The following is a 60,948-nucleotide window of genomic DNA, read 5'->3' as shown; positions in this document are numbered from 1 at the left end:
TTGTGTACATCCGATAGAAAAAAAATGTATGAATGACGAACTGGACTCCAACGAGCCCATAGAGTTTCTCACTATATGGTGAGAAACTCTATGGACAGGCCTCTGCTTCCTTCTATGATAGCGTGCTGTTGGTTTCGATTTCAGTTTTGCTATCTGCGAAGCATCAACGTAAGAAGGGTTGTGCTCTCATACATGCTTTGGCGCAGGATAGCGCAAGGGTCTGCTCTTTTCGCAGTTAGGCACAATTGGCGCAGTTGTTCCACCACTGCAGACAGTGAGGCCCGACCATACGAAACTAATGAATCTCGTCGCCAAGATGGCAGCACATAATGCTAACACAGAGCCAGTACCTTCAAGGCCCCGTTGCCCCAAAATAAAGAATGCACTGCCGTTAAACATGCATGCCTGAACCATTTCTTGCCCTCATCTGCTTGTGAGGTCCAGAACTGAGCATTGAACTGATACGGTTTGAAAAATCCCCAGAGGTGTGTTGGCTGCAGTACTGCAGTGTTTCTGCAGAGCAAGGCTTTGCAGCAAGCAGATTAAGAAAACAGTAACACAACTGTAGACTGTTTGTTTATTTGGTTGACTCAATGAAAGACAGTATAATAAATGCGCAATTATATGTTTAATTGCACGAAAACAGCAGCAGGGGCATAGAAATGTACACAGCTGATTCCATTTAAGCAAATCGCGACAGCAGTACTCGCCAGCAGTTACAAGTAAAGTGGGAAGGGTAACAATGCATGACAAGAACTATTTGCTTAAAAATTGTCCCAAATTTTAATTTTTTAGGTATGCACAGACAATGCTTCTGCTTAAAATATGCCCGAGTCATGTGTAGATTTAGACGGGCATACAATTAGTGGTTGGAGATTTAACGTAAACTTTACCGGAGGGCAGTGTCGAGTTCCAACAATTTAACTACTAATGGAATGATCAACTTTAATCTCATGAGCCGATTTGGTTACGCTTCTTTTATTACTGATAGTGACTTAGTTCACAACCCAGCAATACCTTACAGCAACAACAAAAGTTGGAACTAATTCGGTGTGCTGCAGAATTCTGGGTGCATGAATGAAAGCGGTCGTTTGTACACATGCTCCTCGGGTTTGACAGACAGTTTGTGACTAAAGTGTTTGGGTTACATTCGAAGCACGAGAAACGGCTAGGTGTAGGTTGAACTAAAGCAATATAATTTGCACAAGTCAGCAAAGACAAATTGTTTTAAAATAATTGCAAGAAGGCCACATGGATGCAAGACAGTTCTAACATCCTGTAGTTTCCATCATGGTCAAACAGCCATATTTGTTTGTCAACACTAGCAAGGGGCTTCCCTCCAGTAGTTCTAGCATGAAGCTCTACGATAGCAAGTAACAAGCAGTTCTAGTAATGCCTGTACATGTACTGTTCTCTTGTAATTGGTATGGTACAAACCAGTTTAAGAAAATTGGGAAGAATACAGCTACTGCAGTTTTGAAGGTGCTGAAAACGTTCTTAAAACCGGTTCACTTGCTTGAAGCGCAAACGTTTTTTGTGGGCAAAGCACCGCCAGCACAAGACGTAGCACAATAGTGCTCTTAATCCGAGATGTTCAAGCTAGTGGAGCAGCAGGCTCGGAGCGCAACGTTTGGCTTCTTCAGTCGCATTACATGTGGCACAAATTTTGGAGATTTTGACTTCCACGAGTTCTGCATGACTGTAAAAAAACTGCAGCTTGAAGCCGAGAGAAGCACACACCAACAGTGCAACCCAAAGTGTTGCCATTACTGAACATATTTTTCTGAACTACACAAGAGCACTACTATTGTCTGGATGCATCTGATGAGAAACTTGCATAAAAATTCTAGTATCGAAGAGGTAAGACTTCTTCAGCGTACTGTACAAAATACTAATGTCCAGGGCTGCATCAAAGAAATGCAGGCAGTTCTCGTCGTACTCAACCCGAACGTGCATGCCGCCCCTTCAGCTTGGCATACAGAGTGAGTGTGCATTATAGAGTAAAACTTGGAATTTTTCGCATGTGAGGAAGATTGGCTCCAAATTACGCGGCACTTCCACATGGTAACTGCAGTTCAAAACGATGGGAGTAGAAAAGCAATGAAGGCATGTTGTTCTCAATCGACACAATGCGTCCTGTACTTGTGCACCGTTTCTGTGGCCGACTGGATGCACAGCTTCATTTGGACTCTGGCTACATCTGTACAAGTTACTCTTGCATCCTCAAATGTCCATTGTGGGAGCATCCATCTCTCTATCATTTCCTTCACAGTTTTCTCAATTGATATTTTAATGTGCATCCCTTACATTTTCTAGGGGCATTCTTTCAGCATAAAACTTTTATGCAAGCGAACCAACAGTTACTTGGCTTTCGGCCCTTGACAACACATTTGCAGAAGCATTTCCCCTACAACCAAAACTTGTGGAGCCAGCAACATTTGGGAGTAGAAACTCCAGCTTAGCCAGGTAGCATCACAAAGGCTGCCGGTGACACAGCCATTCACCTGTGCTGGCATAGTACATTAGCAGGCGAACGCAACAGACCTGCTGCCATTCTGCAACCACAGTCGCCATGGAAACTAGTCAAGCTTGCACTATATGCCACTAGATGGCACCTTTACCAATTTTCTTCCCTCATATGCATACCCTGAAGTGACCTTCTTTAGTCACATGATAAACAGGCAAGCAATGAAGGAGTTTCTCCTTCAAAGTGTTTTTCGCACCACAACTTGCACTTGCCAAATCACAAAGGAAGGCATGCGAAACACTGCAACGCTGTCTGGTTTTGCCAGCTAGAGTACAGAGGTCAGGCACTATCGCAAAAATTTCCGTTAGCAACAGAACAACTCAAACAGCCTGGTGCGGTCTCTGGTACCCCTGCGCTGCTTGCTGCTTTCCACACTCGACATGGCAGGTAATGTACACGTCTAGACCACTGGCCCCCTTCTTTTTTTTTTTTTTCTTCTTTCACCCCTGCCCAGAGTATAAAATGCGAAGTATAGCTATAATGACATCTAGATGATAGTAGTCAAACTATGCTAGGATGATAGATTATCCATCTGGCTGTGGCACTTCTATGCGTGTGAAAGTGCTCCCACAAAAGCCAAGGAAAAGGAGACATCCAGAGTAAAAGTGGGACATGGGCGAGGCGGGTGCCGTTGCTGAGGTATTGAGTGCAGAAACTTTAGAAGCAAGATGCCTTGAGAAAAGCACACACTGGGCACAACTAGAGGGTAGAAAGTGCCCCTTTTTGGGATTTTCTTTGAAATATTGACTAAAGTGACAAGCCAGCAAAGTAAAATTGGACGCAACCAAAGGCAGGTTATGACAATTATTCCAATTTGATGAATCTCCGTCAGATACAAGCTGTTGAAGTACTACTTTTAACATTTTAGACAGAGATGCAGGAAAACAGTACAAAAGACAAAAAGACAGAAAATTTGGCAGACATAAACACTAGCAGTCTCAATTTCAGCCTCTAAGCTCTGCTGTAGAACGGACTGTATTTTTTTTTCTACTTAATTCAAAAGCTTAACACAAACAGCACAAACTAGAAGTGCATGCAAGCCAATGTCCTTCGAGCCTTTTGGGGGTTTAGTGTATGGGACAAATGCCACAATGGTCAGCCCGACAAATGCTAATTTCCATAGATGCCTTTTTTCTTTGCATACACGCTTTCAGAACAGCACATCGTCCATTGCGTTGTGCCCGCTCTCTCAAAAACAATAACAAGAAAACACAAGCAGCAAGTTTCACAACATTTAGAAGCGACACACTCAACCCTGCCTGAGGCTTTCCTTGTATACGCCACACACTGGACAGCACACAGTGTACAGAAATGATAGTGAGATCCTCTGATAAGTGCACACATTTACACATATAGCTTAATGGCACTCGTAAGCATTCATTATCTCCAGTTTCCCTTTTTGTTAATTTTTTTGTTTTTTTTTTTACATTCCCTGGCATCCCCGTTTCACCAAGAGCTATTTTAAACTTTCCAAAGAACCAACAGGAGCACACAGACAACAGCTACGCTCGTTAACAATGTGCCATATCTAACAAACAACAATCTAGAGACAAGCCTTCTCTTCGGAACGTCTAAAAGCATAGTTTTTACAGCTGGCATGGTATGATAACATGCAATGATATAGCACAGGTTAAACTAATCTGGCCACTCTTCTTCCACTTCGGCACACAACTACCCAAGTCAGCAGCCAGCCATTCAGCCAGGCATTCACCAAGCCAGCCAACCCTGTTTTAGTACATACTCAAACACTGGCTGAAAGTTTCGAACAAGTTATGATGAGCCATACTATGACTTTCCAAGGTGACTGCAGTAAGCCACAACTTGCACTAGATGCAGCAGTTTTGGAGCCCAGGGTCTGCATCCTGTGTTGTCGGAGACACTAGAATGCAGAAAATCTTTTGGGCAACAAGGCTCGCATATATCAAAAACAATCTTTGCGAATTTGATGTTTTTTTCATAATTTCCTTTTACTCTTACGAGTCATAATATCGATTCGATATAAATTTCAGTTTTCCACAAGAATACAGATGTGTGGATTCAGTGTTATCGGTCACTGCGAACTGCATGCGAGACATCTTGACCTTATTCTTTTTTCAAAATGTGCGAAAGATAAAATCTGCTGACGAAAGCATAACTGCAGCCGATAGCAGTAATGTAGGCTCCCAAAACTTATTCCATTCTTTCGAGCCAGATTGTAATGTGAACCACTTGGATGCCAACCCCTTGATGCTCTCTGGTACAATACTTTCACAACATTCGTTTTCTCCAAGAGCCAAGCACGGCGTAGGCGCATTTACTCCACTGCATGTTCCATGGGAAACTCATCACAGCAGTAATATGTGAAGGCATTTATAGATAAACACGTGACTGAATCACACCACATGTGATCTCGTATTGCCAAGCATACCCACACAGCACAGAGCTACAGCATAGTGCTACCGCTTCAGCTTACGTATACAAACAAGCAATGCCATCCCTCTTCGGTCCCACAACATGCAAACTGCTTGCACAAGAAGGCTCCTCTTTACACAACTCGAACACCGCTACTTGAATGGCAGCACCTCCACTCAAAGTGTGCATGAAGCAAGGAGCACATATGCAGAGACTCATTTGCTTTCCCAAGTGCAGCACACTCCTCAGTGGTCATGTTCAGACCACGTGAGGAAACTAGCTCGTGGATATTGCCTATAGCGGATTTACTTTTTCTTTCACTTACTCCGCATGTTTCTTTTCAACACTGAACCTAGAATCATTACTTTAAACAAATCCCCCCCCCCAATTTTTCTCTTCGGGACTTTCATCTTATCTCGTCATTTGAATTAGAGATTGCACTTTTATCAACAGTCTACAACATGTCGAAATATCTTTCCTTTGCTTTTCTGTAAATAAGACATAAAACGAAATCCTCACAGAAGTATACAGTTACTCATTACCACACAAATTCTCTGGCAAGGGCACCCACTGTAAGATGCAATTCTTACAAACTGATTTTGGGGACAGCAAATATGATCAATATGCATGTCCGCATGATGAGAAATAATGATATGTGATTCAAGCATTGAAATAATAACTAACATAATAAAAACTTTCTGCTAGTCTTTTCACAGTATACATTAAAAACCATAAAACATTCACACTTTCTTTTTTGCACATACTAATATATTTTTGCAGCAGGTACAGCAGGTCAGGTTTTCCAGGTTCACTGGGAAAAGTCTGTCTGCATTAGCGTTCAGTTTTTGGCACGTAAGTTACTCAGCGTTATAAATTTTCCATGTATATATTTCCGTATCACGAATGCACTCGCAAGCATAACTACACACTTTGCAGCACCTTTTACATACTCTTAGCAAATTGCTAGCCATTACAGTTGTCTTCTTGACAACTTGCAGAAATTGCACTTCACCAAAATAAAGAAAGAAAAAATAAGTAATAGCAAGTGTTTGTGTTGACAAAGTCGTAACAGGCAACGGGCTCCCAACAGTATACCAAAGAAGAAACAAAACTCATGTTACTGACGAAAGCCCCCCTTTCTGCTGGGACAACACTTCTGCTAATCCAGGTAGCTGTGAATGTAAACAGCCACCGGCAAACTAAAGTTGAATGAGTCAACTCAAATACATTTTTAAAGAAATAAAGGGTGGAACAAGAATGCTTTGTTCATCAGTGGCCAATATATTAGATGCTGTTGGCCTTCTCCTATGAAGTTCCAAGCCAGCCACACAAACAGATCACTATAGTATCTTCAGACATTTCCACTTTTATTAGAATTTCCCCTGCTTTTCTTGTACGTCCGTGGCATTATGCTTATTTGGGCAAAGTTTGAAAGTACTACTTGTTAGCACTTTAATCCCACATTGAGTAAACTGTACTAAAGTGCAAATTGAAAACACACAGCATCCATGTTCACCATGTGTACACCCTTGCAATTTTTAATACTACCGCGCGAGGGCTGACTGCACAGCATGTCAGCAGCCTTGTAGCGGCAAGGGAAACTACTGGAGCGAACAGCACAGCAGAATACATTTAAATATGGAAATCGCATTGTGTGCCTACGTATAAATTTACTGATCCTGCCACCCCTCCCCACTACAAGGCCGCTCACACGCCGTGAAGTTCATAGCCATGCAATATTAAAAATTGCAAGGGTGTACAGTCTATTTGCAGCGCTGTGTCTTTACATGTCCTAGATCTATATGGTTCATCCTCGCCAACCGCACAAGTTTCAACTGGTTCTTATACATAGCTTTTGCTGCGAGTGAGGATTCCCTTTCTAACAAATCTTTGGCACTGGCACTTGCCTAGCTCATTTGGCAAAAAGTGGAAAGCCATCCTCCTCTGTGAATTTGGACTTTAAGAGTCAGAGTTGCCCGTCAAGCCACTGACCTTTGTTGTTTTCCATGCTAATAGCTTTGTTTACCCCCACCTCGTGGCAGCATCAGTGCAAATGGCCGGCCAGTCTTGTAGGCTATAGCAGTTTTCCACCACTACCAAACAAACCAAGCACACACCGATGCCAGATCTATTGATGCAAGGCTAAAGAATGCAGATTGTGTGTGAGCGTTGGGTGTTATGAATTCAGAAGTAAACGTGAGACATTTTCATGCTGATGGCTCACGTACGTGGGTTATTGTACAAACAGAAGGTCAGCGGTGTAAAAAAGTTTTCTTTCCTTCCTCCCATGTGTTTTTTCTTCTGGCGATTCTGGCTTGAACTTACACAACAACTATAGTAGTTGTTTTTTTTCTCTCTCTGTTGCGTGGCTCAGTACCACTGAGCTGCTTGTGAAATCAAATGCAAGAAAGAGTAGACATGTGACGTGAAGCCTGTCACAAGCAATCTGCCCAAATGAACAATAAAACCGGGCTCATGGTTTATACATTCTGAAAACAGTCTAAAATCTTTGCCGTCTCAGATGAAGCATTGCATTGCACACAAACAAACAAAAACAATACAACAAATTATTTTCCAACACCATAAGCTATTAACACAGCATTTTGCCCTGCCCTAATCTCCCAGGGCAGTGACACATGCCACACCAGTCATAAAACAAAATGCAATTAAAATTCGATATATCCTAAAACTCTTACATACATAAGTTTGCACTGTAGTTAGGTTAGGCAGCTGTTAAAATTTCTGTATCACATCAGTTAAAAAAAAAAATAGAGAGAGAAATCTTAATTTCATATAGAATTCTTCTCCATCCCTTTCTACTGCACATTTCTTTCATCACATGTCATTTCTTAAGCAAAAGCTATTGCACAGAAACCAACAAAAATACTTGCAGCTAAAAACAACAGTATAGTGCAGATAAAAAGCCTCACCTTGTGAGATATAACACAATAATGTAAAATATTACTTGCAACTCTCAGAGGAAAGTTCTGGCACATAAAGACCTAATAGCAGAGACGTATAACGAAGTACTGGATGACATAGGTGTGTGCAGCAACGCTGTTGGCAACATCAAGTGAGACTGTGTTCAGTCAAAGTGCGCAGCACTCTCTTCTTGAACTTGGCTACGTCCTGCCGAGTATGCTGAAGCATAATTTGATGCGGGAAAACGTAAAAGACAAGGAACAGACTGGACAGAGCACTAGCTTTAACTAAAGTGGTGTCTACCCTTTGAGGGTCAACGTCGTACATATAGGCGGCGGTGACAACTCCCAAGCGGTTATGGCCCTATATCTAGTGCAGCAACCGTAGATTAACATGCTTTTTAAAAACAAAGCACCGCCTAACGTCGCCTTGGAGGTGCTGAAACCTTCCGTGACTTTTAGAAAAAAATTCGTATTTTGCTGCAGCCCCTTTGCTTCCGTCAAAACTGATTCTGCCAGAACCACTGCAGTAGTTTGGAAGTACGCCTAGCTTACCTCCGCATGCACATGCCCATGCTTGCGCAATTCTTAATTGGCGTGCCTGTGTGCGTTGTTCTGAGTTACAGGCATTGGGAACACCAATTTCTATCGCGTTTCTTACTACTCAAAGCTTTAGCACGAGATGCTCGTCCACATGGCTCCCCCGTAGGCGTGCGATTATTTAGTTTATAGGAGGGCATTCACAAACTTGCGATAATGTCGAATGTGAATCTCTCCTTTGCAAGACGCACAAGAAATGACGAAATCTCATCTAGCGATCTAAAAATTGATTACTGCAAGTTTCTCACTCGCTTTATTTTTCTGACGGGTGTGCACCACCGAGTTTCTTTGCAGGCGCTGGCACGGTATGCCTTGCTTTCACTATGGCCGCGTGTCTCTCAGGTGGTATTCTTTATTGATCCACTTCATTTTCATTCTTCCGACTCCTTGCTATTAGTTCAGGTGTGGCTCATAGGCTGCTGCATCACAACCTCAGCACGACGGATGAAAATTGAATATGAAGTGGAACATATCAGAATAGGGGCCCTAGTTGTGTCAAGCCTATTTAGAACACAAAAATAAGTTGTGTGAATTTTATTACATTTGCAAAAATTAATTGTGCTAGTTTGTCCATGTATTTAACGACAACCCATGTAAAAACTGCGCACATACAAAAATTCTTTGTCGTGTTACTGGAGAACTTTAGAAATGGCACATCCAAGTGCCTGCGTACCCAAAGTCCCATGCTCTGCTTGCATTGTTTTGTACACTGTTTTGCATTCTTTTGTGCTCCATGATTTGCATACCCTTACTTTGGGCGCGCAAAATCTAGAACTCCCTACTGCCATCTAAAAAATTAACAGTTTGTTATTTCTCGAAATAAGTATACAAATTTTCAATCTGCAATAAATAACAAAAAATTAACCCTGGGTGGGTTAAAGTTAGTGCACTGTCCTGCCTATTTGTTCTTGCCCTTGGCCTTTTCCTTTGCCTAATTATGTCTCAGCAATGAAAAACGCACCAACTAGCCCAACCGAGCTATTTTACATTTATCTGCTGGCATAAAGGTGTTGAAAGCATCACGAAGATACTTTCATTCCTCTCCTTCACTACTGAAGTATTAAATTGTGAAGGAAGTCTTTCTTGAGGTGGGGGGCCAAGCAAAGCAAGAATGCTTCTAGCACAATAAAGTTCATCACAGTCTCGCAAGGTGTCACCACAAGTGCAGCAACTGTTCTCAGATATGCCTTTCAGTACTGTGGCATGTCTCTACACTGTTACGTCTCTGCTATGCCAAAGACCATCTACACCTCCTTTGAGAGGTAGAACAACACAGCTTGGAGAAAGCACAGCCATGTTTCCCATCATGCAAACAGTCTAGGCCTATTCTTGCAGGCACACATCACAAGCACTCCGCTCTTTCTCAGGACAGGGCTACGAACAAACATCCAATGGCAAAACTTTTCATAGAAGCGGTATGTATACTGAGATGCAGTGATGTAATAAACTGTTGTCGTGCCGAAAGAAAGAAAAAGAAAAACAGCGGCACAGACTACTTATGTACAGAGAACTGCTTCCTAAATGATGCTTTCCTGTCCGGTTGTCCTCCAAGTGGTGTGGGCTGTTGTGGTGTCGATGTCTCGTGGCTTTACATTCTTTAGTCTGGGGGAAGGAAGCTTGCCAGATGGTACTTGTTGCAGATGTGGGGCCGCACGTCATCCCTCTGCGAGAAGAAGGCGTGTTTGGAAACTTGCAGTGTTAACATGTTGGCGTATCATTGTCATCGTAAGCTGTCAGGCAAAGGCCTCTCCCAGAGTTGTAATTATACTACTGTTTTGTGTCAATGCTACGGCTACAAATTTACTAATACCATCACTAAGTCTGATTTCTCGTTGCCCTCAACACTATTTTGCTTCCTCGGCACAATGTTCTGTTTCTCTAATAGATGACAAGTTCACTGTTCTGAGCATTACATGACCTTCCCTACTCTTAACCCTTAATATCAAGTACGATATAATGTACCAGCATTTGAACTATAATCAAAACCACTGTTATTCTAACTCTTAACGTTACATCTATCATTCTCTATCCCATTAGTTCCTCCATGTTTCTTATCTTCCTTTCAAGATTCTTTGTTGTCCTCTAATATTAGTCAGTGCTGGTGTATGTTGCATGTAAAATACAGTTAAACCTCTGTTTAGTGAATTTGATGAAACCCATGAATTATTTTAGGAGATCAAAAACTTCATTAAATTGAAAACACTTAAAACAACTCTTATGAATAACATTGTATTTATTCAAAAATCAGAAGCTATAATATTTATTCAATAGTATGTTCAATATTTTAATACAGTACTTATTCTAGCACCCATGTAACAAAAAATTCGCAGTTCCTCCCGAAAGGCGAAGCACCAGTTGAGATAGCAAATTATTAGATAACTGTACAAAGTAAGGATAGTAGACTTATCGGCCGTAAAAACTTGTAAACATTCGCTTATTAACTAAATTAACAATGATAGAATGTGTAAGCATGACTCAACAGGGACGTAGAATGAAACAGACACAGAGACAGCGCTTTCTACGTCCTTGTTCAGTTATGCTTACACATTTGATCATGGTTTCAAACCAACTAGCCCGTCAATGTGTTTTAACTAAATTAACCAGCACCGTGTCACGCACGTACAGGTAAACAAAAACACATCTCGCTCGATGAGCGCGGGAACATGCTGTGAAAATTCTGGAGTGAGGAATTATGGCAGCATCACGCGAGTTGACCTTCATGCATGTCTCGCTTCAGCACGAACCAAACGTTGAAAGTACAGCGCATAAGAAGCTACCGGCACTACGCGCACTCTGCAAACATCGCAGATCGCTTTGAAGATGAGGCCCGCGCAGGTGCGCACTTTAGCCACATCGGAGACCGCTTTCAAGACACACGAGCACCGGCAACGCGTCCCTACGGCGTCTGCCAAAGCATCTACTACAGCGTCCGCGATTCACGTGGCCAACACTGTAGTAGACGCCGCGGTTGTCTCCACTCTGTATGGAGTGGCGGGCGAGGAGGATAACGAGGCACTGTAGCAGCCACCAGAGAAAACGCCCCTCATGCCTTGCCTCACCCCGCTGCCTCGCGCACCACAGGAGAGGGCACGCATCCGGACCGTATTCTTCGTTCGCGCATGCAAGATTGAACCGCGTTTGCCAGCTCACCCTCACACGCTTTCACTCATATTGAACCTCATGGCGACAGCAGAAATGTGCCTGGAGTGTCCACGTAATTGCTATCACAATAACAATAATAATAGTAATAATAATAACAAAATCACATGTTGCTGGACAAAGTGTCACAAGATGTCGCTACTGGCTTTGTTACTGGCATTCGCATATGCTGTAACCTGGCACTTCCGTAAAGAGTAATATGTGCATGGACAAGCTAAAGCTTTCTAATATTGGCCAAAACGACTATTTCACGAAATGGTATATGGAATGGTAATACCATACCGTATACTGCACTTACCGTACAGTAACACGGCGCTGCTACAAGTCTCTATTGAAGGGTTTTCAAGGAGCTGTATGAACCCTGAATGTATTTGAATAGGGAAACCAAAGTTGGCCCTGGGCTACAGCTAAGCTATCTAGGGCGTACTTCCAGGAAGCAACCATTAGCAACAGTTGCGCAACGTACCAGGCTAAATAGGCCGAGACATATAAGCCAAAATCATGCAGTGCGATTCACTTGTAAGGACATTCACAAAGTTGGAAAAAAGGGAGAATGCTAGCTTTATAGAAACCAATTATCACAGTATCTGTACAAACTGTATGGGTACCTCATCACTGCACTTAAATGATATCATGTGGCATAGCAACATTCAGAGTTCTGCTTACCATTGACACCAAACTCTCAAGAAATGGCAGAAGCTTCAGGAGCTCCCTGTCATTCCTGTCCATGAACCATGACTCAATCGGAATGCCATTCTCCAGCTGCAACACATAGCAAATACAGCGTGGTGTGTTTCAAGCGGTCATTCACCAACAATTTCTGCCTGCCTCTGAAGTATGTTCTACTGCTGTCAACAGAATATGAAACTGATTTATAACACACCACTGCATGAAGTCTGTGAATAATGCCTTCTCCCACAGCTCAAGTAGCTATGAAGACTACACACTAGAGGGGGGGAAAAAATAAACAAGAAAAAAGAAAGACATTTCTGGAAAAAAAAAAGACATGTTTGTTACTGCATAAAGCTCACTAAGGGATCTCGGCATTATTTTTAGAGGGCAAATTGAATCGCACTGCTTTTCACTTTTTAGGTGATTCCGTAAGCATATGAACAGACAGTTCAGTGCCTAAATGTAGTCACTTCATTCGCAAGTATGTATTTGCAGTTTGGAGCTTGCCATTTGTACTAATTATAGTTGTGCTAATTACCAATAGTAGTTTGCAATACACAGGAAGAAAGTAGGAACGTGTACAAGGGAGTTTCAGGGCATGTGAAAATGCCATATCATGTGCCCAGAAAATCAGCTGAAGGCAGGTGGTGTGTCACAACTTAAATAAACTAAAATCACATGAGTATGGAAAACAGAGAGAAGAGCAGGAGTAAAAGGAGTATGCAATGAGCATCTGCAAAGCTTGCAAATATAGACTAAGAAAAAGAGGTATGCTTGTAAATTTTGCAAGTACTACAGAAGAGTGAACTGCTGGGCTAGTTGGTTATCTGACATAACCCCCCACAGGGGTTATCCACCCGTGTTGTCTCCTTTCTTGTGTGTGTGGTCTTGGCGCAAAAGTTGTTTATTATGTTTGCTAGTACTATTTCACCATGACCAGACTTTGACTAGAAAATACTACACCTTTAATCCAGCACATGCAAGCTTGTACATCCCAGCTCGCCATATTCATATGATATGCTGAAATACACATCCCAACAGAATCAAATAATTAACAGCCAAGCCACAGGCCTGGAGCTCCTGAACGAGATATATGTATTTTTCTGTTCTTATAAACCTGTGACAAAAATTTCGTAATAGACATCTCACTCATTGTTTTATTTTTCCGGATGTGGTGCTCCAAGCTGTTTATCATGCATCCCGAATTACCTGGTAGCCAAATGCCTGCGGTGAGTTGTCGATGATGATAGTCTTGGCAAGGTCACGGCCCAGAATGGTCAGGTCCTTGATGTAATTCCCACTGACACACACACAATGTTCCCTGAACAGCCGGAACCTGAACAAAAGGGCAATAGTGCATTAACAGAAATGTGCCACCACAGACGCTAACTGCTCCTAAGGTGGTAGGCCACACACAAAATTTTTTTTCTTTAAATCGGAAGCCAGGATTCGAACAACCTTTTTTCCTAGATAAGCATGTCTTATTTAGCTTATTCAACTATATAAAGTGCAGAAAATGGTTCATTTTATTTTTTGGCAGGCAATTTTTGTCATAAAATGTGGTAAAAGTGCTGGTCGCAAACCTGCCGTGGTTGCTTAGTTAAGGCTATGGTGTTAGGCTGCAAAGCACAAGGTCGCGGGATCGAATCCCGGCCACGGCGGCCACATTTCGATGAGGGCGAAATGCGAAAACACCTGTGTACTTAGATTTAGGTGCACATTAAAGTACACCAGGTGGTCAAAATTTTCGAAGTACCCCACGACGGCATGCCTCATAATCAGATTGTGGTTTAGGCACGTAAAATCCAATAATTTAAAAGTGCTAGTTGAGCCAGTAGTGATAAGTAACTAATGAATTACTGAAGTGAGTAAAGCTTTGACATTTATGTACCTAAATGAGGGTCCTGTGTAATGGACTAAGATAAATGCAATGTGATAAATATTAAGAAAGGAATGTTCAAAAAAACTAAGCAAAACGAAAAAAATTGCCAATTCGGACCAAATTTATTAGCAAAATCAGCTTTAAATGCAAAAATATAGCATCAATTTCCTTTGCTCTAATCGCACATATCTCTTAGTGAGGAATGAGTGTGGAAAATTTCACATCAAAATGCTCACTCAAAACTGAGTTATCAAAGTTTGCATAACATGAAGTGGAGCAAAATCGTGTTTAGAGAAAAACATAAGCAAAACTTCAAACTATGTGAAAGATGTCAAAACTACAAAGAGGCCTAAAATGCACAAGCTTCATAGCTGGAGCCCCCACGAGATGCACTAGTCTCCTTTTGTTCGTGTGACTGCTCGGCAACAACATAAAATTAAACGGTATTTTGAATAATATTTATATAAAAGAAATAGTACTGATTTTCAATTTCACAATAAGGGTTGGAAAACTCAATGCAACTCCCAAACTAATAATGATAGGAAGATAATTTTTTCTCAGCATGTTGCTGAATGTTTGGGCATACGTAAAATATAAAAAACAAAAAGACAAACCTTGTGCAAAAAAATTGACTTTGAATGTGGTCTACCACTTTTTAAGGGGACCTCCACCACTTCTTTTGGGTCATCATATTTGCTCCAGGCCTATTCTCAGCATGTCATAGAACACCTTGCAAAAAGAACTATGAAAACTGACCCACACAAGTCCAAGTTATCGGCCAGAAAAAAATTCAAATTACAAGCAATATAAGAGAGGGCCTATACTCGATTTATCACTGCTTTAGATGCCACATTTCATTCTCCCATAACGTGATACGAGGACACCAATAGCAGCAGGGCATTGGCATAAATCGGCGTGCCATGTTTGCCAAGTCTGCTCGGCCTGTTGATGGCATTCCCATGGCCTCTGCAATCGGTCGAAGGCCATGGCGCCACTTTTACAGTTACTAGGGGTGTGCAAATATTAGAAATTTTTAAATATTACTCGAATATTAAATTTTTAGTATTTGTATTCGCTTCGAATATTTAGATATCATCAAATATTTGGAGGGATTCAATTATGCGACAGGACAGCGAACGAACTCGGCGACTGCGCTTGAGTGTGCGCACAGCACAGGCTTTCGTTGCTGTATGGTCGCCACTATGGTGTATGCGAGGCCTGCTAAGGCTCATCGACATTGACTATAGCAGCATGGCGGTGTCGTATGGCTTCTTTGTGTGTTGCGCCAAACGGACACGATCGTTTGACTTTTCTTGTGGCTAACCTACGATACGAGGACCCGATTTTTGCACTTTTGCCGATGCATACCATGGCAGAAAAAGGGGAATATGGCGAGTCGTCCGCGAAACGGAAGAACAATCTGGAGACCATGCCGAAATATAGTATTCTATGGACAAGAGGTAATGAAAAGTTAAATGCGTCACTACATCGAGAATTTCATTATATTGAAGTTCTTTATATCAAGGTTTAACTGTAAAACTTTATTAGTGAACGAAGCTTCCGTCGGTGGATTATTCGATATTTGATTTGATATATGAAGCTAGATATTTGTATCCGATTCGTATTCGAAAAATTTGATATTCGCACACCCCCAATGGTTACAACCGCTTCCCTGAGGTGGCTGGCGGTGTGCCAAAATGCTCGGCATGTTGGTGAGTCGTTTCCATGGCTGCAACACCTCACCTGTGGCTGTGCAATATTTGAAATGGTTGTAAAATGTAATGCCGGGTAAATTTCAGTACATCGGGGGGGAGGGGTAGGGGGCAGCAGCATGAAATGAGATTGATGTTCGCTTGCTAATCGCTTCCACGTTGCCATTCCATGTCCCAAGAAATTGTTTGTGGAAGCGATCTTTGAAGAGCAGAAGCAGAAACGTGCAGAGGCTGCCAGACATCACTATGCATGCACTCAAAAAAGTTGGAAGGCAATTGGTCCTCTAGTTGATGTCGACTAAACAAACGTCGCTCCAGAGTTATTCTAATTCTGCGGTTTTGGGGTTTTACGTGCTAAAACCACGATTTGATTATGAGGCACGCCATAGTTGGGGACTCTGGATTAATTTTGACCACCAGAGGATCTTTAATGTGCCACCAATGCACAGGAGACAGGCATTTTTGCATTTCGCCCCTACCGAAATGCGGCTGCCGGGGCCAAGATTTGATCCCCTACCGAAATGCAGCTGCCGCGGCCAAGATTTGATCCCGCAACCTTGTGGTTAGCAGCACAACAAGCCACCGCGATGGGTGCTCCAGAGTGACTCTCATGATAAATGTTATGGTCCATAAATCGAGGCCATATATGGGTAGGATATGTAGTACATAATGGAGATGATTGGTAGTAGGCGGTGTGATGAAATGAGAAAATTGTCAGGCACAAGATGGTGTCAGCTGGGATAAGACAGGGGTAATTGGCGATTTACAGGAAGAGGCCTTCATTCTGCAGCAAACATAAATAGGTAAATGATGATGACTAATCCAGAAGGCATTTTCACCCAACCTCTACATTTATATTGGTCAAAGGAATGTTTCCAACACAAACTGAGGAAAAGAAGTCAAGAGTATGAGCCTTAATAACGCTCTTGCATTCAAAAGGTGGGGCACCCCTGCCAGCCAGGATCAACATGTCTAAAGACAAACTTGCCTGATAAGCTTCCGTTGAGGATCCAGGAGATTCAGAAGCTTGTCCGCATAGACCTTCTTGGAGGCCGTGAAGAGAATGACTTCAAATATTTTGGACACCCGCTCCAAGAACTCGCGGAAGAAAGGGCGCGTTCGAACATACACCTGTTGGGAAAATAAAGCATCAATGTTTACTAGAAACACATCTTTGAAATAATGCACAGCATCAAAGAAGAGATAAAGATCAGAAGAAAGAATTAGCGCTTACCTTGTATTCTACATCTTGGAAGGTGACTGGAAAGGTAAACGTTGCATCTTCCAATTCTACCAAACTGCAGTGCACTAAGGTTTCATCCTGTAGAAAGCAAGAATGGGGAAAATGAAAGAATGATTATTGGTACTATCCCCAACACAGTTGTCTCCACAAGCATTGCAGTTTTCTTTGCATTCTTAAACTTGGCCAATTCTTGCAATGCATTTATTCTCCTTGCTACGCAGGCATTGAGAGGGACTGTGATAACTTAGCATATGCATGTCTTCATCCTTGCAGCTCTTTTTTAATCATGCATGCATTTTCTTCATTATGTGAAGCTTCCTTCTTTGGCTTCTAGACTTTGAGACAACCTTTGGCAGTGTTCTACCAGTTATGTTAGGCTTAATGTGCTTCCTCTTACTTTCAACAGCTCTCACTTTATATGCCAATATAATTCTCCGTTCTTTCTGAAAGTTGACCAAGTGACCACCAAATCTCACCAAGTCCAGCACAAGCGAGAACTCTGGGCTACTTCGTGTCCTCAGTGGCAACGCAGGACAGCGGGCACGCATTTCAGGTGTCAATGGCGGCAGATGCTTAATGAAGTAATAGCTGGAAAAAAGAAAATTTGTTTATCGGCAACAATAAAACACAGAAACAATGGCACTGTGACAGTTTTACACAATTGCAGGCACCTAAATTACCCTGTGGCCAGAGTGGAAATCAATGTATTATGGGAGTCACACAGGCGTTGTAAAGAAAGCCACAGTTACACCTGCCACCTGTGATCTTTAAAGTTCGTAAAAGATGGCACGCATCTGTAAAAACTTTGTCCTTAGCACAAACTTCTGTGGCAGACATGCATGTTTTATTAAGGATGATCTAACTTTAGATGCAGCACAGAGGCAACGGCAAACTTGGAACCAGCAGGGACTGCAGTTATCAGCGGAGACTGCAGTTATCAGAAGAGACTGATAAGTGATGCATTGTTTTTAGACCACATTCACTTTTTCAGCAACATTTTTGCTGCCACTTTCACCTGCTTCAGAAACAAATACAGGATAAACTTGCTCAAAGGAAGCAAGTTGGCATATAGTGTATTGTGCTGCCCCAATTTACGCCTTTACAATTTTTTCACAAAACTCATTTCGTTGATACCACACAATTTGTGAAATCATAAAAAGCACAAATTCATAAGCATTTTGAAAAATTCGGGACGGCTGACAGGTACGAACAATACCTAGACTTTGGTGAGTTGGTTCATCTTGCTGACAATGCTCTAACAGCGCCAAGGCCGAGGACAAAAAGGACAGAACCCATATGTCGCGTGTTCCTTTTTGGCCTCATCCTTCACACTGTTAGGACGCTGTCCGAAAGGAAAGGAGAGAATGCAGTTTTGGCTAGAGAGAGTGTTCAATGCTGTTTTTGTATATTCATGATAAGTTTTTCAGTTCTATTTCATTCAAATTTACACAATGGTCCGTGTTCGTCGACTGTGTTTCCAATTTGACGGCATTTTGAATATGCCTAATCCAACAAAGTTTTCAGTTACTCAAACTTCCTTGGCTTCCCAGTGTGGAGAGCGATGCAGTCAGAAACGGCTGATGAGCATCAATAAACTTATTAAACTGTCATAATGTGTCCACTTGTTCTTCAATAATTTTTAAGGGCTGGCTCAAGAAGGTCATACCCTCTTACTGTACTGCTCAACTATGTTTTGTTGTTAGCTATTAACAAGTGTATAACAGTTCATTCATATTATGATGTAAAGTATTTTCCCATGTCCTGCAACAGCCTCCGTGTGCAAGCTAGCAGTATGTATGAAGTAAATAAATAAATAAATTTGTTGAACATTCACACTACCGCTGCCAAGGTCAAGTTATAGAATAAAATGAAAAGAAAAATAAGAAGGACGTACGGGTCAAAGGTATCCCAGTCTTCAGCAACCTTGGCCTCTTCGGCCGTTGCACACTCGGAACTGTAGACTGCAGATGCCTGCTCCACATACGGGCACTCGGCACTTACATCAGACTTGAGGTCAACCAGCTGATCTAAGTCACATGACTGCAGCTCTGGAAAATCAATCAGTCAATCCATTTTCATTTGAAATAGAGAGCACAGCAATAAATGTGCAACCATATAAAACATACTTTTGGTGCATCGTGGGCTTGCTGTCGATCAGACAAGTGGGCCAAGGACTTACCATCCACAGGCAGTGGCTCTTCTTCATCAGAATTTGGGCAAGGATCAACTGCAAGACTTTGGAATCCCAGCTTCGCGTCTGTGGCTGCCTCTGGAAAACCAAAAGTAGCGATGTATAGGAACAGCAGAAAACAGTCTGGCAGCTCGCATCTGGTTATGCTCTACATTGGGCTTACCTCACCAAACTGACTAAATTTTACCTGTTGTTTCAGTTACTATTACAGTCAGTGCTTCTATCAAAATATTCACCATTAATCTTACTGTGCCACGAAAGCATCAAGCAAAATACAACAGAAACTTAGAATCACATTTGGCATGCACTGCATGGTGAAGAAATTTGTGTTACCAGAATAAGCACTGTATAAGGACAACTAAACGAGCTGTTGAAGTCCCTTCTAAAGCTACACAACATAATATAAGTCAGTTCTGCTTTGCAAGTTTGCCATTTTGTAATTTCATTGAATTCTGTGTTGCTATACTGAAATAATCTGCGGGCACTAAGTTTTATAAAGAAGAAGAAAAAAAAATGGCCACATAGGTTAGTGGGGTGTGAGCAGAACCGTTGGTCTTGCTAACCTTTTCCACTACAAGTCTTCCTTGCTTCCAGGCCATTCAACAAACTCATAGAAGTTGTACCATTACAAGACTAAGTTGCTTGTGGCACATATTCACAATTTCGTGCACAGCAATGGTAACAAGGAATTCAGCCTGAATAATTTGGAGTGCTGATCATACTTTTTAAGGACATACACTACCATAGAGATCAAAATAAAAAATATCCAGTAGTGTTACCATATAGGGACATCAACACTGTACTAATATCATACCATTGAAAAGTTGGTAGACAGGTGAAAAGAGTGCATCCTCAGGACCCGACGGCTCTGTCACTTCACTGGGGGTGTCATCTGGTGAGATGTAAATGACAATGTAGGAATCTTTTCACACAACTAAATCAAGTGCATGCTGTACCGCCAACATGCATGCATAAATCATCAGTCACCTAGGATAAAAAAGCACACAAATAAATTTAAGTTGTCGTAAACTAATATTGCTGGTTTTCAAATCCTATAAGGATAATCTATGAGGCCTCACTAACAGTAGTGTTATAGAGACGCCATGGAGGAAGTTAAGCTAGATCAGTAAGCAGCTTCCAGAATACTAAATAAGCCTCTCTTACTAGAAGAGGTTGGATAAGCCAGGAAGGGCGAAATAAAGAACCTTGGCAACATCACTTTGTCGCCACTATGCTTGACAACATCGACAAAGTGATTGATCTCAACTCTACCTTTTAGAACTAACGACCAACACTTATGAACTAAAACCGTGAGCTGAAGGATACCTATAACAGAGCCATCTCATTTGAGGATTTAAACTGTCGGTTGCTTTAGTAGACATTCTTAACACACTGGTCAGTACGGTGGTCTTTTGTTCTCATAATCCCAATTAATTACCACAACAAAATGAACATGTGAAGAAAAGAAAGATGAAAAGTCACACAGATGCACCTGTGACAAAGATGCGAGCCTTCTTGCAACACTGGCGCCCTGGCTTCTGCCGAGCCTGCTGTATGCACCGGCCGCTGGTGATGAGGCTGGTGTCATTGTCGCAACCACCAAAGCTGCCAGAGTCCCTCGGCCGTTTTAACAGTCTTTTTTCTTCATTCGTCTGCAAACAACAAAGTGGCAAAGGTCAGCGCACAGGCAAGTTCTTCTGGCATAACCAAGCACATGACACCTTTTCATGTACAGCCACCCAATTCTTTAATAATACCAGCACCTTGTGATGGGGTAGACGTGGTGGCGTCATTAAAGCGCACATGTTACAGTGTAGTCTGCTAGGATGTTCCATTCACTGTGACTGTGTATGTCCCATTGCAAAGCGCCGACATTATTAAAGAATCGGGCAACTGTACAGAGACACAGAGAAACCTGTAAATTACGTGCAATGCACTTTCACCATAGAACAAACCTGCGCAGCTTGCCGCATGTTGAAGTATGTTGGACTGCATACTGCATCAACACCCCAATAATGACACCGCTGCTTGCTGAGCACCAATCAAAATGCTGGCTGCCATTAACACGAATAGCGCATTTCCAGAAGGACACATGAGTGCATGTCCTTGAAGTTCAACAAAAGCATCCAAATGTCTCAGGGCAAGTTGAAGTGCCAGTTGTATGTGCTTTCTCTTTCCATTACACTCGCAGACAACTTCTTGTGGTAAAGGAGCCAAAGTTACCAGGAGAAAAAAAAAAAAAAATCATTCAAGAAAAAACACTGCTGGACAGACTCAAATTGATTCTTGTTTTTCGGGTAACTAAGTATTCAGTTTTGCTTTCGTGAGGAATGCATACTACTATTTATGTATGTGCTTGGACGTGCCTCAGTGGTGTTCTAGCTAAAGGTCACGGGTTGGATTCTTGGTCACATGTCAATGGATATATGAATTCAAAAGTGCTTGCATACTATCTAAGGTTGCCAACAGACCCAAATTTATCAGGACAGTCCCGACTTTTCAGTACGGCTCCCTACTTGACCCGGTCAGGATGGCCAAATATATTTGCCCAGCCTGTTACCATTTTTTTTTTACGCAATAACAATTATCAAACAACCAGATTTTCTTCTTGTATGCCTTACAGCTTGGTTGCATATTTGTCTTTTGTTTACTGTTGCATTTTCATAAACATAAAGGCGTCTTTGTTTCTGTCGTGGTTATATTTCTGTTGTAGACCAAACCATTCACAGTACCTCTATCTGTAATAGTAGCAATATTATGTCCCTGTCACAAGAGATTTTGTTGCACATACAGACACAAGACTGGTGGCACTGGCAAGGTCAATCATGTGCACTACACACACACACACACACTATGAACATAGTGTGTGTGTGTGTGCAATACCAATGGTGCCAGGGAAGATGGTAGCATTTGTTCCAATTGCTTCAATGCTCAGAGCAGCTTAACGATGCAAGTCTTTTCCTTACCGCTTACTTACACAGTCTGAGCTGTAAAACAACTAGTTTTTGAGACTGCATTAAAGGGGCCCTGAAACACTTCTTGAACACAGCAAGAAAATGTTGCCGATTTGTTAATGAGGCTCCTGTGAACATGTGAGCCAAATATTACACTGCATACAGCAGGGAATTCACAATGTCCTGTCAAAAGCAGCGAACAGGTGCTTGCCCTTGCATTCGCAATGTCGACATCGAAAGCTGATCGAAAGCTGTTGACTGACCAACACTACTGGCTGATTTCGTGATTGCGAGAACATTCTCAATAACACATAATTGCTAATTTTGAGTTAAATAAATTACACTGCGCATAGCTGCATCAGTGTTGCAAGATGGCAACGTAGCGTAGTCTACTGTGGCTATCACGTGGTGCTGTAATGAGCCCTTTTGCCACCGCGACATTAAACTTTTGGCCGGGGCTTTGCCCTTTTGGTTTCTCTGCTGTGTAGCTTCCAGCATGCTAGCAGAGATTAAAAGACACAGAAAGCCAGGTGTTGGTGCAATAATTTGTTATAGTTGAAGGATTCAAAAAATGTTTGCGCCATGAGATTCGTGGGACAACATACTTTAATAGTGAGTCTATTCTATGATTAGTTATAAGTGCTTTAGGGCCCCTTTAAAGGGACAATGAGCCAAACACTAAATCTTTCACGGCACATTGTTGTTTCAAGGCATTTTTATTTGCATTCCCTTAAATGAAAAATGTTCATTGTTAGCAGGGAAAGAAAGGCTGAACTGTCGTTTTGTGACCTTGCACCAAAACCATTCTATCAGTGATGTCTGACAAGTATCATGGATTTTTACACTCTTTTCATGCACACAGCACAATTTATGTGCATTAAAGTCCACAAATGTGAGAAGGCCGAGCGCTCACTTTGAAATGCTTTATAATTATTTTATGAATTACACAGATGCTCGCACAGAGCGTCCGCACCATCAGTATTGGCGTTGCTGCCACTGTGCCGTCGGATCTCCAAAAGATGTGCGAGTGCGTTTTCAGGCAAAAGCGACAAAGCAAAGTGAACACACCATCATGGTACGCCTAAATTGGCTCTGTTGGAGCCAGGGCAACATTCTGTATTTTGCTACTGGCATGAGCATTGTATACCACACCATGGTGCATATACTGGTCTGGGCTAAACGGACAGTAAACGTCAAGCTAAACCTATCTAATAGTTTTTTTTTGTGCGCTGAAAAATGTTGACAGTTTTCCTTCATTCTCATCCATGCGTACCTGCCAAGCTGAAGATATTGTAGCAAAAAGGTGTGCGGCAGCACTTTTTTTTTTTTAACGGGATTTACCTTTCGGGACAAGCTTACTCAGGTTTTCACAACCGCAAGTGAAATCTGAGTCTTGCAGAGTAAAGAGCGAAAACTCCAGTGGGGCACAATTTATTCTTGCAATGATTTTGCTGTTGTCGACTTTGCCTGCTTCAGATTTAATTTAATTAATTTGAGTTTAATGGCATAAAAGCGACTAAGTCAATGCTGCGCCAGTCACAGGACAGTACAAGATCCAATGTTAAGGCAGCAATAGCTGCGTTACAGAAACTTCTCCGGGCCAACCATGCAGGCCTTCAGGTAGCACAAAGACATTACTGAACTAATTGAATTTCTCAAAGTAAAGTGTGTCAGAAAAATCGTGTAAAGTATGACTTACACACAACCTACAGACATATTGTAAGATTGTAATTTGAATATATGAGAAAACATAATTCTGCTACATGGAAATTAAAACACAAACCCCTTTTCCAGTATTCCTACTATTCATAGAGTGGCCCACCCGGTTCCTGGCACCACCATCCAGACGGCGCTCACCTCCGCGCCTCCGCAGCCCACGCAGGAGGCCGCATTTCTAACAGAAAGCTCACCTTTGTGCATAGCGTTTGCTGCCAGCGTTTCCTGGTAAACATTATGACTACATAAACTGCAGTTTCCGTGAAGCGTGAGAAACAGTCGGGCATCTTTGAATGCTATTGCATTCCACTCTTAACAGCAAAGCTTAAGCATCCCTCAAGCTTTTGTGTCTGTTAGGGCTTACAAAGGCTCCACTGACAATATGGGTGGCCTATAGGCGATTCCAGAAGTGTAGTAACATTTACATAATTTAACTTACTAGTGTTCCTCCTTATCATACCATAAAGGGTCACAACCCTAGGAGGGTCACACTGACATGTAAACAACAAATCAAAACAAATGGGAATTCTAACACATAAAGTGCTCCTTGCCTCACGACATCTGAAAGTGAAAGAAAATTATCCAATAGAGTTGTTTCTTGTTTGCTGATTCATCTTGCATATTACAGCCATGACAGGCAAAATATCATTTTGCCTCAAGGTTTTTACTTTTAAGTTGTGGTAGTGCTGTAGGTAGCGAAACTGAACCGAAAATTAACCAATATGAGAAGCAAAGAAGCTCCCAACCCCCGATGTTCGTGCTCCTGTTCTCTCATTCTATTCCCCCTATACCTGTGCAGGGTAGCCAACCAGAACTATTGACACCGCTGCCTTTCTACGTCCTCTCTTTCTCCCTCTCTTCACAGCTACAATAAAGCTGGCCATGAATGTAGTAAATGTTCACAGTTACTGTATCTTTCCAATATTTTTTGATATGCGACAAACAGCATGCTCTCACCATTGAGTTTTTCTTTCTTAGTGGACTGGCAAACCGTGGCTTGTCCAGCTTTCTCATGGCCATGTATGAACCCTACATGACGAAAGAAAATAAAAATAAAATTAGCATGCCTCAGAATTGACATTGCACTGGCAACCAGCTCGTCTACTTAATAAACCAATCCTTGACAGAAGCGACAGCATGACTGGCTTTTGAAAATGGTTCTTGGAAAACTAATAACGCAAACATAACAGTCGACGAACAGAATCACACTTGTAAGGCACATTCAAAATATATGATGAAAACTTGAGTACGTTAGAACATTAACAATGTAATGAAGATAATTCTACCTCACAGACACCTGCATATGTTGGTCTGTGTCTTAGTGCAATTTGCCTAACAACAAGCCGACAATCACCCACAGCATTCTCCTGGCACTCCTGCTCGACACTGTTCCCACAGTCTGTACTCACAGTTTAATCAACGGCAAACGAATTTCTTGCAGGAAGAACATTCTGTGCATAAAAGGCTCAAGAATGACAGTAGTAAGAATGCTATGACATGTCTTTCTTTTTAACTGCGAACAAATTTTTAAAAAATTATGATGTGGAGCTCATAGTAGCACATTTTGGCCTATCGGGTGAATTACTTGGACAACAAACCACAATGTCCACATGGCTAATTAAAAATGTTTGCTAATTAACTCTTTAATTATTCTCTTTAGCTTGGATGTTGCAAGTGAAAAATTAAAGTCTTGCAGTAGTGAAGCCATATCTGCATAACAGGAATCCTGTCTAGTGCAACTTTCAAGATACCTGTCCCCCAAAACTGCTAAAAACTGCATTGGTGTTACAGTTAAGATCATCTCAAGCTGCTTGATGCATGCTTTTAGTAAACTGTTAACTGGAACAACAATGCATTTCGCAGTGCACTTTAACCTCGTCGTTGCATTTTATCAACAAATTTCTTACCCAGAATGCTTATTTTTTATTTATTGCAGAGTGTGAATAACATTGTTCTAAAATGCAAGTTTTTGAGGCAGAAAAAGATAACCGACTCATAGGAGAAATAAAAGTAGGTTACAGAAGTGTATTTTGCATAGTATAAATGCACCAACAACCTGCTAGTAATCAACAAATTTATGAAAGGAATATACAAAGAAATTCTTTTGTCTTTGTCACATTAGCTGCGCATGTTAACAGTGCGTTATTTAACAAAGGGAAGTTTGGCAGCGGTACAGCTCAAAACAAGGGATCACACAGAGTCACTTCCCGATTGGTTTCATCAATTATCGTTAATACCAGCTCTTCCTCTAAAAAACACTCAATATATTCAAACAAATCAGTTGGCGAGCTTACAATAAACTTCTTACTGGGTACAGAAAAAAAGGAAACAGAGGAGGCTTTGTCGGAATGCTGTTCAGGTCAATTTTAGTCCACAGACATGTGCTTGCGAGGTCGTCCTGTGAGCTTTTCTATTCATCTCTTTTGTCCAAAGAGTTGCTGACCTCAGTCATAATCACATTAGTCTTCACTTCCTGAAACTATGCATACCTCGATGCCTGAACCATCATTGCCGCAAGAAGACGATGAAGAAATTTCTCTTTTTCCAGAAGACGGGCCAGTGATACACACATCACCTCTGTCAGACGCCATTATGAAAATGCCAGTTGCCACATGAAAAACGCTCTCCAGATGTACAAGAAAGAAATCACTGGGCATGCTGCTGTCTGCCGATGGAAACACAATCAAGCCGCAGATGAGCGCCTCTCATTTAAAATGTTCAAGGGATAATACCACAAGGACGAGCCACACTCATACAATTGTTTGAAATGGTGAGAGCTGCTGGTCCAAAACTGTTAAGGGATTAAAGGAGCCCTGAACAATTTTTTATTGAAGTTGAGAAAGGCATACAAAGTAAAAATAGGCTATTTCTGAAATACTTTGCCTGCAAAAGTACTTCAATGCGTTCAACAGAAGCGGATTTATTGGCAATCAAACATGGCCTCCACTGTGCTCTCGTTCCTTCTTCAGTGCCTTGCACTGCGAAGGCTACGGCAAAGTGGGGCATGCCCACAACACTCCGCCTTCTATATGTCACTGTGGCGTGCAGTTCAAATTTCATTTTGGATGTTAACAAAGACGCCACGACTTCCGATTTTGGTGCCTGCAATGTGCTAAGCGTAAGCCATATGTGATTGTCCTCAGCGAGCTGCAGTGCACTTAGCCAGTGGACTCGTGGCGGCACCCCGCGGCAGCCGCGGTATCTATGCTGTGTAGTCGACCGCAGCTATCAATAGCAGCCATGTATGGGAATTGCCTTTATTACAAAATAAAGCGTCCAGAAGAGAGTGAGTAGGCTTCTATTTGAAGAGAGAGCATTTGAGAGAAAGGCGACTTCGTGCTCCTTTTGTGAGCTCCATGCATCGCATACGACAGCAAAACTTGGCTGAGATGTTCACAGCAGTTTGTGCTACCTGCGGACTATAGCCCGACGGGTGGTTCAGGGCCCCTTTTAAGCCGGATATCGCAAAAGTAATGCTAATCTTACAACTTCCACTAAGCAAGCCTGCCTCTACGGATACTGTTTTCTTTAATTTCGCAATTACAACATCTGCCCTAAAGTCCATAAATAAAAAGTTAATTAGTAAATATTCTTATTTAGCCACCTGGTCACGGTGATTTGTCATGTAAGTAACATCTACACTATCTGACACAGATGATTTTTTTTTTTTATTTGTTCTAACTATAAAAGAATGTGCTATACATGTTTCTCTGGCTTGGTGCTCACATTGTTTCCTCTGTTCTCCGATGATCCACGCATGCCAGGGGTTGCACGGCACCTTGCCACTGTGGCCAGATTAGCCCGATGCGCCTTGCGGGCTTCATGCGTCGTCACAGCTGCTGCTGCAGGCTCAGCCCACTGGCGGCCTTCGCCAGCTGTGCGCCGGCTGCCTACTGGCATGCTGACAGCATGGCTGCCCTGCACAAAAGAATGCCTGCCATGAACATAAGCAGTGAAGAGCAACTCTTGCAAACTGCATTTCACAGACCAAAAAATTAAGGGGGGACACGGGTCTTTGCGGCGAAAAAATCGCGAAAAAATCGATTTTTTGAAAATGAAATTTTCGAATTCTACAGCTAATATTCCTTTAATTCACCAAGTTTCGAATCTCAGGGACGAGTATTTCGTCCGCAATATCAATTTATAACATCACTGTGAGCTGAATTCCGCGCAAAAACAGCCCTTTTTATCGCGGCGCGTAACTCTTTTTCTATGCGCGCGATCGCAGCCATCTTGGTCTCGTAGGAAAGAGGAGCCTTCCTTCTTTAATTTCCCGCCAAAAGTGACTCCGTCGGTACGCCAGTGACGTTGAAATCCGGGGAAGAAAAAAGGCCGAACGCGTGATCCGATTCGTTGACTAGCGCACGTGACCAAAAGCGTGTGCTGTGGTTGGCTGCGCGAGGTTCCCATCGTCTGCTCCACTCCGCAGGCGACGCGACGGCGCGTCTCGTAGGTTTGTTGGCACATGCCGAACGATGTCCGATCCACCGGGGAAGTTCGGCAAAACGAAGAAGCGATCAGCTTATAACTTTCAAAAGCGCTCCATTCCTTCTGAAGGCATCGAGAGTAGCTCGCCGCCAACCGCAAATGATACCGAAGCCGCGGACGATGCCGAAGTAGGCCTAGCCAGCTCACAAATGAGTGAAATCGTTACGGACAGTGGCCGCGTTCGGCGTGACGCTGCAATGTCGCGGCGTGCGGATTTTTTGCAGAGGGAGATGAATGCGCAAATAAACTTCAAGTTCTTGCGTCAACACCAGCAACAAAGCGGGTGTTGGATTTGCTCACTCGCGCCGACGGCGCTGCGGCCGCGCCAGTCGACGCCGAGGCAGGCTTCGCTATCCTCAGTAGGACTCCGTGAACGCACTGATGTCGTTTGTCAAGCGCAAGGTGTGCGGCGGCAACGTCGCAGGAGGCAAAAGCGAACGGTAATCTGGCCTCGCCATAAAGATCGTTATCACGTGCGCGTGTTGCGGCGATATCGCGTCGACGTGGAGCTCGACCCGCGTGAACGACAACCTTGCCGCGCGCGCGATGCAAGCCACCGGGAATCGGCGAAAGGTGCCAAACGATGTTTTTGCCGCATTTGGGTGGCCGTGGTCAGAGCGACTACATTACTGGTGGCTTTTAGCCACTTTCACTGCAAAATAATGCAAAATTATTTCTGTACTTTTGATTAAAAGTGAATGTATTCCTTTCTTCTCGTTTTCTCGAAACGCCGACTTTTGACTTGTTGCTGATTTGCCGCGGCGATACGTCTGCCTTCAAAGCAGATAGAGCCATAATTTTTGTTGTGGCTTGTAGCTGAGTGTGCAAAGTACACAATGGTAGGGTCAGATTTTGGAATTTATGCTTTAAAAATTTTCTATTCTGTTTTAGAACAGACAGTGGGGTAGCCACAAATCGAACAGTAAAGATTGAATTGCTATAAAATTGCTAATATTTGATGTATCAAAATAGTATTCCTACCATTGTGTTCCTTATGTTTTCTAGTACCCAGGCATGTGCCAATATGAATTTTGTAGCACATTTTTTTCCCCCTATTGTTTGTGCAAATTATGAACAATGAATTTCATTTATCTTCATAACTAAATGGCCTATTGGAAAAATAATTACATATTTGAAATCAGCACAAAAGTCTTAACAAGAATTGAAAGTTTCATGAATATTGATGGAAAACATCATTAACATTATTTGAAGAACAGTGTCCCCCCTTAATGGCAACAATCAACCCATCTATATGGAGCCAATGTATGTACACACACACACACACACACACACACACACACACACACACACACACACACACACACACACACACACACACACACACACACACACACACACACACACGCACACACGCAATTTTATGAATCCTGTTGTCTACAGAAAAAGTATGTTGAAAAAGGGATACTTTGGTAAAAGCCATGCCACGGCCAGAAACGTTTACCGAGTTGTGTGCCACCTACTCTCTCTCTCTCTATACATAGTATATACATATATATACACACACACGCACACTCCATTGTGGTGGTTCAGCAATGGTCAATTTGGCACGTGTTGCAAAGGTGAACTAGACCACTGGCCTCAAGGAAACATTCACAGAGAAATTAGTGACAAAGAGGTTTTTACCAATGCTTCCCTCACATAACCGTTTGACCACACTTTCCATGTCCTGCAGATCTCCCTTGCATGTCTGCAGGGGACATCATGGGGATATGCTGCATACATTTTACAGACATATGCCAGGGCCTTTTCTGCTGTCTTTGCCACAATGCCTATTATGGTAGCAGCACACGCTGTGTTATAGATGCAACATGCAGAGTGCCCACACATCAAGAAGATACATTTTGTGCACATGTGTACATCACACATACATGCACGTGAGTGGAAGTGCAGGATACTCAATCATCACCTTTCTAGACCTTCCGCCAAGTGCAAGTGGCTTATTGAACTGATTGAAGTTTTCAAACTATGCCAGAAAATTCGTAAGGTACGATGTAGGCATGAGCTGCAGGCATGGTATCTCTGGATTGCAATTCAAACATGTGAGAAAACATAATTCTGTTACAAGAAAACTCAAAGACAAAGCCTCAATTGAAGGACAGATATTCATGTGTGTATGTCAAAAAAGGCTCGTTTGGGATGGTAGGATATCTGAAACAGGTCCATGACAATGTCCTTGGGACATCCGTGGTAGGGTATCCAAATTTGGACAACCAGTGGACTGTATTGGACAAACTTTATTAAAGGTCCTGCGGGACGCACGTCAGTGCGCAGTGGGCATCTCCCACGCAGGGATCGACAGGGAGTACCTGGCAGCCGCCGTGCGAGCCTGCTGGACGGCCCATTGCCGGTCTTGGAGTAGCGGGCTCCATAGGGTCCTCTCCCACTTGTCCGAGGTAAAGTCGGGCGGAGCGTTTCTACACTCCTACAGCACGTGTGTGAGTGTTGCCGTGTCGCCGCACAAGGGGCAGGCATTGTAGGGGTAGACGTCCAGCAGATGTCCTATTTCTCTCCAAAGTGTCCCATGGGCAAAGTGTTTTCACTGGGTTCTGACTTTCATGATGCAAATAAATTGTCAAATTTTGCAATGCTGCACCTCGTCACTACCCGGCCCCCTTGACTTCAGGCGCCCATGGCCAGTCTCCTTCGGTCACCTACCATGCTGTAGCAAAGGGAATACCAGGCACACCCAGTTTTCAGTGTGCTTGTCTCTGCACACTGAAATCTGCACATATCTGCATATCTGCACATTTGCATATCTGCATTGAAATCTGCATATCTGCACATTTTCCTTAAATGTCCTAAGCTAAACTGCTCCAGATGCGACTGCTACTTGCCTCAAGTGACTGCCTCGATAAGTTGACGAGTACCTGTGCTCTATAATGTTCCCGTTCATTTTCTGTTAATTTTGTCTCATGTGTCGTGCTGAGTGACCAATGCCAGTTATGTTGTGACATCGTCACTCAGCAAAGCAGAGCCAATCACGAATGGCAAAAAGATTGGGAAATGATATGAATTGCTCAAAATATGGCTCCATTGCATCAGTTATGCCATATCTAAAAGATTTGCATCTGTGTCTGTCCATATATGCAAGCCATGGTGATTGAAAAGTGACTCTGCAGCCTTGTTTCCAATGAGGAAGAACAAACACTACACTTTAATATGATGAAATGTAATGAAAACTCTTTTATGCATGTAAGATTGGTCGTGCAGTTTGGCACATGGTGAACAGGTGCTTCGAAGCCGAGAGCTAGGAGACTTTCCCGATCGGCTCGGTAACTTGGCATTCGCAGCAGAAAATTCCTCCTAGTGAATATTTAGCGAGCACGTGTTGGTGGGCGAGTTGGTTATACATGATTACGACGAAGGCGCCAAACGAAACGACGGACGAAGGAAGACGACACTGGAAACACGTAGCGCCTACGTGGTTGTCCCGTGTCGCCTTCCTTCGTGCGTCGTTTTATTTGGCGCCTTCTTCGTAATCGGTGAATATTTGCATTGTCGGCCTTCCAACAGAGACTCGATCGGACGGCTCGTTCTGCGAATGATGTGCTATCGCGGCTCCGCAGCACCGAAATCGACAACGACCCTTCGCGTGGTCGATGCATGCAGCGGCCCGCTCGCTCTCCAGCGCACTCATTTTCGCTCCCAAGCTGTCTCTCTCTCTCTCTCTCTCGCACGCGCGCCCGCGCGAACGGCGACGACCCCCACCATCTTCCCCACGGGAGAAACTGGAAAGGCCGCTCGGCGTGCGAGCGTGGGCGGCGATCAATACGCACGACACCGCGATTACGCCGCCCCGGGGCAGCAAGCAGGCAGCGTCGTCGTTGCCGTCACTCGCGCCGGAGGAGGGACCCCTAAGCGTCGCCCCCCTGGCGTGCCTGCCTCGATCGCCGCGACCACACCAGGCGCAAACCCATCGCGCGCGCTTCCGCGGATGGCGGCGCGTCGGGGCCCCGCCGCGGCCGCCGGAAATCGAAGTTGTTTCGCTTTACGCTCTTTCCCACTTTGACTCCACTCTTGCTTTTGTACTCCCTACGTTGGCCTTTTCCGCGACCACGCGAGCGCGCGCGGTTCAATCCCGTCCGATAACGCGCGCGCGCCGGGCGAAGCTCGCGCGCTTCATCCATTGAGCGGGGATGTGCGCCTGCGAACGGTGCCGAAGGGAGTCGTATAGGCGTTTGTTGAGTGGTTACACAACTATGCAAAGTACCTACCGCGGAATCTTAGTAGCTACGGCGTCGTGCTGCCAAGCTCCCGGCCGCGGCGGCCACATCTCGATGAGGGCGAAATGCAAAAACCCTCGTGTATTTAGGTGCACATTAAAAAGCCCCATGCGGTCAAAATTAATCTGTGGCGCAATCAGATCGTGGTTCTGGCACGTAAAACACCGGAATTTATTTTCTTTTCTTCCCTATGCAAAGTGCCTAGTAGGCGGCACTGTTGCTTCTCACCAGACACTTAGCGGTAGGTCTATAGGTTCCTGTCTCGCCTCGTGTGGGACTTCTTTTTGATAAAGGAACGATACGTGTCCGATGGTGGGATTTGAACCAAGGTCCTCCAGCGTATGAGCCCGAGGCTCTAGCCAAATTAGTTAACGTGTCCGATGTACCGATATCCGAGATCGGGCCGCACGACGAATTGACTTCTGAGGATTTTGGTTTTGTCAGTTACGACAAAAACCGTTGGCATGAATTTCATCAAAAGGTCAGATACTTGAGGCAAAGTTTTCAACGTCACTTAAAGCGGGAACTTGGCGCATTCTTCCGCTATCATTTCCGACACGTCTGACACAATTACCAGGAGTCCTGCACTACGCGTCGCAGCCCGCCCTTCGTTTACATGAAACTAAGCGCCAATTTTGTCTTTCATAAAGCGAACGCCAGTGACCCGAAAAAGGCGGCAGCGCCATCACACCGCCATCGCGCCTTTGTGACGTCATGCTGCGCAGGCTCGTCCACATAAGGTTTACATAGGGACCTTAAGTCCATACACTCCCAGGCGCACGCGATAGGAACCTGGAGCGTACGTGACTGCCCCCTTCTGTCACGGCGAGCGAGAGCGTCCCGGCCGACCGGTAAGGCGGAGCATGGCAAGAAGCCTGCGGCTGGCCCTCATCGATCCCTCATCTTTCTCTGATCAATACCGGCTTCGCGCAGCCACGCAACAGGACGGCCAGCTAGGGATGGCAGGGAACTGTCCCACGAAGCGCGTATACTTCGTGTCCACGTCACGAACTCTTCACCTTATTATCAACGCTGAGGAGCTTTACGACTCTACAGGCCTACCTGCGAACTGCTGTTCAGAAACGGTAAAGAAAGTGGCGTCAGAGCTGACACACGCTTGCAACTGTCAGTTCTGTTTCAAATCGATTGCTCTGAAGTGTTGTGCAGTTGGAAAGACAGCGCCAATTTACGCCAACGCGCACGAAAAGGCATATGAGCTTTTTCACCTATGAGCTCTTTTCACCTATGACAAATCAGTTCTGCGCAACACCGCATGCTGGAGGAAGGTTCATGAACGGGAAAATTATCATCTCCTCGACTGCAGCACGAAGCTAGAACTTCAGGCTACAGTCGTAGCCGTAGTCATGAGTGCGTGTGTCTAGCACGAAGCTATCAGGACGTCATACTGTCACAGTAGGCTTCGTAGTCAAAGCCATAACCGCAAACATTATCACCCCCTCTCCATTCCTTCCCAGCTCACACGAGCGGGCTTGAGCAATCAGGCCGTCCGCACTCCTGGTAAACGTGATTTTCCCGCTCGCTCTGTGCTGCAACATATCCAACATGGACAGCAAGACCGAGACACCTATATCAGCTTGTAACTTGTTCCGCCTATCCTCTCGTCTGGTGGTGGCCTATAGCTCTATGGCGACCGCTGCGGTAACGACGACGACGAAAAAAAAAAACGAGAACCCTCTCGCGCGCGCCGTGTCTCGTTTCCAGCGTTGCGTGCGCACGTTGTCTCGACCGCTGTCCTCGCAGGAAAAGCGTTGCGACCGACACCCCACCTCCACCCGACCCCCGCGCCGACAACGGAGCGGAGGACACGTGCTCCGTGCAACGCGCTCGTGGCCTACTTCTCCGGTTCCGTGGCAGCGCGCAGCCTGGCTCAATTATACGTACTACGTTGCGGCAACTGCCGCTGCCGCTGCTGCTCGAGGCCGGTATCGCGCCACGCCGCACAATGTTCACAACGAGCACGAGCGCACTAACACACAGGTACTCGTAACAGACGAGCGCGAGGACTGCTCACTCGTGTGAGTGGCGTCCACGGTTTCTCTCGCCAAAACGCACTATATACACGGGCATAAGTGAGCTAGTTTAGTGGTGGCGTCGAGTGCCACAAAGATGAAAAGCCTCAACTAAAAGCGAAAGCTGCAGACGACTCGTATACGAATGAACACGAGGAAACGCAACACATCATCGTCGTTACACAACGAAATGGAACCAAAGAGCATGCGCCTATCTACAGAAACGAGGGCAAATTCAGTCTGACGCAGCTTGAGCACATGCTGCAGTGGGCGTATTTTATCCGGCGTATTTTTCACCCTATAGATGGGTCAGACGCTAACACTCGTATCGGCGCAATGTCTGTGTAGGCATCACAAACAAGGGACCGGGTTTGTGGACCCCGTCTAAGGAGTCTTGTTCCAGCTCATTAACTCTCCTTGGGCGAGACGGTACAGAATTACATAAATTTCCAAAACGCAGGCCTCGCACTCCCATAGCTATCACCCCTCCATTCTTCTACCGAGTGACACAATAAGAGACGACTATCACACCTACCGCCGGAGTCCATGAACGAGAGTTGTCTGCGCACAATCGCGCGATAAGATGAGGAGGAGCAGCACAACAGCGGAAGCTCCATCGGTGTGCGTGAGCCAGGGACGAGAAAAACAACGCGCACCCTCGCAAGACAGTGTGCCGCGGCGACAGGGCGGGGGGGGGGGGGGAGAGGGGGGGATGCCGAGAGAAACGAGCCTCTCCTCTCGGACCATTCGCGCACAGCGCGCGCGACGGCTGCGACGCGAAAACGGAAAATAGAGACGCGAGCATGGCGTCGGCGACTACCAATGGAGTGGGGTGTGGAGGGGGGGGGGGGGAGGGGGGGCGACGACGACGATGAACTACGAGGAACGGCACTCCCCCGCCGAGCCTAATCTCCATCTCAAAATACGCCGGCGTGCCGCTGATGTCTACAGTGTTCCAGATCTGCTCTACATGTGGTCCTTTATCCTGCCATCGCCAAATCTTTCAACAAAGCCTCCAAAAAAACTGTTCCCCTTTGACATTTGCTTTGTACCGCCGGTACAGCACATTCACATGGTCCCGTGGTGCACGAGCACGAGCGACGCAAGAGACTCCTCGCTCCCTCTCGCGGGAGGCAACGGTGCGGCCAGGTCCAACAGGTATACGCAGCACCACCGCGACGCGGCTGCCACAGCGCCATCCGCGGTACGCGCTCCCGGCGTCCGCGGTTGTCCTCGTTCGCGCCCGCCCACCCCTCCGTACGGTCGACCCTCGCCGCGCGAGGTGCCGGCGGTGGCCCTGCACGGGCGGAGGAGGAAAGCCGTCGGAGAACTCTTTCGTCGTCATGAGGCCCCGACTCCCAAGTATCGGGCTCGGTCAGTGCTTTAGGAGGGAGGAGACCGACTACCTTCGAGGCCGAGCGCCGAAATCTCCCACTCCCCCGCGGGTCTGTTCAGACTGTCCGAATGTTTATTTATTTTTGATCTTCTTCAAGACTATTTTCGTTAATTTCGCGCTAAGAGGTCGATTTTTAGCTAAGGAAATGAACGTGGCAATTCTTTTTTTCTTAAGACAAATTCCCGCCGTAACCGCGACACCGGTGCGCCAGCGTGACGTCACGAATTTCGAAGTATCACATAGTATTTTTGCCGTTGAGGTTGGGTAAACAAACGCTCTCGAAACTTGCTTAGCGTCATTGGATCATTTAGAATACAATGCAGATCATCTCTTCTGATAAAGGAATATATATTAGGTAGGCCCGAGCAGACAGCCCGCCATCAAAATTTATGACCACACGGCTAGTTGGCGCGGGAAATTGAAGGTGACGTCCCCTCCTCCGTCTGTCGTTTGTTGCGTCTTTTTTGGCCCGAGCCTGTTCCCGCGGTTAAAATGGGCCTTTTTCGGCGTTTTAAAAACGGTAATTTACGAATACATCTCAAAATAATTTTTTATTAGCGTTCATTTAACGCTAACAGCTTAATAGCTAACGCTAATAGCTGTCTCGCCAGTAGCGAGACAGCTATGGCGCGAGGAGCAGGATAACGACCCCCGCCCCCCTCCCGGACCTTCACTCCCTTTTTCAACATAAAGGCCTTCCATATACACTTAAGTAAGCGCTTATAACATATGGTATGAATTCGGACGAGTTGGACAATTGGACATCAGACTTTTCAGCACGAATCTCCTCTTTCACGAGCCATCTTGTTGCAGGATGGAGACGTTCGCACTGACAGAACGCAACGCTGAAAACGAAGCAATGCCTCAGATCCCACAGACGCTTGACAGTAGGAAGAGGAGAGCTTGGAAGAAAAAAGTGACGAAAAAATCGGGTCAGTCAGAAGCGTGACAGCAACTTCTAGTTACGAGCATTGCAATGTTCAACGGTCCGAGAATTCGACGAGAAGCAACTTGAAGCGCCGGCCTAATATCCCGCCACCGAGGAAGCGTGGCTGACGTCAACACGTCAAGTAGCTGAAGTTTTTTTTTTTTTTTTCTCGACAAGAAGTTACTCTTACATCATGGCCGTTGGTGCGGACATTTCCAACACGACGGGGGACTTGTAGAGAGTTGAGCAACGTTTGACAGGCCGAAAACGCAGGATCGACTAAACACGATAGTGAGCTAGGGAAAGGGGGAAAAAATATATTATCCAGGGAAAAAGTGACGTGACAGACCTGTCGTGCATGCGCGCGGTTTTGCCGGCCCCATGATTACGGTACTTCTCTGTGTTGACCGATGCTCTGACAGCGCATAAAATGAGCGGTTTGGCCCTTCAACGAAAGTGTGACGATCGGTGCAGTAAGGGCACAAAAAGTACCAACACCTGCCTTTGGAACCTGCACGAAAGCCGCCGAAGTACGCATTACCTACAAATCGCCGGTTGCCCAAAGACCTCTGAACATTGGGATGCCTCAGAATAGCGCAGAGGCACTTGATCAACGCGGCCGTAATTTAGCTCCACGTACGGACGGAAGCAAAACCCTGATCTTTGGAGCACGCTACAAAAGAATAAAAAATAACGATCATTCGCTGCAAGCACACACAAAGGGCTATTTCGTGCCTGCTTACAGACAAAAGCGACGCAGACGCACAGCAGGGGCCCGGAACGTACTCGCGCAACAATAGGATAGCAACGGCGCATGCGCAGGATGGAGCCGCGATATTTGACTCATAACCAAAGGCCCTGAAAGACAGGAAAAAAAAAAAAAAACATTTATTATGATAGAAAAGTTTAGAGGTCGGCCTGAATCAAAGTTCTGACCTGCTGCTCAGCTTAATGACCTTGAAAAGTCTCTACAAAGCTGTGTAAAGGTGAAACGTCAATGCACGAACTGCCTTTCTAGGCAGCGCAAAGGAACGTAATAGAAACAATTACTCTCATTCGCACAGAATCTGCCTTTTCCTTCGCAGAAAAAGAAAAAGTCCCTCACGTAGCCTTCGGAGAAAAAAACGATGGCCTATTATATACTGTAAGATGCAGGGGGGGGGGGAAATCATAGGAAAAGAGAGGGAGAGAGAGGGACCAACGACGGTAGTGAACGTTTTTTTTTTTTTCCTTAGTACGCAACTTTAAATTTAGTAAGAATGTCCTTGACTACCCATGTCGAAGTGCGAATGCGTCATCCCGGTGTGAGCTTCGCGCCTATAAACGCTAGCTCAAATCGAATTGCGCTACGACTATTCGACGAACTGCCGATAAAGCTATGGCGCATGGCTGTTGTGCAACACTTATGCTTACCAGGCTTTCGAAAGCGCTCCCTACTCGCTCTCTTGATTTTAACCGTCCATTTAAGCAGTCGGGTTGAGGGCCTCCGTAATTTGCATGTCACGTGATGCTGCGGCAAAACGCAAGTAAATTAAACGAGACGAAAGAAGAAAGGCACCCGCAAAAGTCTTGCACCGAGGAATGCGTTTGAGGATAACTCAGGGCAGCGAATTTTGCACAACGAGCGTATGGCATTGTGAATTAAGTTTCCTCAACAGTCGGCGCGATCAAAAAAAAAAAAAGAAAAATAGAAAAAGGAGAGAACTTTCTGAGCTCGGAATAAACGCAAAATAATGGGAAGGCCCCGCAAGACTGCTACGGCCTCTATATGACTGGCCCAAAATGCCAACACGGCAGAACTTGTGTCTGGAGAACAGCAGCCCATATCCTATACGACCGTTGACCTTAATGTCTCTTCGCGATGTGCCAATATAGTCAATTAATGCATCGTAATCTACATATACGGCTGGTCCGTAACTTTTTATGGCGTCCTGAAAATTGCATATAAACGCATATGACTAGAGTTATCTAATGCGCGATTAGCCGATTACTATACACCCGACAAACTGCTGTATGAGTGGAGATCGCGCAAAGGGTAAAGTGGGCGTAGGTATATACAGCACTCTGTTTGTTTGTTTGTTTATTTATTTGCTTGTTTGTCACCACGAACACCGGATACTTGCAACGCCTAGCAACGCAACGTGCTGTGGGCGTCGCGTGCCGAGCCTTGGCGACGATTCCGACGTCCGGCAGGGATCCTGTCAAATTCGAAGAATGCGAGGGGCGTCCGGAAAGCGGCGGAACGTTATCAGAGGGTGCGGAGTTCATCGAACGCTGCAAAACGTAGTTGAAAGGAGAGGCCAAAGTGATGATAGGTGGCCCAACGTCTGCGAAAGGGATGGACTATGTGCACCTTCAGTCGCGTTTTAGAACCAGTGTTCACGAAATAATGATTTCTCTTCAGTCACGTACACTTAACAATCATATCCTCTTACGGAGAGAACATGCTAACTGGACTAGACTGCAAGGTGGACTGAATGACTGACCGCTTGACTGACTGACCGCTTGACTGACTGGCTGGCTGAGTGAGTGAGTGAGTGAGTGAGTGAGTGAGTGAGTGAGTGAGTGAGTGAGTGAGCGAGTGAGTGCGCGTCTGGTGGTTTGACTGACTGACTGAGTGACAGGTGGGCTGCTTGACCGATCGGCCGATCGATGATGGGTGGTTTTAAAAGAGTGGTGCTATATTCTACAGCCGCTAGGGAGCAGGTCTCAGTGCGTGACTGATTGGCCGACTGGCGATCGTTCCTCTGGAACGAGTCAGCCCGTCTTCCTTCTCCCTCGACCTGCCGCGGTAGCCCAGTGGCTGTGGCTGCGCCGCTGAGCTCCAGGTCGCAGGTTCGATTTCCGGCCACATTTCGATGGGGGCGAAATGCAAAAACGCTCGTGTACTTAAACGTGTACGCCGAAGAACTCCAGGCCATCAAAATTAATCCGAAGTGCCGCACCAGGATGTGGCTCGTAATCATATGGCGGTTTTGGCACGTAAAACTACAATGCTTTCCTTCCCCCCGCCCCTTCCCCAGCCCTTGCGTACACACGCACGCACGCACGCACGTAAACAAACAAACAAACAAACAAACAAACAAACAAACAAACAAACAAACGAACGAACACGCAAGCAAGCACCTATACGCTCGCACTGCCTTTCAGCTACGCGATCGCAAGCTGCGCCCGACACGTGCTACGACCTGCCAGAGCGGTGTCTCCTATGCGGGGCGGCGTGAGAAATCGGGACTGCCTGGGGTGACACACTATGCGCCGGATGCAGGGCGGATGTGACGCTTCGATGGCACCGTCGCTGCAAGGCGCCGACGACTCCGTATACCTGGGCCCGCGTGTACGCGAAGCGGTATCTGCGCGGCGCTGAGTTACTCGATTTCCGATAGACTTATGACTGCACTGGCGCACATTGTGTCACACGTGACATCATGACATGAAAAACGAGGAGGGGGCTCCTGAACAGGAGTGCGTCGAGCTGTTCCTCAAGGTGACGCATTGGCGGCGTTATTCGACGGCAACTCCGAACACATGACACTGTATACACATAATCATTCTGGGTGAAGAACAGCATACGAGCCGCATAATCGAACAATTTCTGCAGATGTGCTGCTTTTCAAATAATAATTTTTCTTTTTTTTTTTGTAATGCGCAGCTCCTTGGGGACCGTCATATTGGCCGGCATATGCACGATTTTGCCTCTAACAATTTACAATCACACAATTTTTATCACATAGTTCCATATTTCAAGTTCCCGCCAGCAGGGGCGAATATGTACGTCAAGAGTGCCCGACGCAATTATTGTATGAAACTCCATGCCCGACGCCACAGACGTCACGTGAACCACCAAAGCGTTGACGGCAACGACGATGTCTCATCCCTAGTCTGCTCGATTCCACACGTGCACCCACGTTTGACAACGTCAGCAAACGCGCCGATGCTACGTGGGAGACGCGCACGTGCGACTCCCCGCAGTTTTTCCCCTTGTGTGTCGTCGTCACTTCGTCCCGTCCAAGCACTGCTTGTTGACGTTCATGTACCAACCAGCCCAGATCAGATCAGTACACCCCTTGAGTTCATTTCTAGCTCATTGGGCTCTTCTTCTCTGCTGTTCCCCTAACTTCTGAAGTCATCAGTCAATTGTGTGAGCTTGCTCGCCGCCGCGATGTGTAAGGCAAGGTTGTATATTTTTTCACTTTACTCATGTACTGTACTAATTGCCGAAATGCTGCTATTGACTAGTTTTTTTTTTTTTGTGCTCTATGTAATAATGGAATATTCATCTATTGTACTGATTGTTGAAGTACTGCTTTTGACCCACCCTGTAACGACCGACTGGCCAACAGCATGAGTAAATAAAAACATTCCTGTTTGTCCCTGGAAGTTCTCGGCCTGTTCGGATGGCCCGCACCTTCAGACGGGCACGCGAATAGGGTATGTCGCGTCCTGCGCTCCGAAGTATGGCGTCAAACCCGCTTCTTCAGAGAATGCCTGCACTGCGCCAGCATGGAACAGGCACCCAAGTGGTCTCTGGTGGAATGCTCTTCCACCGGGACGTTCGAGTAGCACAGCAAACGGCGGCTCTTGTCTTGGTTTCCAAAGAAGAGCCGCCGAGACAAGGAACCAAGTCAGGAGGTGGTCACCCTCGGAAACATGCAGGTACCGAGAGACGTAAAACAAGTGCTACGGAAGGGCCCAAAATTTTATGAGCAAGATAGGGTGGAGTTGCTCAGCCTGGTGAGAAACACCGTGGGCCGGGCAACGGAAGATGAAGTTGGCCGGATAGCACAGAAAGGCGTCGAGTGCCTTCTGCAAGAGGTCACGAAAAATTTGGAGGACGCTTAAGCTTCGCCTTTAAGGGCGGAACGCAATAGCATTTAAAAGATCCCTGACTTCTCACGCTTCCGGACAACTTATATATGCAAGTTGTATATGTAGCAACTTATATATGTATAGCTTATGTGTAACCGTAATGTTTACCGGGAAACGCTGGCGGCGAGATCTATGCACGAAGACGAGCTTTCTGGTAGAAACGCGGCCTCTTGCGTGGGCCGTTCTTCTCTTGTTTCGCACTTTTGATATTTTAGTCCGAGAAGATTTGACATAAAATGTAGGCGCTGTCGGTGCTTTGTTTTACGGAATTTATTTGTGGGCTGCCATTCTCAAGATTCCGAGGAATAACTTCGTAAAGAACGCAAGACAAGGCATGAGCAACTTTAGTGACGTATAGAATATGCGTGGTTCGGCATGATTATCTCCACCGTCGGCGCCAACGCCGATACCGGATTTTCGGCGACACGGGGCCCTTAACGCTCTCGCCATGCTCTCGCGTTAAAAGCGGGCAACGCTTACGCTTCGTTGTGACCTCGCTACGAAGAGCTGACGCCAAACTCTTTCAGGCCGACAAAGAGCGCCAAGGCCAAAATACGACTGAAGAGGCCGTCTCAAGGAACTTCGACAGGCTGGTCGGCGTCAACCAGGCAAAAGTTAGAACCCAAGCGGCCAAGATTTGTGAAGGGGTGGGTCTCTGCCCTGGCCGACTGTCTGTTAAGGCAGCACGAAATTTGTGCCTGTCGGTGCTCTTTTCCGCGAAAACCCACAATGAAGGCAATCTTTTCTCGGAGCGCCGTATACCAAGCAACGGTGCGTGCCTTCTTATCTGCAGTCATTCCTAGATGTCCTTGCCGTCGACCATCTGTGCCTCATCATGAGCCCGAACAGCGTTTCTGAATACCTTCAGATTGAGTGCCCGGAGTAAGTAGGCGCCTTCTCCGGGGAAGTGAAAATTATTTGCCCCACAACCTCGTGTGTGATGAAGTTAGCAATTGCATTGATAGGTATGGGACCACTAAGTTTCAGACATCGGCGCCTTGTCTGTCGTCCTCAATTCGTCCCGTCCAAGCGCTGTTTGTTCCCGTCCTAATGATGTACCAACCAGGCTAGGCCAGCACTTTAACGTGACACATTTTGCTCCTATAAGAATGACGTTTTCATGATGGCTATCACAACGAGTCTGGAGAGGGACCACACGCTTCATCTCCAGACTTTGAAACAAATAAATAATAATTTAGCCGTCTGCTGTCAATCATACCTCGTGAAAGCGTTCCTTGTAAGCATGCAAAGCTTATGCTGTAGTCAATATGGCTTCTGAAATTGGTGTCCACACTTCTTTAACTGTATTTCAGGGTGTCTACAACGTTAGTGCTTTCGAATTCCCAGATTTTCTCCAAGCTTTCCGAATTTGTTCTTATGAAAGTTCTCTCGCAGTCTATGACACTGGAGGTTTAGCTAATGAAAAAAAAAAAAGAAAGAAAGAAAGGAAGGAAGGAAAAAAAAGAAAAACGGGAGAGAGGACGACAAAGCTTGCGACACGATTTTGCAGTGCAAAAGCTTAACCTAGAGGCTCGGCATGAGGTCCACAATCTCGCGCGTTTTCTTTTCTTTTTTTTTTCCACCGCAATTTGATGCAAAGTAATTTCGCAACGCAGGGGCGCCTTCGGAAATTGCGCCGCTACGCGAGCTTTCTTCCTTTTGTGCGTCCTACAACTATCAATCAACGTTTTTCATGCAGCTGCAGGAAAAACAGTTCGTTGGTTTGACCTCTTTGCTCGACTAATTAAGAATGTGTACGTGATACAGGGTAGCGTGATAAGACTGCCAAACAGCTACATTGGTTGTTTTATTTCTGTCTGTCTCTCATATATATATATTCGTAGCCTCGCGGTTGGCTTTTTTGAGGCTGGAGAACATTTACGCACTTTTCACAACCTCTTTTCGGCTTTCTTGCAGAGAGTGTGGCCCCATTCTGGGCGAATTCACCCCTAAGTAGACAAACTGAACAAATACCACTTGATGTCGCGGCTCGGACGAGCATTCAAGCGCGACAGGCAACTGCACGAAAACATGCTGCAGCCTCAAAACTCGAACGCGCACGTTGGTGCGATGCACTCCGGAAGATTCACAGCGCCGTGGTGCAAGCGATAACTCATTGTTCATCTATATATAGCACATTCTCAGCGCTGAGATAGCTACGTATACTGTCGGCTCGATAGTCATAGTCCACTGCACTCGGTGTGGCCTGGTTCAGTGTGGATTGACAAGGCATATGATGTCTGTATCTTTTCCGGTATTCGATTTGCCTTAGCGAATTCTTTCGGAATGTGTATTGACATGACTCAGCGACTTGTGCAGACAGACGTAGGTGGGCCACTTCAAGACTGTTGAACGAGCAGGCAGGTTTAGCCACGTTGTGTACGACCTGCAGCTCAGGCAACTAACGATAAGCCGTAGTGCGTCTGTTTTGGTACCGTGAGCGAGATGAATTCCAGGGCGTATTCGGCTGATCAAACAGGAATTCCGAGCGACAGTAATTCACAATTCCTGTGCACATGCATGGTGCCGCGTGTCGTTCGTTACGGCATCCTAGCTTTGTCGAATGGTGCTTATACAATAACGGGACCAGGACAGCAGCGAAAAGACTTCGTGTTCATGGGTGAAAAGGCTCAGGATCCCCTTAGAAACGAGAACAAAGCCGCGACTGCGGGAATGCGGCGACTTTTAACTGCTCTGGAAAAGGTTACGTGACGGCTACTTCCAAGTGACCTGGACGGCATTTTCTGCGCCTGAACTTCAAATGCAGTCGTGTGGCTCGTACCACTGATCAAAACAACTGGCGACGTAATGAAAAAGAAAAAGCAAACAGCTAGCACGTGCGGCGCCACGTGCACTCTAGCTCCTTGAACCACGACGGGCCACCGCATCTTCAAGACTGGGCACGATTTCACGAATTCTAGAGCACAGTGGTGACAATGCGCGTTGAATACAATGCTGCCAAGACAGAGGAGCGAGCTCAGTCAGCGAGAAGGCGGTGTAGGGTCGCGGTTTTCTCTCGCGGAATGCCTCTCGTGACACAGGACAGATGAGTAGCGGTGGCAGAAGTGAAGCCAAGCGGTATAATAATAGTTGTTTTGCGAGAGCTGCCTTGCGGACGCTGATTGCAGCGACTGCTCTTGCACGGGAGGGACTCAGCAGTTCCCCCGTCGTTCGCTTATACCTCGACCTCTACTCGCAGTCAACACCGTCAAGCAGCGAAACGGTTGTGCCCGCCCCTCGCCTCCGCGCTGCGTGTCCGAGCGCAATCGGCCGATCTTTGTTTGCGCTCGGCTTTTTTCCGTCGCCCGCGTGCCAGCTCCGGAGAGCGCAGGTACAGGCCGAACAGCTGAGCGCACGCGAGCGGGTTCGAGCCGACGCGAGGATAAGCGTATAACCGCTGATTCGATGGTTCGAAGATACAGCAAGGCGAATGCGAGACGCGGTACGGGCCCATTCGCCGCTGCTTCCACACTGCAAGACGCGTCGCGAGATATATACCGTGCGGCGGGGATGATGTGATCAGACGTGCCAGTGAGCCGCGCGAATGTTTTCCAAGCCCTGGTCCAATGACCGTCGTCGAGTTGAGTCTGGGCCGGGTTCACGAAGCTTCCGTTCGTGAACCCCTATATCGCTCTATAGCGATTGCCCGACTGCGTGGCACCTGTTGCCTCGGTTTTGCCTACAAGCCTACATTTCGTAACTGTCCACAATGGATCGGGAGAGCCAATTGGCTCTTCTGGACCAAGCCCAGCGAACCGCTCGTGCCAGTGGGGCCCTGGAATGGGGGGCCCCAACCATCGTGCCTTATTTTATTTTCAATAAAGTTTTTACTCACTCCCTCACTCTGCCCTAACTCCACAATACTAAATTCAATTTTAATTGGGAGGTATTCTTAAGTGTCAATATAGTGGCCATGTCCATTTCGTCTGCTGCTGAAGTTCTGATTGGCTGGGCTGGAATACGCATGACAAGGAGACAGCCGCCCACAGCCAATCAGCACTTTAGCAGCAGACGAAATCCTGTCCACTAGGTGGACACTAACAAAATAGCACCCCCCCCCAACCCCCTCATCCCCTTTTCTCTATATATATTTATTGAGAAGACAAATAATGCAGGTAACTTGCTCTATTTTGTGTTTCTAAAAACTGTCACTTGCCGCGTTTCCCGCAAGGTGTGAATTTTCGCACATGTTGCAAACGGGGCATGACAAAGAGGAGATGTGCATTGCAACACGGTAAACATTTACACTGGAAGCTTGCGCTAATGGTTGGCTAATACAAGCATTGCAAAACGTAACACACATGCTTCACACAATGTATTCTGCTCAAGAGGAACGCAATAGTGATACACCTGAGGAGGCGAACATGATACACTTCGCTCAAACATACGCGGGTGTGTTACGGCATACTGTTATTTCGAGAGCTAGCACCCGCGTTTACAGAACCAGAGACCAATACTCAGGCGAGCGCGTCACGTGACTAACGCATTCTTCTCGGATACGACTACAGGCCGCGGGCGCTTGCTCTCCTTGTATCGAGAAAGCCCACGCAAGGCATCATCCGCGACATCAATACCGGGCGGCGGAACGCCTTGAAATCGGTCAGCCGATGAGTCATCAGCTGAGTCAACTGGCGCCCGGAGAGGCCACGAACTATCCAGCACATTAAACGTTTGAAACAGATGTTTTAAAACAGGCAGCTGTTTAGCTTTCTCTCTCGGTCGTCGCACGCACTGCGAACACAAGGGCGCAACTTGTGCTCGCAATTATTCACTGTAGGGCACGCGTGCGGCGTGCCAGAAGTTCATCGGCACGAACAACCTGTACTGCGCGCATGCAATCAGCGTTCGTGCAAAACGCGCGCGCGAGCGTTCACGAAAGTTTGCGCAAGCTGACCAAGAAACCTAGCGAAATAAAAACGCAAGTATAAACAAGAAACGTTCCTTTCCTTGTGGCGTAAGGAATCGTAAATTCCTATCATAGCGACGCTGCCCGGGCCACGCCGCCTAAATAGAGGGGCTATTTTTAGGGTGACGCTCGAAGCACCACCACCGCCACTTCGTTCAAACCATGCTCCGCGCTTTTCAGCAGACACACGCGCGCGCCTGCCGAAACGTTTTGGCGGCTTTCGGATCAGCAAGTCATGTGCATGCATACCGGGACATCACGATGCAAATGTGATCGCGGCACCCCAGGTGAAAGCGAGACACCTTCCGCTCGTTATGCGGAGCACCCACGAATCGATTTCGAGACAGCGCTCATCGACCTACCGAGGCCTTCTGTACCGCCTACCTTCAACACCGCAAGTTTTGCCCTACGAGTCGCTCGGCGATCGTTCACACCGGCGCGATTGCGGGCAGGAAAATGAGCTCCCCAGCTTTTACAATATCCGAAGCAGAACATAATACGCCACCGTGCTGAAGCCAGCCCGTAGGAAGTCCGCCGCGGAAACTCGTCCTAGCAGACCGAAACAGCTGCGACGCTTGTTTGTTTGTTTTGGCGAAAGTTTTGAATCTTCAGACTGCTAACGTCTGCTCCTATGCGGCAGAGAGCCGCAAGGATACCGCCCGTGCTGGCGTCGCAGACTATCGCCACGTTCGCAGTTGTGACACGACGCCAAATACGAGCCGTGCACGCCAGGTCGGTGAGAAAAAAACACAGCCGAGCTAACGTCTCCCGCCACAAGTAATGGCGCTAGGCCTAGGCATCTGCATCAGAATGTCAACCTTGGGTGCCGCGCTGTTAGCGGGGGCTTGTCCATCGCGGTGTAGCCACCTGCGCCGCGGCTGGTCCGCGACGCCATTTGATGAATCTAGGTCAAAAGCGTGCCCAACTTACCTGAGATTTCGCGCAGAACTTTGGCTACGATGCGCTGACGAAATTTTCAAGAAGTTCGGGTTGCTTTCGCGCCTCGCACCAGCGCTACGATGCCCGGATGAAAACGCACGCACATTCATTGAAACGTACGCACAAACAGGTGCGTTGCGCATGCGTCGCCCCTGGCGCGCGTCACGACGCCTGTCGGGAAGGTTTCGGTTTTGGATTTGCCGGTCGATCGCTCCGAAGCGACAGCCCGGCTGTTCGTGGTTGTTCGCGGGCTTTAGTACGATGTGATTTGTGTTTTCTCTGCGATGCGTTGCTGTTCTGTGATTAGTAGTTGCTTCTCAGCGTCGTTATCGCAGAAAGTTTTGTTTTATTATCAAAGTTTATTAGCTTTCTTTTTAATTTAGTACTTTACCATTTCTAGTTCAAAGGTAGATTTACATTTATTTTGACACAGCTTCCGCTTCCACTAAATTCAATAAAAATTGTATGCTTATAAAGCTATTAGCGTGCATTTCAGTCACACATAATCGAAGCTTGTTCAGAAATGGGGGTTTTGATTGGTGGTGTCCAATAAATAATAATTATACATGTCTTTGAGGAACACGCAAACGCTCAGAAGTATGCACAGCAATATTACTGCTTTGCTAAGTTTGTTTTCGTTGGAGTTGTTGACTTCTTCCTGGGCGTGTCCGATATCTCTTTGCGGCCTGTTCCTTGCTTTATAGACGTAGAAGATGTCTCAAAGACACATATCATTGTATAATAAACAATGTAAGGATCAGCCTGTCACACTTGCGATAAGGATTCAATGATTAATTACTTATCAATAAAAAAAGCTACACTAACAGCAACTAGTTATAATGTGGCGCCATCTGAAGGCGAAAAACAAAACGTTTTTGCCTCCAAGATCTCAAAACAACTGTAATCTTAGAGGCTATTGCTGTCTTCTTTTTATTTATACTAGATGGCGCAGCCTGTACTAAAGCCTAGGAGGTAAGATTGAAGTGCAGCCAGTTGCGTAATTTTGGTTCAGCGGCCTCTTTAAGAAAATGATTTTATATTCGCATAGATTGCATAGCGTGCGCCAGCAATCATCTTATGTTACCCGCCGTGCCGGGTGTTGTTCTAGTACGATCTATTTTGTACGTAATCCCTGCTGCAAGTGCAGCCGGTGCAACAGACGCCGATTCACTCTACCCACGTGAGGCACCTCCCGTGAACAGCCGTGGCGTGGCGCTGTCGTTCCACTGAGTGAACGCGGCGGGCATCCTGAATACAAGTTAAGCCCACTGGGCATGCTGCGTAACCGGCGGCAGTGGCATAATTTTTCGCTCAGGCTGCATGCTTATTTAACGAAATAAATAAATAAATAAATACCGTGTGACAAGTATCGCGGCGCGATGAATTTGATGTTTTCTATAGCGGACTAAATTTTCCCTCTAAACGTAACCTAAAATTGAACATTTAGAGAATGGTTAGTTATTCTTAGCTAACTTGACTAAATAAATAGTGTGGATTCCTCAGGCTGTCGGCATTCAACACTGTATAAGATTTATGCGCGTAGGTTGCATAGGTACCTTATTCCCAACTAACGTTAGCCGGGACACACGGGATACTATCAGTTCTTTAATTTCGCAGGACGAAAGTCAAGCTGCATACTGACCACTCCGATCATTGTCTTCAGCTGTGAGGTAGCTGTTACCGGCGGCTCTACCTGCTGCAATAGTAGCATGCTGTGGTTCTATAAAGGGCTAGCTGTGTTAGATTTCATCAGTTGCGCGAAGGTTAAAAATAATTACGCGGCTTTAGAGTTTTGCTAACTCAGGAAGACACCTCTCAGCAACAAATTTAATGGAAGAACCCGAATATGTTAAAAATTCTTCTCTTTCTCTTAGCTATGCAAATCCAACGCACATGTTGGATCTGATTCCGCCCCTTCTCGATATATGAAGTGGTGCCTTTTGACCAAGCAGCCCATCGCGGCGTCCCTGCGTTTATTTTTTTTTATTATTTCTTTCCCATTTTCTTTGTTTTTTCTTTCTTCTTGCTTGTGCTGTTGAAGGAGCTTCACATCGTCCTTGCTCTAACGCGCACGTATTTGCTAACGTAAACAGCAATAACACCTTTTCCATTTATCGACGCGAAGGCAACATGCCTATTGCGGCGTGCAGACCGTTCCTCTCCATTATAGCGACGACAAAGCATGGAACCGAGGTTTTGGTGATGCGTCAGAATTCATTCTTGAACAGCTTGGCCAGTATACTTTGATCCAACTGGCGAATACACATGTGATCGCCCAACGCGTCCCGGCAGGAATTTTCTGCCGGGACGCCCGTCGTTAGGAGTGGCTCGGCGTGAATGAAGCGGTTAACACGCGCATGCACGCGCTTGCCCTCAGTGAAGAGCGGACGCCGCAAGCAGCTCATCAAGATGAACAAACAACCTGCAAAAGTTCGACGCGTCGAGTGCGAGTGCACTGCACGGTAAGTGTTGTTTTCTCTCGAGAGGTAGCGTGTGGCATGGCATACGTGGGAATATAGAAGGGGAGTGCACGCAACAATTTGTTTTGTCAGACAAGTACAAACCCCATGCAAGCGATCGTGCGCGCCACGGCGTCAAGCGACGCTATGGAGACGGCTGTGACTCGGAGTTTTGTATAATGCGACACCGCGAGCGTGTCGCTTTGGTCTCGCGCGACGCATTCCGATGGCATGTGCGGCGACATTCCTGGCTTGTTTTTTCGTTTGGCCCCACGGAACTGTACAGCTTTTTCCCGCGATGCATGCGGTAACGCGTTCGTCATGCCAATGGTGAAAACCCTGCCATATATACGTGCCCGTAGTCTAAAACAGCACCTAGACGTGCCGAATCAGTCGTAGAGGGTGGCAAGTGCGACTCGAATGCTTACGCCACTGGCTTCATGCTATTACCAGAACGCAGACTTGCCTCGCTGGTAAAATAGCGTGCGCGCCAAACCATGCAGTACAACACATCATACATACCGAGCCGGTTTGTGTAATCGACAGCACATCAAGGGTCTGGCGCGAGGGTCGTTACAAACGCTGAGCACAACGCTCGAGGTTTAATTTCCGAAGTCGTTTTCGTCGACAGAACGGTTTCCAGTCTTTCGAACGCACTGCTGAAGTGTCTCCTTAACCAATACTATCGCCCACAACACCTGCAAAATTATCGTTCAGTACTTCAAGCTCAGAAACTTAACGCGGATCATGAAACGGAGCATGCACTCCGCATGCGCAGCTTCCCTGCGGTGATGAAGCGCCCAACTTGGAATGCAGCTAGGAGCGAGGGGCGCATGCGCGGATCCGGGAAGGATGCCCAGATGTCATGTCCCCTCCCTCCAAATCTCAGGGTGCACATGCCTCGATGTCCTCCGGTTGAAATGTTCTCTTGTGTTAAAATTACCCACAATAACAATGGGAGTGGAGTCGGTAGGGGTGATCCAACCAAAGGTGCATACTCGTGGCGTTTGCGGCACGATCTTCGTCCGTATATTACGTGCCGCGCGCCGTCGCCGCGCACATTCCCGCTCCTATTCACGACGGTGTTCTTCGTAGGCGCGCTATTCTTCCGCAGTCGTCACCCCACGCGGCCTTCCCATTGCACGGGTGCAAGGGAACTGAGATTAGGTTACGTGGGTTGTCCCTTAGTTTGCCTATAGAGCCCGCGACATCAAACCGACACCCATACTAAGCAGTGTCTATTCCGGTTTTACTTTTCTTTTTACATCTCTTTTTAACACAACGCGTTTTGACACTTCTCGCTATTAAATGCAACTCGGGCATACTCGGCGATACGCCTTTGCTTGATGCTTTAGCTCTTTTAGCGCTTGGTGCCCGCCATCTTTTTTGCCTACGCACACAAACGGCCAGAACCTAGCGTACAACAGCTCCGCTGTGAAAAGTCATGACAATTCACATGATACGGGATATTCATAATCGAATTTCTATGCTCGAACCAAGCAATATCGAAACCGAGTGCTCCAAAAAACTTAAGAAAGGCTCTCCTGGGATGGCGTCAGACGGAAACGCACCGTAACAAAGTGCGTGACGAAGTTTCAAGTGTGCCGCGGCAAATACTGGTACGGCAGTCGTGGTAGATGCTTGACAGTCAAAACGAGCCTGTCAGTATAACTGCCGTGACTGGACAAGACGTTCAATTTCACCCACCGCGGTCACTTAGCGATTCTGGTGTTGCGCAGCTACGCACGAGGTCGCAGGAGCGAATCACTGCCGCGGCGGCCGCATTTCGATGGAGGCGAAATGCAAAAAAACGCCCGTGCCCCGTGCATTAGAGGCACGTTAATGATGCCCTGGTGATCAAAATTAATCAGGAGTCCCCCAATACGGCATGCCTCATTATCGGATCATGGTTTCGGAACGTATAAAACCCGAGAATTCTTTCAAGACGTTCGGTTTCAACCTTCGCCGCGCTTTTCTTCGAGAGGTGTTTCCGTCTGATGTGCTACCGGCGCGCTTGTTTTCAATATTGTCTGGACTGAGCGTTGAAATTAGATGACGATTATTTCGAATTAGGTGAGATATTTAAATACTACAAAAAGAAGAAGAAAGGGAGATTAATCAAAATGTGACGTCTCTGAATTTTTGATGTAAAGAACTGCCCCGAAGATTCTAATAAAAGGTTGATTGACAATTGGCAATTATACTTTTTAAACGTCTCTACTTAAAAACGCCACTTTCGCTGCGCTCATATATATATATATATATATACTTTCTATATTAAAAAATGTGTAGTCTTAAAACTAAATTCTGAGTACGCCGGAAGATCTAGAGGCACATATACCGCGGGTCAATTACACTGGCGCTGGGCAAACAAACAATATTTTTTTTCTTAATTGAGTCAAATTTAATGAAATTCGGGAGCGGGTCAAAACCACGATTTGCTTTTGAGGAGCATCCGAGTGGAGGGACCGCAGAATGATTTTGACAACCTGGGCTACTTTAACGAGCACCCAACGCAAGGTATACAGGAGCGTTCTTGCATTCCGAGCACATCGAAATGAGTCTGACTGACCTCACGCTCAGCAGCGGAATGCCATAGCTGCTGAGCTGGCGCAACTTTCCTTTTCCTTTATTACTAACTTTGCTACCGCGCTTGGCGATCAACAGTGATCGAAGAAGCAGTTTAAATCCCGCGCTTTTCCATTAAGTGAACTGCGCACATTGGAGACGTCTAGGACCCAAAATTATGCGCACCTGATTTATGTCGCGATTTAATGTTTTATTGCAAAGAACACAGGTGCGCTCACCGGAACTACTTAGGGGTCGGTCAATATTCAGTTCCACATGCTGAGCCGCGTCAATACGCGATGCAACAGCGATTAATTAAACGACACTTGCGATAGCAAGGCAAAGCAATTAAGCTTCGTTTCAAATCTGTAACATAGGCGGTTAAGATATTAACGGTATACAAAAAAAAAAATTGATATGTTCATAGGCATAGGTGGCGTAGAGGTAGAACACCCGCCTCGCGTGCAAGAGGTCCGTGGTTCGAATCCCGGTGCCGCGCAAAAAAAAAAAAAAAAAATCCGCGTGTTGATAAAATTGCATAAACAGGCCTGGAGTGCGGCCTTATCCCGGTGACCAGAACCGGTAACGCACTCCCTCACCAGAGCAGCATTGGCCACCCTGGTGCAGTATACTTGGCCACAACCTCCTATATGAAATGCGCATCAACGCGCTTCTCTTGCAGCAAAAATCATTCGGAAAAATGTTCCCCTTGCGCCAATCTTTCCCTCAGTAGACAACTTCGAACAGTGCATTCTCCAATCGAATAGCAAAGACTGTTCAAATCGTATTCGAAATTTCGAATATTCGCACAGCCCTACTTATTTTACGGGTGGTTCCACGTTTATACACTAGTATACGCATTCTACGCCCTTCGGTCGCGTTCTTGGTGACGGAACGTGGCTTCCGAGATTACTGCGATCCCGGAGGCCAAGGCTACTTTCGGGCCTTGGCCTCCGGGATCGCAGTAATCTCGGAATCCACGTTCCGTCACCAAGAACGCGACTGAAGGGCGTAGAATGCGGAAAGGAACCCACACTCGGAAGGGCATTAACTCACGCAGGTGCGAACCCGGGGCTCCAATCCGCTTTCCTTCCTCTCGATAGAGAAAGATATCCTTTTATTTCCGTGGCCTTCTTGCAGTGGGTTTAAGCCTTTTCTTTGCTAGGCCTCTCTTTGCTTTGTCCGAGTCGCACGGACCCTACCCGCTGCTCGTAAGCTAACCACATCTTTCCTATTTTTATTATAAGAAATCTCCCTCTCTCTCTCCTTATGTGGGGAGCCAATCGTTTGGTTGTTCTTTTCATCTGTCGCTTCAATAACGCAGACCAATGTCTTCCGTAGACGTAACGTTTACAAAGTCTTGCCGACACAGGGGCAAAGAATTGAAGCGACCCATTGTTTATTTCGCTGCTGTCGTTCTCTGTCTTTTTTTTATTTATTAATATTGTATTTCTTTTGCGACGTCTTTATTTAGGGGGCTCGCTTTTATTGTAACGACGGGAGTCGCACCCTCGTCAAGGGGGCGCTGTCGTGTATTCTTTGTTTTCCTCACTCTCCCAATGGCAGCAGGCACGTCGAAGGAGGGGAACCGCATAGGTACCAATGTTATTGATCCGCATGCCTTTTCTGCGCGAGCGTGCGTGCGTACAAAAAAGTGCCACTGTAGCGTCTCTTCGAAACATTCGTGCTACGCACAACCGTAGCCCCATGCAGCTACCGTACACGCTCGTTTCTTTCTTTCTTTCTTTCTTTCTTTCTTTCTTTCTTTTTTTCTTTCTTTCTTTCTTTAATTTTCTTCTTTTTTAGTGTCGTTTGCAGAGATGGGTCCTTAAGAGCCCTCCCTGGTTATAAAAGGAAGTGAAAGACTCTGAATGGGACCAGCAATGCAAACGCTCTCAGCCATGTTCCCCATATTTAAGGCGTCCTCGCATTCGTGCTGGTTGCGAGCCCTCAGATCGGCTTTCTCACTGGCTTTAGAAACTTGTACAACAGTAGTACAATTCATTTTATACCTTCGGCACTTGTTTTGGGGGCACGGGCATCTCAGTTTGCGCTTCTGTTTCATGCAGATTCGCTTCTTCCGTCGTCGAACCTTGGTGTGTGAGCAAATACTAACAGTTAAACTGCGCCCTTGTTTCCCCTGAAATATGTACGGGAGGCAGAGCTTAACGGCTGGTGTATGTGGGTTATTGTCATGCATGCTGCTTTGCTTTCGTTTAGGGACACTCGCCATTTATCACAAGAGTTGTATACGTCTATTAGTTAAATATTAGTTCAATAAATTTTGGCCACTCACTGTCTTAATTATACCTCAGTATATAGGATGCAATCCTCAGCAAACATCCTTGATTTAACGGGTGCGTTTTCCATGATGTCATTGGTAATAAATGGCGGCCGAACTCATCTCAACATGACTGTCGATGGTACTGGCTACGCGCACCTGCAAGGAGAGCATGGGTTTATTTGCATACAATAAAACCTTTTGCGTGGCCATGTAGCGTTTTTGAGCACTTTCGGCATGTTTACGACCTCGCTCTGCCAACTCTTCTTTGCTGAGGATCCGTTTTAGCGGCATTCTTAACCTTCCGTTGCATATCGCCGCGATGTTCGACCAGCCACCGCAAGCTAAGCAAGCGAAAGCGGACCAATCGCAGACGCCGGCACTACCCTCTTCATTCGGTTATCGATTTTCAGTGCACTGGCTCGGCCCCATCGAATCCCTCTCCACTTGAGCGTGCCCCTCGCCTCTTGTCAGCCAATTCGATAAGACAAGCCGTTCAGTGTAGGCAATATTATTCGTTTTGAAAGCAAACAAAAGCGACTTCCCATAAACGAAGAGAGCGTTTGATTGGTCTGTTTAGACAACCCTGCGGGTCATCGCTTGATGCTTGCGTCGGCAGTTACGCAAATTTGACGTCAGGATATTGGAATAAAAACGTATTGGAATAGTTTTACGTTACCAGCGACGCGCATGACCATAATCCACAAGTCGGCTTCTGAAAACGGTCTTGATATGGAGTCTGGTCGGTTTAATTTTGTCCGAAGAGGGCGGCGCTGGACGTCACAAGGAGAACAAAAGCGGAGATGTTCAATGTTTTCTTCGATGCCGAAGGGGTCGCACGTAGGTGTGTCTGACGTTCCAATGCGGAAGGGTGTTGTAAAATTGTTTCTTAGTTGAGCATGGCGGAAAGCGATTGTCTCGGCACACTGTACTACGGGCACTGGCACAGGACATGACGAATCGTTTCATTCTTTCCACAATGACCACAGGCTATGGTAACGGCTATTCCTGTGCGGAGCGCGTAGGTATTGCTAAATGCGACGACCAACCGTAGCCTACACGAAAGGGTCGCGTCTCTTCGGGGAAGTCTTTGGAGAAGTAGAAGGCTTAAGGTTAGATCCAGGTTGTACAATCGGGCATGTATGAAATGTGGTTCATTCTACTCTGATGTAGTGCATTGGCGTGCAAGTATTCGGAGCATCGTTGCAGCAACTGTCCTACACAACGGAATGGGTAGGCGGTGGTCTTCTATATGGGATAAAGGAGCAACGTGGTCGGCATATTCAATGCTGATAATATCACAGTGACTTGGTAGCCATTGCAAATGACTTCGTGTGCTTTCTCATTCAGATTGTATGTGACCTCTGTAATTTCGAACACCACCTGCTCATGCGGACCGCGCCTTAAGGCTGATAAAAAAAAAGAAAAGAAACGAAACACCACAGTGCCGTCTTCGAGTTACAGAAAATGGACCATTTGTATGCGGTGCCAAGCGCTCTGAGATCTTCAGCTCCATTTACGGTGATAGACCCCTAAGCACGGTGCACCTCAACACTGAATTAGCCTACGCTCATGTAGGGTTTCTAAGGGGCAGCTAAACTCGGGGTACCCCAACCAACTATCGCTTTGTGTTCCGGACATGGGCGTGCGCTCAAGACCGGTCATGTCCCTGGTTGCCAACTACACGTATGCTTGCGGGCGAGCGAAAGCTCGAGCTTACACACGTCGCGCATGCGCAGATGGGGCAGGACAGTTGGTACTCATCAAAGGGCGGTGCGAGCACAGATATCTTCTCCAAACAAATGTCGTTATTCTGGCTGCCTCGACCTAACGTTTGTCTCGCGCAGCCTAAGTAACAAGGTACAGTTGTTTGCGGACAATGAAACCCATGAAAGTGACCATATTCCCACCTATATAAATATCAAGGCCCTAGGCAAGTCGCACATTATCATTTTCGACCCATCGACATGGTCAAAGTACAGGTCTCTCACAGAGAAGCGGTGTCAGGGAAATAAAAGAAATAAAGGGAATCATTCATTATCACCAAGCTTGTTTATTACACCTAATCGCAATACAAGGGGTGCAACAAATATAAATTTCAACCTACCAATCACTCGTAACACAAATGGCCAACGACTATATGAGTTGCATGGTGCCAAAATTTGGAACGCAGTACCTCTTGAGGTAAAAATGGCCAACCATATCGTGTCTGCTGTAAAAAAGCTATACATATAAAAAAGTACGTGATTTTCCGTTCATCTGGTTCTCCACTTGTTTCATACTGTGCCAGATTATTCCTTCTTGGATCTATTCAGAAAGCCTAAACACTTGAGCACCGACTTTGCATATATGTTACTTCTACGTATAATATGCTATTTCTTTTTTGTTTTCTTTTTGTGTGTATGTATTCCCTTAACAGTTTTGTTTTATTACTAGTGATTGATATGCACTGTTTTCTTTTTTAATGGTTTTAATTGTATGTATCCACCTAACAGTATTAGGTTGTATCACTAATAACTATATATGCGCTTGACTTTGTAGCTGCTGCTACATATATGACTATGGGCCTACGCTAGCCTTTGGCTACTGACCCAAATGTTCTTTTGTACAAATTATTATCAATGAAAAATGAACTGATTGAATTGAATTGAAATTGAACTGTCCTGGAGCCCTCATATTGCCTACATGAAAAGGAAACTCAGCATGATCACCCACGTGCTAAGATTTCTTGCGAGAAAATTGTGGGGCACATCTGTACGAGCGATGCTTCGACTTTATACTGTACTTTTCTTTAGGCTCATGTACCACAGCTTACCTGTGCTGGGCAGGATCCGAAGAACAAACGTGCACATCCTCCAGTCGATTCAAGCTCAAGCACTGAGAATATGCCTTGGCCTTCCGAGGTGTGCACTTTCAGCTGTGACTATCGTCATCGCGCACGATCACTCAATCACAACATATATTGACGTCAATGCCTCAAGAATACACGTCAGGCATTTCGCCCGGATTTCATCACACCACCTCGCCTCGCTTCCTGAGTCTGGGCCACACTCCGCTTTCAGTGATATTATTTCTTCGCATCGTTCAGTGCTTCCCTCGAAATTCACGCCTCCAGCAAGACCACCATTACCGTTGTGGTGCCTACATCCCTTCGAAGCCACCTTAACCATTCCTGGAATCCAAAATAAAACACAATCGTCATTTTCAGCCTTACAACAAGCCACACTACTGCTCCTGCATGAGAAATGCAGCGGATGCCTTCACATTTACACGGATGGTTAAGTTTCTTCTGCAAGCTCAGCAGGAACAGTGGCTATTTCCGCGATGTCCGACACCATTATATTCAAGACATCGCACTTCACATCATTGAGGGCTGCAGAACTCGCCGCCCTCCGTGCTGCTCTAGAATCCGTAATTGAAGAATCGTCACAGACATGGTCAATCTTCTCCGACTACAAGGCCGCTCTCCAGTGCATTATGTCGCAATTTAATCATGGACCGAATGAACAAATAGTCGCTGACATAGGACTCCTTCATCATCACGCAATAGAGAAAAAACACAACATAGCTTATCAGTGGATACCGGACCATTGCGGTATCTACGGAAACGACCGTGCAGATGAGGCCGACGGATTTGCTCATGACGGCCTCCACTGTGTAGGTATACCGTTATCCAGAACAGACGTAGCTACAGTGCTTCGTTCGCTCGCACGCGAACTTACACTTTCACAGTGGAACTCGATGGAATTCACCAACGCTCTTCTCCACAACTTGGATTCGAATCCATGGCTCCATCTTCCGTCAGGACTATTTGAGATGAGGAGACGCTTCTGAGCCGCTTGTGGCTTGGTGTGGCTTCCACGAATGCTTACTCATTTCGGATCGAAATGGCCGACAGCCCTACATGCGATAACCGTGGGTGTCAGGAAACAATCGCCCACCATCTCCGAGAGTGCCCTCCTTCAGTGCGCCCAGGAAAGAACTTTCAAGAGTGTTAGGTAGTCTTGACAAACGCCCTTTGCGGAGGAAAGGGTCCTGGGATACTGCCCGAGACCATCTTCAGCACAGAAGGCTTTGAAAGCGTTGTCGCGCTTCTTGCGGAGAATTGGCCTTAAGAGAGAGAGAGAGAGAGCAAATTATAAATGAAAGACAGGAAAGTTAACCAGGACTGAGCCCGGGGGGCTACCCCACATTGGGAAAGCAAAAGGGGAGGGAAATATTAAAAGAAAAAGAGAAAGTCCACTGGGGATATCGCTCGGTCACTCAGTCTGGATCACAGACGGTGACAAACCGGTAGCTTTCAAATATTGCAGCAGCGCTTTTGTGGCTTTTTGCAGCTGCGATATGCGAGGCCATGGTCCCAAGATCTTGTTCAAGGTGAACGGTTTTCTATCTAACTGATTTAGATCTGTGCAGAGGTCACGTCTTTCATTTTCAAAGGATGGGCATTAGCACAGTAGATGTTCTATATAGTCTCCTCGACACTGGAGGCATTGCACTTGAAGTCGAGTGCCGTATTATCCGTTCCTTTTAAAGCGAAAGCTTTACTGGCCGCGAACTTGTGATTTCGCCGTGGCCGTGCTCCGAGGAGGCACATGACGTCACACCACGTTCCTCGTCGTTGCGCTCGCCTCCGCTCGCTTCGCCAGCTGCATCGCATGCCTGATAACATGTCGGAGGATAGAAAAGGAGAGCTCGCGTGCGCCGCAACCACAGTTGAGGCGGCAGTATGGACGGCGACAATTCTGACGAGCAGGAGGAGGCCTGGAAACGACATCGGAACGAGATGAAGAGGAAACGAATCGCCCAGGAAAAAGACGAACAGCGCGCCGAACGACTGGCTAAACACCGTAGCATAGCTAGACAACCAGACTAACCTGGACTTGCAATTAAGATTGACCAAGGCTAACCAAGCTATGCCCTAGCTTTCGCTACGTATATCCTGGCGCAGCCGAACTAACCCACTGCCTATCCCCCCCCCCCCTTTTTTTCTCTTCTTTTCTTTTTTTGTAACGTCTCCTTTCTGTTATCTTTGATACCCCTTACCCCCTTTTCCCAGCACAGGGTAGCCAGCCCGTCTGAGAGCAGGCTAACCTCGCTGTCTTTCCATCCAATCGGGCTTCCTTCCTTCCTTCCTGGCTGCCTCACAAAAATACGACACAATATCTGCCGAGGCGAAAATATAGACCCAAGTGGGAGCGCGCTGGCGCGCGTCTTGTAGGTTCAAACCACCATTACTCGCAAGGCGCGTGAGCGCGTGCTTTTGTGCGCCGGCACGCGTATACGTGTAGTTTGGCGCTTCGTGTTATACGGACACTTCAGGCGCACTTGCGCCGTCACCGCCGTTGGCCATCAGTAACATTAGTGGTGAACGTCAAGCTAAATTTATGTAATCCGTTCTTTGGAACGGACACCGATGGTATTCCGTCGGTCTCACTTCAGGCACCATCGACATACGCCGCCTGCAACGCCGTTGGTGCTGCTCCTCATAACACCAGCTTTCCGAGACGCTTTCAGCGCAACGCTAAACATTGCTTTTCCCCCACTTTTCCGTGTGAGGCATGTATGCTTCTAACCTCTTTCGGGGGCCAATCTCGGAGATAGCGCAGTCTTAATGTAAGTGCACTGGAGCCACATGGGCATATGCCATTCGGTATATGCCATTGGGTATGTACCACAGGGTATGTGGGCCTGGTTATGTGCCCCTGGAATCACTGGATATGTGATGGCTGTGATGATGATGATGATTACTGATGACAAAAGTTTCGAAGGCAATTTAACCTCTAGTTGACGTTGATCAAACGTTGTCACTCCAGCGTATCTTTCACAACATAGTATATTTCAATTTATATTGTTCATACACACACTCTCA

The 60,948-nt window shown here is 46.0% G+C and overlaps 1 protein-coding gene across 1 annotated transcript; it reads right to left on the bottom strand.

The window, feature by feature from the left end:
* Positions 1 to 559: 559 nt before the first annotated feature.
* LOC126531259 (uncharacterized) lies at positions 560 to 47,882 on the bottom strand. The gene is made up of 13 exons (XM_050178709.2): positions 47,760 to 47,882; positions 27,695 to 27,886; positions 24,926 to 24,997; positions 20,791 to 20,950; positions 20,113 to 20,190; positions 19,287 to 19,376; positions 19,002 to 19,155; positions 17,584 to 17,695; positions 17,099 to 17,185; positions 16,853 to 16,995; positions 13,480 to 13,606; positions 12,265 to 12,360; positions 560 to 10,102 (listed from the first exon to the last, which is right to left on the bottom strand). The coding sequence occupies exons 2-13, from the start codon at positions 27,866 to 27,868 to the stop codon at positions 10,037 to 10,039; spliced, it is 1,359 nt and encodes a 452-aa protein (XP_050034666.1). The 5' UTR covers positions 27,869 to 27,886; positions 47,760 to 47,882; the 3' UTR covers positions 560 to 10,036.
* Between the last annotated feature and the right edge of the window lie 13,066 nt (positions 47,883 to 60,948).

This window comes from Dermacentor andersoni, chromosome 5 (assembly GCF_023375885.2).
Source record: "Dermacentor andersoni chromosome 5, qqDerAnde1_hic_scaffold, whole genome shotgun sequence".
NCBI classification, from domain to species: Eukaryota; Metazoa; Arthropoda; class Arachnida; order Ixodida; family Ixodidae; genus Dermacentor; species Dermacentor andersoni.
Note: the sequence above shows the minus strand (reverse complement) of the source record. Positions and strands in the feature narration are given on the sequence as shown.

Excerpts from the sequence above, each read along its gene's own strand:
- LOC126531259 (XM_050178709.2), bottom strand. The coding sequence starts at position 27,868 with ATGCCAGTAGGCAGCCGGCGCACAGCTGGCGAAGGCCGCCAGTGGGCT. Across the intron at positions 17,696-19,001 it reads GACTGGGATACCTTTGACCC|CTATTACTTCATTAAGCATC; the intron begins GTACGTCCTTCT and ends TCTTTTTTCCAG. Across the intron at positions 10,103-12,264 it reads TTGAGAGTTTGGTGTCAATG|AGGGATGACGTGCGGCCCCA; the intron begins GTAAGCAGAACT and ends TTCTTCTCGCAG.